The 72,089-nt window shown below is 33.3% G+C and overlaps 15 non-coding genes across 15 annotated transcripts; all 15 read right to left on the bottom strand.

The window, feature by feature from the left end:
- Positions 1-7,750: 7,750 nt before the first annotated feature.
- TRNAR-CCU (transfer RNA arginine (anticodon CCU)) lies at positions 7,751-7,823 on the bottom strand. Its single transcript has one exon. It is a non-coding gene; the product is annotated as a tRNA-Arg (tRNA).
- Positions 7,824-12,267: 4,444 nt separating this feature from the next.
- On the bottom strand, positions 12,268-12,340 carry TRNAR-CCU (transfer RNA arginine (anticodon CCU)). Its single transcript has one exon. It is a non-coding gene; the product is annotated as a tRNA-Arg (tRNA).
- Positions 12,341-15,337: 2,997 nt separating this feature from the next.
- On the bottom strand, positions 15,338-15,410 carry TRNAR-CCU (transfer RNA arginine (anticodon CCU)). Its single transcript has one exon. It is a non-coding gene; the product is annotated as a tRNA-Arg (tRNA).
- A 20,882-nt stretch (positions 15,411-36,292) lies between these two features.
- TRNAR-CCU (transfer RNA arginine (anticodon CCU)) lies at positions 36,293-36,365 on the bottom strand. Its single transcript has one exon. It is a non-coding gene; the product is annotated as a tRNA-Arg (tRNA).
- A 2,929-nt stretch (positions 36,366-39,294) lies between these two features.
- Positions 39,295-39,368, bottom strand: TRNAR-CCU (transfer RNA arginine (anticodon CCU)). Its single transcript has one exon. It is a non-coding gene; the product is annotated as a tRNA-Arg (tRNA).
- Positions 39,369-42,297: 2,929 nt separating this feature from the next.
- On the bottom strand, positions 42,298-42,371 carry TRNAR-CCU (transfer RNA arginine (anticodon CCU)). Its single transcript has one exon. It is a non-coding gene; the product is annotated as a tRNA-Arg (tRNA).
- A 1,428-nt stretch (positions 42,372-43,799) lies between these two features.
- Positions 43,800-43,872, bottom strand: TRNAR-CCU (transfer RNA arginine (anticodon CCU)). The gene has a single exon. It is a non-coding gene; the product is annotated as a tRNA-Arg (tRNA).
- A 4,431-nt stretch (positions 43,873-48,303) lies between these two features.
- On the bottom strand, positions 48,304-48,377 carry TRNAR-CCU (transfer RNA arginine (anticodon CCU)). Its single transcript has one exon. It is a non-coding gene; the product is annotated as a tRNA-Arg (tRNA).
- Positions 48,378-49,805: 1,428 nt separating this feature from the next.
- On the bottom strand, positions 49,806-49,878 carry TRNAR-CCU (transfer RNA arginine (anticodon CCU)). The gene has a single exon. It is a non-coding gene; the product is annotated as a tRNA-Arg (tRNA).
- A 2,903-nt stretch (positions 49,879-52,781) lies between these two features.
- On the bottom strand, positions 52,782-52,854 carry TRNAR-CCU (transfer RNA arginine (anticodon CCU)). Its single transcript has one exon. It is a non-coding gene; the product is annotated as a tRNA-Arg (tRNA).
- A 5,907-nt stretch (positions 52,855-58,761) lies between these two features.
- Positions 58,762-58,834, bottom strand: TRNAR-CCU (transfer RNA arginine (anticodon CCU)). Its single transcript has one exon. It is a non-coding gene; the product is annotated as a tRNA-Arg (tRNA).
- A 4,431-nt stretch (positions 58,835-63,265) lies between these two features.
- Positions 63,266-63,339, bottom strand: TRNAR-CCU (transfer RNA arginine (anticodon CCU)). Its single transcript has one exon. It is a non-coding gene; the product is annotated as a tRNA-Arg (tRNA).
- A 1,428-nt stretch (positions 63,340-64,767) lies between these two features.
- On the bottom strand, positions 64,768-64,840 carry TRNAR-CCU (transfer RNA arginine (anticodon CCU)). The gene has a single exon. It is a non-coding gene; the product is annotated as a tRNA-Arg (tRNA).
- Positions 64,841-67,743: 2,903 nt separating this feature from the next.
- On the bottom strand, positions 67,744-67,816 carry TRNAR-CCU (transfer RNA arginine (anticodon CCU)). Its single transcript has one exon. It is a non-coding gene; the product is annotated as a tRNA-Arg (tRNA).
- Positions 67,817-70,719: 2,903 nt separating this feature from the next.
- Positions 70,720-70,792, bottom strand: TRNAR-CCU (transfer RNA arginine (anticodon CCU)). Its single transcript has one exon. It is a non-coding gene; the product is annotated as a tRNA-Arg (tRNA).
- Between the last annotated feature and the right edge of the window lie 1,297 nt (positions 70,793-72,089).

Below are 72,089 nucleotides of genomic sequence, written 5' to 3'. Positions count from 1 at the left end.
TTTTAAATTAGTTTCTTTTTAAATCCTCTAAACTACTGCACCCAATACTAAAGTACCTAATAAAAGTAATATTCTAATCATAAGGTAATCAATTATATTGTGCATTTGTGTTATTGCCCAGTTTTATGTATCCATAGGTGTATATTGCAATGAATTCATGCCATTGTTGTACAGTTCAATATTATCAAAATTGTAAAATAATTCCTGTTTATTTATCTTAAATAATATTTGGTATAGAAATATGTAACTTTAATGTTGCATAGGGAAAATATACACTATATTACCAAAAATGCAGTATCTTTAAATAAAAATAAGTTAAATCTCACTTGTGCTCTATATTTTCATTAGTATAATCATTAATTGTTGCGATATAGGAAAGCCGTTTATTTGTGTTCTTTGCTTTACAAATCCCAGCATGAAATGTGATTGTCCTAACCAGACCTAATAGTGTGGACCCTCATGCTACATTGCAGCAAAACAGATTGATGCAACCCTTTTACCAATAAAGAGGTAGTCTTTTGCATTCCATTTTGTTGACTAACTAAAGTAATGTTTACAGTGCATATGAACCAAAGCAGCTGTGTGTACTGGTACTTAAAAACAGTCATGTTTGTGTTTTTTTTCTGCCTTCATATCAGGATGATCAGGAAGCAGATGATAATCATTAACTGATGACATTAGAAAAAAAATTACATTTGCTCCAGGTGAGGCTTGAACTCACAACCTCAGCATTGCTCAACAGATACTGTCTTATAAGTCCTGCGCACAGACCGATTGCGCCACAGGAGCATATGGTCAAAGCGCATTATTTTTAGTTGAGTGATCTTAGCATCGAGTTGACTAAGTAAATTAGCTTGGTTTATTAATTTTAAATTAGTTACTTTTTAAATCCACTAAACTACTGCACCCAATACTAAAGTACCTAATAAAAGTAATATTATAATCATAAGGTAATCAATTATATTGTGCATTTGTGTTATTGCCCAGTTTTATGTATCCATAGGTGTATATTGCAATGAATTCATGCCATTGTTGTACAGTACAATATTATCAAAATTGTAAAATAATTCCTGTTTATTTATCTTAAATAATATTTGGTATAGATATATGTAACTTTAATGTTACATACGGAAAATATACACTATAATACCAAAAAATGCAGTATCTTTAAATAAAAATAAGTTAAATCTCACTTGTGCTCTATATTTAAAGGTAAACATTGTTTTTTTGGTCTGAAGCACCTAAATTGTCAGTAAAGTCAGTGTCTAAAGAAATATAAAAGGCAGAAAATTACCCTTTTGATGACATGGATGAAAGGACTTCAAGAAAACCATCAGCAATTGCAATAGAAATTGTTATTTTGTAGCCACTCTGATATTAAATTGCAATTAAAACTTAATAGGTATGTTTTGGTACATATGGATTTTCTGCAATACCATTAAGACAGTCACCTGAATTGAAAAAAAGCATAACTTCTAGAATGAGAATGAGCAACAAAGGAACATGCATCCTAGATGGGACTTGAAGCCACTGTCCCAGGTGATAGTAAACTTTTCAGAAAACTAATCCACAATGTCATTAGGATAAATGTCTGCTTTTAGATACTGGGCCATAATTTTGCAAGCTGAACAGTTCCGGATTGATAAGCAGATAAAAGTTTCTGGTGGAGCCATTTGTGCAGTATGAAGCAAGAATAAAAGGAACATCTCCAAAATTATTTTAATGAAATAAAGCCTATCTCCCCAGATGGGACTTGAACCCACAATCCCTGGCTTAGGAAGCCTGTGCCTTATCCATTAGGCCACTGGGGTTTAGTAACAGCCTTGAGTGAAACTGATTTTTTCATTAGTATAATCATTAATTGTTGCGATATAGGAAAGTCGTTTATTTGTGTTCTTTGCTTTACAAATCCCAGCATGAAATGTGATTGTACTATCCAGACCTAATAGTGTGGACCCTCATGTTACATTGCAGCCAAACAGATTGATGCAACTCTTTTACCAATAAAGAGGTAGTCTTTTGCATTCCATTTTGTTGACTAACTAAAGTAATTTTTACAGTGCATATGAACCAAAGCAGCTGTGTGTACTGGTACTTAAAAACAGTCATGTTTGTGTTTTTTTTCTGCCTTCATATCAGGATGTTCAGGAAGCAGATGATAATCATTAACTGATGACATTAGAAAAAAAATTACATTTGCTCCAGGTGAGGCTTGAATTCACAACCTCAGGATTGCTCAACAGATACTGTCTTATAAGTACCGCGCACAGACTGTTTGCGCCACAGGAGCACATGGTCAAAGCGCATTATTTTTAGTTGAGTGATCTTAGCATCGAGTTGACTAAGTAAATTAGCTTGGTTTATTAATTTTAAATTAGTTACTTTTTAAATCCACTAAACTACTGCACCCAATACTAAAGTACCTAATAAAAGTAATATTCTAATCATAAGGTAATCAATTATATTGTGCATTTGTGTTATTGCCCAGTTTTATGTATCCATAGGTGTATATTGCAATGAATTCATGCCATTGTTGTACAGTACAATATTATCAAAATTGTAAAATAATTCCTGTTTATTTATCTTAAATAATATTTGGTATAGATATATGTAACTTTAATGTTGCATAGGGAAAATATACACTATAATACCAAAAAATGCAGTATCTTTAAATAAAAATAAGTTAAATCTCACTTGTGCTCTATATTTAAAGGTAAACATTGTTTTTTTGGTCTGAAGCACCTAAATTGTCAGTAAAGTCAGTGTCCAAAGAAATATAAAAGGCAGAAAATTACCCTTTTGATGACATGGATGAAAGGACTTCAAGAAACCCATCAGCAATTGCAATAGAAATTGTTATTTTGTAGCCACTCTGATATTAAATTGCAATTAAAACTTAATAGGTATGTTTTGGTATATATGGATTTTCTGCAATACCATTAAGACAGTCACCTGAATTGAAAAAAAGCATAACTTCTAGAATGAGAATGAGCAACAAAGGAACATGCATCCTAGATGGGACTTGAAGCCACTGTCCCAGGTGATAGAAAACTTTTCAGAAAACTAATCCACAATGTCATTAGGATAAATGTCAGCTTTTAGATACTGGGCCATAATTTTGCAAGCTGAACAGTTCCGGATTGATAAGCAGATAAAAGTTTCTGGTGGAGCCATTTGTGCAGTATGAAGCAAGAATGAAAGGAACATCTCCAAAATTATTTTAATGAAATAAAGCCTATCTCCCCAGATGGGACTTGAACCCACAATCCCTGGCTTAGGAGGTCAGTGCCTTATCCATTAGGCCACTGGGGCTTAGTAACATCTTTGAGTGAAACTGATTTTTTCATTAGTATAATCATTAATTGTTGCGATATAGGAAAGCCGTTTATTTGTGTTCTTTGCTTTACAAATCCCAGCATGAAATGTGATTGTCCTAACCAGACCTAATAGTGTGGACCCTCATGTTACATTGCAGCAAAACAGATTGATGCAACCCTTTTACCAATAAAGAGGTAGTCTTTTGCATTCAATTTTGTTGACTAACTAAAGTAATGTTTACAGTGCATATGAACCAAAGCAGCTGTGTGTACTGGTACTTAAAAACAGTCATGTTTGTGTTTTTTTTCTGCCTTCATATCAGGATGTTCAGGAAGCAGATGATAATCATTAACTGATGACATTAGAAAAAAAATTACATTTGCTCCAGGTGAGGCTTGAACTCACAACCTCAGCATTGCTCAACAGATACTGTCTTATAAGTCCTGCGCACAGACCGTTTGCGCCACAGGAGCACATGGTCAAAGCGCATTATTTTTAGTTGAGTGATCTTAGCATCGAGTTGACTAAGTAAATTAGCTTGGTTTATTAATTTTTAATTAGTTACTTTTTAAATCCACTAAACTACTGCACCCAATACTAAAGTACCTAATAAAAGTAATATTCTAATCATAAGGTAATCAATTATATTGTGCATTTGTGTTATTGCCCAGTTTTATGTATCCATAGGTGTATATTGCAATGAATTCATGCCATTGTTGTACAGTACAATATTATCAAAATTGTAAAATAATTCCTGTTTATTTATCTTAAATAATATTTGGTATAGATATATGTAACTTTAATGTTGCATAGGGAAAATATACACTATAATACCAAAAAATGCAGTATCTTTAAATAAAAATAAGTTAAATCTCACTTGTGCTCTATATTTAAAGGTAAACATTGTTTTTCTGGTCTGAAGCACCTAAATTGTCAGTAAAGTCAGTGTCCAAAGAAATATAAAAGGCAGAAAATTACCCTTTTGATGACATGGATGAAAGGACTTCAAGAAACCCATCAGCAATTGCAATAGAAATTGTTATTTTGTAGCCACTCTGATATTAAATTGCAATTAAAACTTAATAGGTATGTTTTGGTATATATGGATTTTCTGCAATACCATTAAGACAGTCACCTGAATTGAAAAAAAGCATAACTTATAGAATGAGAATGAGCAACAAAGGAACATGCATCCTAGATGGGACTTGAAGCCACTGTCCCAGGTGATAGAAAACTTTTCAGAAAACTATTCCACAATGTCATTAGGATAAATGTCTGCTTTTAGATACTGGGCCATAATTTTGCAAGCTGAACAGTTCCGGATTGATAAGCAGATAAAAGTTTCTGGTGGAGCCATTTGTGCAGTATGAAGCAAGAATGAAAGGAACATCTCCAAAATTATTTTAATGAAATAAAGCCTATCTCCCCAGATGGGACTTGAACACACAATCCCTTAGGAGGCCAGTGCCTTATCCATTAGGCCACTGGGGTTTAGTAACATCTTTGAGTGAAACTGATTTTTTCATTAGTATAATCATTAATTGTTGCGATATAGGAAAGCCGTTTATTTGTGTTCTTTGCTTTACAAATCCCAGCATGAAATGTGATTGTACTATCCAGACCTAATAGTGTGGACCCTCATGTTACATTGCAGCAAAACAGATTGATGCAACTCTTTTACCAATAAAGAGGTAGTCTTTTGCATTCCATTTTGTTGACTAACTTAAGTAATTTTTACAGTGAATATGAACCAAAGCAGCTGTGTGTACTGGTACTTAAAAACAGTCATGTTTGTGTTTTTTTTCTGCCTTCATATCAGGATGTTCAGGAAGCAGATGATAATCATTAACTGATGACATTAGAAAAAAAATTACATTTGCTCCAGGTGAGGCTTGAATTCACAACCTCAGGATTGCTCAACAGATACTGTCTTATAAGTACCGCGCACAGACCGATTGCGCCACAGGAGCACATGGACAAAGTGATTTATTTTTAGTTGAGTGATTTTAGCATTGAGTTGACTAAGTAAATTAACTTGGTTTATTAATTTTAAATTAGTTACTTTTTAAATCCACTAAACTACTGCACCCAATACTAAAGTACCTAATAAAAGTAATATTCTAATCATAAGGTAATCAATTATATTGTGCATTTGTGTTATTGCCCAGTTTTATGTATCCATAGGTGTATATTGCAATGAATTCATGCCATTGTTGTACAGTACAATATTATCAAAATTGTAAAATAATTCCTGTTTATTTATCTTAAATAATATTTGGTATAGATATATGTAACTTTAATGTTGCATAGGGGAAATATACACTCTAATACCAAAAAATGCAGTATCTTTAAATAAAAATAAGTTAAATCTCACTTGTGCTCTATATTTAAAGGTAAACATTGTTTTTTTGGTCTGAAGCACCTAAATTGTCAGTAAAGTCAGTGTCCAAAGAAATATAAAAGGCAGAAAATTACTCTTTTGATGACATGGATGAAAGGACTTCAAGAAACCCATCAGCAATTGCAATAGAAATTGTTATTTTGTAGCCACTCTGATATTAAATTGCAATTAAAACTTAATAGGTATGTTTTGGTATATATGGATTTTCTGCAATACCATTAAGACAGTCACCTGAATTGAAAAAAAGCATAACTTCTAGAATGAAAATGAGCAACAAAGGAACATGCATCCTAGATGGGACTTGAAGCCGCTGTCCCAGGTGATAGAAAACTTTTCAGAAAACTAATCCACAATGTCATTAGGATAAATGTCTACTTTTAGATACTGGGCCATAATTTTGCAAGCTGAACAGTTCCGGATTGATAAGCAGATAAAAGTTTCTGGTGGAGCCATTTGTGCAGTATGAAGCAAGAATAAAAGGAACATCTCCAAAACTATTTTAATGAAATACAGCCTATCTCCCCAGATGGGACTTGAACCCACTATCCCTGGCTTAGGATGCCTGTGCCTTATCCATTAGGCCACTGGGGTTTAGTAACATCGTTGAGTGAAACTGATTTTTTCATTAGTATAATCATTAATTGTTGCGATATAGAAAAGCCGTTTATTTGTGTTCTTTGCTTTACAAATCCCAGCATGAAATGTGATTGTACTATCCAGACCTAATAGTGTGGATCCTCATGTTACATTGCAGCAAAACAGATTGATGCAACTCTTTTACCAATAAAGAGGTAGTCTTTTGCATTCCATTTTGTTGACTAACTAAAGTAATGTTTACAGTGCATATGAACCAAAGCAGCTGTGTGTACTGGTACTTAAAAACAGTCATGTTTGTGTTTTTTTTCTGCCTTCATATCAGGATGTTCAGGAAGCAGATGATAATCATTAACTGATGACATTAGAAAAAAAATTACATTTGCTCCAGGTGAGGCTTGAATTCACAACCTCAGGATTGCTCAACAGATACTGTCTTATAAGTACCGCGCACAGACCGATTGCGCCACAGGAGCACATGGACAAAGCGATTTATTTTTAGTTGAGTGATTTTAGCATCGAGTTGACTAAGTAAATTAACTTGGTTTATTAATTTTAAATTAGTTACTTTTTAAATCCACTAAACTACTGCACCCAATACTAAAGTACCTAATAAAAGTAATATTCTAATCATAAGGTAATCAATTATATTGTGCATTTGTGTTATTGCCCAGTTTTATGTATCCATAGGTGTATATTGCAATGAATTCATGCCATTGTTGTACAGTACAATATTATCAAAATTGTAAAATAATTCCTGTTTATTTATCTTAAATAATATTTGGTATAGATATATGTAACTTTAATGTTGCATAGGGAAAATATACACTATAATACCAAAAAATGCAGTATCTTTAAATAAAAATAAGTTAAATCTCACTTGTGCTCTATATTTAAAGGTAAACATTGTTTTTTTGGTCTGAAGCACCTAAATTGTCAGTAAAGTCAGTGTCCAAAGAAATATAAAAGGCAGAAAATTACTCTTTTGATGACATGGATGAAAGGACTTCAAGAAACCCATCAGCAATTGCAATAGAAATTGTTATTTTGTAGCCACTCTGATATTAAATTGCAATTAAAACTTAATAGGTATGTTTTGGTATATATGGATTTTCTGCAATACCATTAAGACAGTCACCTGAATTGAAAAAAAGCATAACTTCTAGAATGAAAATGAGCAACAAAGGAACATGCATCCTAGATGGGACTTGAAGCCGCTGTCCCAGGTGATAGAAAACTTTTCAGAAAACTTTTCAGAAAACTAATCCACAATGTCATTAGGATAAATGTCTGCTTTTAGATACTGGGCCATAATTTTGCAAGCTGAACAGTTCCGGATTGATAAGCAGATAAAAGTTTCTGGTGGAGCCATTTGTGCAGTATGAAGCAAGAATGAAAGGAACATCTCCAAAATTATTTTAATGAGATAAAGCCTATCACCCCAGATGGGACTTGAACCCACAATCCCTGGCTTAGGAGGCCAGTGCCTTATCCATTAGGCCACTGGGTCTTAGTAACATCTTTGAGTGAAACTGATTTTTTCATTAGTATAATCATTAATTGTTGCGATATAGGAAAGCCGTTTATTTGTGTTCTTTGCTTTACAAATCCCAGCATGAAATGTGATTGTACTATCCAGACCTAATAGTGTGAACCCTCATGTTACATTGCAGCAAAACAGATTGATGCAACTCTTTTACCAATAAAGAGGTAGTCTTTTGCATTCCATTTTGTTGACTAACTAAAGTAATGTTTACAGTGCATATGAACCAAAGCAGCTGTGTGTACTGGTACCTTAAAAACAGTCATGTTTGAGTTTTTTTTTCTGCCTTCATATCAGGATGTTCAGGTAGCAGATGATAATCATTAACTGATGACATTAGAAAAAAAATTACATTTGCTCCAGGTGAGGCTTGAATTCACAACCTCAGGATTGCTCAACAGATACTGTCTTATAAGTACCGCGCACAGACCGATTGCGCCACAGGAGCACATGGACAAAGCGCTTTATTTTTAGTTGAGTGATTTTAGCATCGAGTTGACTAAGTAAATTAACTTGGTTTATTAATTTTAAATTAGTTACTTTTTAAATCCACTAAACTACTGCACCCAATTCTAAAGTACCTAATAAAAGTAATATTCTAATCATAAGGTAATCAATTATATTGTGCATTTGTGTTATTGCCCAGTTTTATGTATCCATAGGTGTATATTGCAATGAATTCATGCCATTGTTGTACAGTACAATATTATCAAAATTGTAAGATAATTCCTGTTTATTTATCTTAAATAATATTTGGTATAGATATATGTAACTTTAATGTTGCATAGGGAAAATGTACACTATAATACCAAAAAATGCAGTATCTTTAAATAAAAATAAGTTAAATCTCACTTGTGCTCTATATTTAAAGGTAAACATTGTTTTTTTGGTCTGAAGCACCTAAATTGTCAGTAAAGTCAGTGTCCAAAGAAATATAAAAGGCAGAAAATTACCCTTTTGATGACATGGATGAAAGGACTTCAAGAAACCCATCAGCAATTGCAATAGAAATTGTTATTTTGTAGCCACTCTGATATTAAATTGCAATTAAAACTTAATAGGTATGTTTTGGTACATATGGATTTTCTGCAATACCATTAAGACAGTCACCTGAATTGAAAAAAAGCATAACTTCTAGAATGAGAATGAGCAACAAAGGAACATGCATCCTAGATGGGACTTGAAGCCACTGTCCCAGGTGATAGTAAACTTTTCAGAAAACTAATCCACAATGTCATTAGGATAAATGTCTGCTTTTAGATACTGGGCCATAATTTTGCAAGCTGAACAGTTCCGGATTGATAAGCAGATAAAAGTTTCTGGTGGAGCCATTTGTGCAGTATGAAGCAAGAATAAAAGGAACATCTCCAAAATTATTTTAATGAAATAAAGCCTATCTCCCCAGATGGGACTTGAACCCACAATCCCTGGCTTAGGAAGCCAGTACCTTATCCATTAGGCCAGTGGGGCTTAGTAACATCTTTGTGTGAAACTGATTTTTTCATTAGTATAATCATTAATTGTTGCGATATAGGAAAGCCGTTTATTTGTGTTCTTTGCTTTACAAATCCCAGCATGAAATGTGATTGTACTATCCAGACCTAATAGTGTGGACCCTCATGTTACATTGCAGCAAAACAGATTGATGCAACTCTTTTACCAATAAAGAGGTAGTCTTTTGCATTCCATTTTGTTGACTAACTTAAGTAATTTTTACAGTGAATATGAACCAAAGCAGCTGTGTGTACTGGTACTTAAAAACAGTCATGTTTGTGTTTTTTTTCTGCCTTCATATCAGGATGTTCAGGAAGCAGATGATAATCATTAACTGATGACATTAGAAAAAAAATTACATTTGCTCCAGGTGAGGCTTGAATTCACAACCTCAGGATTGCTCAACAGATACTGTCTTATAAGTACCGCGCACAGACCGATTGCGCCACAGGAGCACATGGACAAAGTGATTTATTTTTAGTTGAGTGATTTTAGCATTGAGTTGACTAAGTAAATTAACTTGGTTTATTAATTTTAAATTAGTTACTTTTTAAATCCACTAAACTACTGCACCCAATACTAAAGTACCTAATAAAAGTAATATTCTAATCATAAGGTAATCAATTATATTGTGCATTTGTGTTATTGCCCAGTTTTATGTATCCATAGGTGTATATTGCAATGAATTCATGCCATTGTTGTACAGTACAATATTATCAAAATTGTAAAATAATTCCTGTTTATTTATCTTAAATAATATTTGGTATAGATATATGTAACTTTAATGTTGCATAGGGGAAATATACACTCTAATACCAAAAAATGCAGTATCTTTAAATAAAAATAAGTTAAATCTCACTTGTGCTCTATATTTAAAGGTAAACATTGTTTTTTTGGTCTGAAGCACCTAAATTGTCAGTAAAGTCAGTGTCCAAAGAAATATAAAAGGCAGAAAATTACTCTTTTGATGACATGGATGAAAGGACTTCAAGAAACCCATCAGCAATTGCAATAGAAATTGTTATTTTGTAGCCACTCTGATATTAAATTGCAATTAAAACTTAATAGGTATGTTTTGGTATATATGGATTTTCTGCAATACCATTAAGACAGTCACCTGAATTGAAAAAAAGCATAACTTCTAGAATGAAAATGAGCAACAAAGGAACATGCATCCTAGATGGGACTTGAAGCCGCTGTCCCAGGTGATAGAAAACTTTTCAGAAAACTAATCCACAATGTCATTAGGATAAATGTCTACTTTTAGATACTGGGCCATAATTTTGCAAGCTGAACAGTTCCGGATTGATAAGCAGATAAAAGTTTCTGGTGGAGCCATTTGTGCAGTATGAAGCAAGAATAAAAGGAACATCTCCAAAACTATTTTAATGAAATACAGCCTATCTCCCCAGATGGGACTTGAACCCACAATCCCTGGCTTAGGATGCCTGTGCCTTATCCATTAGGCCACTGGGGTTTAGTAACATCGTTGAGTGAAACTGATTTTTTCATTAGTATAATCATTAATTGTTGCGATATAGAAAAGCCGTTTATTTGTGTTCTTTGCTTTACAAATCCCAGCATGAAATGTGATTGTACTATCCAGACCTAATAGTGTGGATCCTCATGTTACATTGCAGCAAAACAGATTGATGCAACTCTTTTACCAATAAAGAGGTAGTCTTTTGCATTCCATTTTGTTGACTAACTAAAGTAATGTTTACAGTGCATATGAACCAAAGCAGCTGTGTGTACTGGTACTTAAAAACAGTCATGTTTGTGTTTTTTTTCTGCCTTCATATCAGGATGTTCAGGAAGCAGATGATAATCATTAACTGATGACATTAGAAAAAAAATTACATTTGCTCCAGGTGAGGCTTGAATTCACAACCTCAGGATTGCTCAACAGATACTGTCTTATAAGTACCGCGCACAGACCGATTGCGCCACAGGAGCACATGGACAAAGCGATTTATTTTTAGTTGAGTGATTTTAGCATCGAGTTGACTAAGTAAATTAACTTGGTTTATTAATTTTAAATTAGTTACTTTTTAAATCCACTAAACTACTGCACCCAATACTAAAGTACCTAATAAAAGTAATATTCTAATCATAAGGTAATCAATTATATTGTGCATTTGTGTTATTGCCCAGTTTTATGTATCCATAGGTGTATATTGCAATGAATTCATGCCATTGTTGTACAGTACAATATTATCAAAATTGTAAAATAATTCCTGTTTATTTATCTTAAATAATATTTGGTATAGATATATGTAACTTTAATGTTGCATAGGGAAAATATACACTATAATACCAAAAAATGCAGTATCTTTAAATAAAAATAAGTTAAATCTCACTTGTGCTCTATATTTAAAGGTAAACATTGTTTTTTTGGTCTGAAGCACCTAAATTGTCAGTAAAGTCAGTGTCCAAAGAAATATAAAAGGCAGAAAATTACTCTTTTGATGACATGGATGAAAGGACTTCAAGAAACCCATCAGCAATTGCAATAGAAATTGTTATTTTGTAGCCACTCTGATATTAAATTGCAATTAAAACTTAATAGGTATGTTTTGGTATATATGGATTTTCTGCAATACCATTAAGACAGTCACCTGAATTGAAAAAAAGCATAACTTCTAGAATGAAAATGAGCAACAAAGGAACATGCATCCTAGATGGGACTTGAAGCCGCTGTCCCAGGTGATAGAAAACTTTTCAGAAAACTTTTCAGAAAACTAATCCACAATGTCATTAGGATAAATGTCTGCTTTTAGATACTGGGCCATAATTTTGCAAGCTGAACAGTTCCGGATTGATAAGCAGATAAAAGTTTCTGGTGGAGCCATTTGTGCAGTATGAAGCAAGAATGAAAGGAACATCTCCAAAATTATTTTAATGAAATAAAGCCTATCACCCCAGATGGGACTTGAACCCACAATCCCTGGCTTAGGAGGCCAGTGCCTTATCCATTAGGCCACTGGGTCTTAGTAACATCTTTGAGTGAAACTGATTTTTTCATTAGTATAATCATTAATTGTTGCGATATAGGAAAGCCGTTTATTTGTGTTCTTTGCTTTACAAATCCCAGCATGAAATGTGATTGTACTATCCAGACCTAATAGTGTGAACCCTCATGTTACATTGCAGCAAAACAGATTGATGCAACTCTTTTACCAATAAAGAGGTAGTCTTTTGCATTCCATTTTGTTGACTAACTAAAGTAATGTTTACAGTGCATATGAACCAAAGCAGCTGTGTGTACTGGTACCTTAAAAACAGTCATGTTTGAGTTTTTTTTTCTGCCTTCATATCAGGATGTTCAGGTAGCAGATGATAATCATTAACTGATGACATTAGAAAAAAAATTACATTTGCTCCAGGTGAGGCTTGAATTCACAACCTCAGGATTGCTCAACAGATACTGTCTTATAAGTACCGCGCACAGACCGATTGCGCCACAGGAGCACATGGACAAAGCGCTTTATTTTTAGTTGAGTGATTTTAGCATCGAGTTGACTAAGTAAATTAACTTGGTTTATTAATTTTAAATTAGTTACTTTTTAAATCCACTAAACTACTGCACCCAATTCTAAAGTACCTAATAAAAGTAATATTCTAATCATAAGGTAATCAATTATATTGTGCATTTGTGTTATTGCCCAGTTTTATGTATCCATAGGTGTATATTGCAATGAATTCATGCCATTGTTGTACAGTACAATATTATCAAAATTGTAAGATAATTCCTGTTTATTTATCTTAAATAATATTTGGTATAGATATATGTAACTTTAATGTTGCATAGGGAAAATGTACACTATAATACCAAAAAATGCAGTATCTTTAAATAAAAATAAGTTAAATCTCACTTGTGCTCTATATTTAAAGGTAAACATTGTTTTTTTGGTCTGAAGCACCTAAATTGTCAGTAAAGTCAGTGTCCAAAGAAATATAAAAGGCAGAAAATTACCCTTTTGATGACATGGATGAAAGGACTTCAAGAAACCCATCAGCAATTGCAATAGAAATTGTTATTTTGTAGCCACTCTGATATTAAATTGCAATTAAAACTTAATAGGTATGTTTTGGTACATATGGATTTTCTGCAATACCATTAAGACAGTCACCTGAATTGAAAAAAAGCATAACTTCTAGAATGAGAATGAGCAACAAAGGAACATGCATCCTAGATGGGACTTGAAGCCACTGTCCCAGGTGATAGTAAACTTTTCAGAAAACTAATCCACAATGTCATTAGGATAAATGTCTGCTTTTAGATACTGGGCCATAATTTTGCAAGCTGAACAGTTCCGGATTGATAAGCAGATAAAAGTTTCTGGTGGAGCCATTTGTGCAGTATGAAGCAAGAATAAAAGGAACATCTCCAAAATTATTTTAATGAAATAAAGCCTATCTCCCCAGATGGGACTTGAACCCACAATCCCTGGCTTAGGAAGCCAGTACCTTATCCATTAGGCCAGTGGGGCTTAGTAACATCTTTGTGTGAAACTGATTTTTTCATTAGTATAATCATTAATTGTTGCGATATAGGAAAGCCGTTTATTTGTGTTCTTTGCTTTACAAATCCCAGCATGAAATGTGATTGTACTATCCAGACCTAATAGTGTGGACCCTCATGTTACATTGCAGCAAAACAGATTGATGCAACTCTTTTACCAATAAAGAGGTAGTCTTTTGCATTCCATTTTGTTGACTAACTAAAGTAATGCAACTCTTTTACCAATAAAGAGGTAGTCTTTTGCATTCCATTTTGTTGACTAACTAAAGTAATGTTTACAGTGCATATGAACCAAAGCAGCTGTGTGTACTGGTACCTTAAAAACAGTCATGTTTGAGTTTTTTTTTCTGCCTTCATATCAGGATGTTAAGGTAGCAGATGATAATCATTAACTGATGACATTAGAAAAAAAATTACATTTGCTCCATGTGAGGCTTGAATTCACAACCTCAGGATTGCTCAACAGATACTGTCTTATAAGTACCGCGCACAGACCGATTGCGCCACAGGAGCACATGGACAAAGCGCTTTATTTTTAGTTGAGTGATTTTAGCATCGAGTTGACTAAGTAAATTAACTTGGTTTATTAATTTTAAATTAGTTACTTTTTAAATCCACTAAACTACTGCACCCAATACTAAAGTACCTAATAAAAGTAATATTCTAATCATAAGGTAATCAATTATATTGTGCATTTGTGTTATTGCCCAGTTTTATGTATCCATAGGTGTATATTGCAATGAATTCATGCCATTGTTGTACAGTACAATATTATCAAAATTGTAAAATAATTCCTGTTTATTTATCTTAAATAATATTTGGTATAGATATATGTAACTTTAATGTTGCATAGGGAAAATATACACTATAATACCAAAAAATGCAGTATCTTTAAATAAAAATAAGTTAAATCTCACTTGTGCTCTATATTTAAAGGTAAACATTGTTTTTTTGGTCTGAAGCACCTAAATTGTCAGTAAAGTCAGTGTCCAAAGAAATATAAAAGGCAGAAAATTACCCTTTTGATGACATGGATGAAAGGACTTCAAGAAACCCATCAGCAATTGCAATAGAAATTGTTATTTTGTAGCCACTCTGATATTAAATTGCAATTAAAACTTAATAGGTATGTTTTGGTATATATGGATTTTCTGCAATACCATTAAGACAGTCACCTGAATTGAAAAAAAGCATAACTTCTAGAATGAGAATGAGCAACAAAGGAACATGCATCCTAGATGGGACTTGAAGCCACTGTCCCAGGTGATAGAAAACTTTTCAGAAAACTAATCCACAATGTCATTAGGATAAATGTCTGCTTTTAGATACTGGGCCATAATTTTGCAAGCTGAACAGTTCCGGATTGATAAGCAGATAAAAGTTTCTGGTGGAGCCATTTGTGCAGTATGAAGCAAGAATGAAAGGAACATCTCCAAAATTATTTTAATGAAATAAAGCCTATCACCCCAGATGGGACTTGAACCCACAATCCCTGGCTTAGGAGGCCAGTGCCTTATCCATTAGGCCACTGGGTCTTAGTAACATCTTTGAGTGAAACTGATTTTTTCATTAGTATAATCATTAATTGTTGCGATATAGGAAAGCCGTTTATTTGTGTTCTTTGCTTTACAAATCCCAGCATGAAATGTGATTGTACTATCCAGACCTAATAGTGTGGACCCTCATGTTACATTGCAGCAAAACAGATTGATGCAACTCTTTTACCAATAAAGAGGTAGTCTTTTGCATTCCATTTTGTTGACTAACTAAAGTAATGTTTACAGTGCATATGAACCAAAGCAGCTGTGTGTACTGGTACCTTAAAAACAGTCATGTTTGAGTTTTTTTTTCTGCCTTCATATCAGGATGTTAAGGTAGCAGATGATAATCATTAACTGATGACATTAGAAAAAAAATTACATTTGCTCCATGTGAGGCTTGAATTCACAACCTCAGGATTGCTCAACAGATACTGTCTTATAAGTACAGCGCACAGACCGATTGCGCCACAGGAGCACATGGACAAAGCGCTTTATTTTTAGTTGAGTGATTTTAGCATCGAGTTGACTAAGTAAATTAACTTGGTTTATTAATTTTAAATTAGTTACTTTTTAAATCCACTAAACTACTGCACCCAATACTAAAGTACCTAATAAAAGTAATATTCTAATCATAAGGTAATCAATTATATTGTGCATTTGTGTTATTGCCCAGTTTTATGTATCCATAGGTGTATATTGCAATGAATTCATGCCATTGTTGTACAGTACAATATTATCAAAATTGTAAAATAATTCCTGTTTATTTATCTTAAATAATATTTGGTATAGATATATGTAACTTTAATGTTGCATAGGGAAAATATACACTATAATACCAAAAAATGCAGTATCTTTAAATAAAAATAAGTTAAATCTCACTTGTGCTCTATATTTAAAGGTAAACATTGTTTTTTTGGTCTGAAGCACCTAAATTGTCAGTAAAGTCAGTGTCCAAAGAAATATAAAAGGCAGAAAATTACCCTTTTGATGACATGGATGAAAGGACTTCAAGAAACCCATCAGCAATTGCAATAGAAATTGTTATTTTGTAGCCACTCTGATATTAAATTGCAATTAAAACTTAATAGGTATGTTTTGGTATATATGGATTTTCTGAAATACCATTAAGACAGTCACCTGAATTGAAAAAAAGCATAACTTCTAGAATGAGAATGAGCAACAAAGGAACATGCATCCTAGATGGGACTTGAAGCCACTGTCCCAGGTGATAGAAAACTTTTCAGAAAACTAATCCACAATGTCATTAGGATAAATGTCTGCTTTTAGATACTGGGCCATAACTTTGCAAGCTGAACAGTTCCGGATTGATAAGCAGATAAAAGTTTCTGGTGGAGCCATTTGTGCAGTATCTTCATACTGAATGAAAGGAACATCTCCAAAATTATTTTAATGAAATAAAGCCTATCACCCCAGATGGGACTTGAACCCACAATCCCTGGCTTAGGAGGCCAGTGCCTTATCCATTATGCCACTGGGTCTTAGTAACATCTTTGAGTGAAACTGATTTTTTCATTAGTATAATCATTAATTGTTGCGATATAGGAAAGCCGTTTAATTGTGTTCTTTGCTTTACAAATCCCAGCATGAAATGTGATTGTACTATCCAGACCTAATAGTGTGGACCCTCATGTTACATTGCAGCAAAACAGATTGATGCAACTCTTTTACCAATAAAGAGGTAGTCTTTTGCATTCCATTTTGTTGACTAACTAAAGTAATGTTTACAGTGCATATGAACCAAAGCAGCTGTGTGTACTGGTACCTTAAAAACAGTCATGTTTGAGTTTTTTTTTCTGCCTTCATATCAGGATGTTCAGGTAGCAGATGATAATCATTAACTGATGACATTAGAAAAAAAATTACATTTGCTCCATGTGAGGCTTGAATTCACAACCTCAGGATTGCTCAACAGATACTGTCTTATAAGTACAGCGCACAGACCGATTGCGCCACAGGAGCACATGGACAAAGCGCTTTATTTTTAGTTGAGTGATTTTAGCATCGAGTTGACTAAGTAAATTAACTTGGTTTATTAATTTTAAATTAGTTACTTTTTAAATCCACTAAACTACTGCACCCAATACTAAAGTACCTAATAAAAGTAATATTCTAATCATAAGGTAATCAATTATATTGTGCATTTGTGTTATTGCCCAGTTTTATGTATCCATAGGTGTATATTGCAATGAATTCATGCCATTGTTGTACAGTACAATATTATCAAAATTGTAAAATAATTCCTGTTTATTTATCTTAAATAATATTTGGTATAGATATATGTAACTTTAATGTTGCATAGGGAAAATATACACTATAATACCAAAAAATGCAGTATCTTTAAATAAAAATAAGTTAAATCTCACTTGTGCTCTATATTTAAAGGTAAACATTGTTTTTTTGGTCTGAAGCACCTAAATTGTCAGTAAAGTCAGTGTCCAAAGAAATATAAAAGGCAGAAAATTACCCTTTTGATGACATGGATGAAAGGACTTCAAGAAACCCATCAGCAATTGCAATAGAAATTGTTATTTTGTAGCCACTCTGATATTAAATTGCAATTAAAACTTAATAGGTATGTTTTGGTATATATGGATTTTCTGAAATACCATTAAGACAGTCACCTGAATTGAAAAAAAGCATAACTTCTAGAATGAGAATGAGCAACAAAGGAACATGCATCCTAGATGGGACTTGAAGCCACTGTCCCAGGTGATAGAAAACTTTTCAGAAAACTAATCCACAATGTCATTAGGATAAATGTCTGCTTTTAGATACTGGGCCATAACTTTGCAAGCTGAACAGTTCCGGATTGATAAGCAGATAAAAGTTTCTGGTGGAGCCATTTGTGCAGTATCTTCATACTGAATGAAAGGAACATCTCCAAAATTATTTTAATGAAATAAAGCCTATCACCCCAGATGGGACTTGAACCCACAATCCCTGGCTTAGGAGGCCAGTGCCTTATCCATTATGCCACTGGGTCTTAGTAACATCTTTGAGTGAAACTGATTTTTTCATTAGTATAATCATTAATTGTTGCGATATAGGAAAGCCGTTTAATTGTGTTCTTTGCTTTACAAATCCCAGCATGAAATGTGATTGTACTATCCAGACCTAATAGTGTGGACCCTCATGTTACATTGCAGCAAAACAGATTGATGCAACTCTTTTACCAATAAAGAGGTAGTCTTTTGCATTCCATTTTGTTGACTAACTAAAGTAATGTTTACAGTGCATATGAACCAAAGCAGCTGTGTGTACTGGTACCTTAAAAACAGTCATGTTTGAGTTTTTTTTTCTGCCTTCATATCAGGATGTTCAGGTAGCAGATGATAATCATTAACTGATGACATTAGAAAAAAAATTACATTTGCTCCAGGTGAGGCTTGAATTCACAACCTCAGGATTGCTCAACAGATACTGTCTTATAAGTACCGCGCACAGACCGATTGTGCCACAGGAGCACATGGACAAAGCGCTTTATTTTTAGTTGAGTGATTTTAGCATCGAGTTGACTAAGTAAATTAACTTGGTTTATTAATTTTAAATTAGTTACTTTTTAAATCCACTAAACTACTGCACCCAATTCTAAAGTACCTAATAAAAGTAATATTCTAATCATAAGGTAATCAATTATATTGTGCATTTGTGTTATTGCCCAGTTTTATGTATCCATAGGTGTATATTGCAATGAATTCATGCCATTGTTGTACAGTACAATATTATCAAAATTGTAAGATAATTCCTGTTTATTTATCTTAAATAATATTTGGTATAGATATATGTAACTTTAATGTTGCATAGGGAAAATGTACACTATAATACCAAAAAATGCAGTATCTTTAAATAAAAATAAGTTAAATCTCACTTGTGCTCTATATTTAAAGGTAAACATTGTTTTTTTGGTCTGAAGCACCTAAATTGTCAGTAAAGTCAGTGTCCAAAGAAATATAAAAGGCAGAAAATTACCCTTTTGATGACATGGATGAAAGGACTTCAAGAAACCCATCAGCAATTGCAATAGAAATTGTTATTTTGTAGCCACTCTGATATTAAATTGCAATTAAAACTTAATAGGTATGTTTTGGTACATATGGATTTTCTGCAATACCATTAAGACAGTCACCTGAATTGAAAAAAAGCATAACTTCTAGAATGAGAATGAGCAACAAAGGAACATGCATCCTAGATGGGACTTGAAGCCACTGTCCCAGGTGATAGTAAACTTTTCAGAAAACTAATCCACAATGTCATTAGGATAAATGTCTGCTTTTAGATACTGGGCCATAATTTTGCAAGCTGAACAGTTCCGGATTGATAAGCAGATAAAAGTTTCTGGTGGAGCCATTTGTGCAGTATGAAGCAAGAATAAAAGGAACATCTCCAAAATTATTTGAATGAAATAAAGCCTATCTCCCCAGATGGGACTTGAACCCACAATCCCTGGCTTAGGATGCCTGTGCCTTATCCATTAGGCCACTGGGGTTTAGTAACATCTTTGAGTGAAACTGATTTTTTCATTAGTATAATCATTAATTGTTGCGATATAGGAAAGCCGTTTATTTGTGTTCTTTGCTTTACAAATCCCAGCATGAAATGTGATTGTACTATCCAGACCTAATAGTGTGGACCCTCATGTTACATTGCAGCAAAACAGATTGATGCAACTCTTTTACCAATAAAGAGGTAGTCTTTTGCATTCCATTTTGTTGACTAACTAAAGTAATTTTTACAGTGAATATGAACCAAAGCAGCTGTGTGTACTGGTACTTAAAAACAGTCATGTTTGTGTTTTTTTTCTGCCTTCATATCAGGATGTTCAGGAAGCAGATGATAATCATTAACTGATGACATTAGAAAAAAAATTACATTTGCTCCAGGTGAGGCTTGAATTCACAACCTCAGGATTGCTCAACAGATACTGTCTTATAAGTACCGCGCACAGACCGATTGCGCCACAGGAGCACATGGACAAAGCGATTTATTTTTAGTTGAGTGATTTTAGCTTTGAGTTGACTAAGTAAATTAACTTGGTTTATTAATTTTAAATTAGTTACTTTTTAAATCCACTAAACTACTGCACCCAATACTAAAGTACCTAATAAAAGTAATATTCTAATCATAAGGTAATCAATTATATTGTGCATTTGTGTTATTGCCCAGTTTTATGTATCCATAGGTGTATATTGCAATGAATTCATGCCATTGTTGTACAGTACAATATTATCAAAATTGTAAAATAATTCCTGTTTATTTATCTTAAATAATATTTGGTATAGATATATGTAACTTTAATGTTGCATAGGGGAAATATACACTATAATACCAAAAAATGCAGTACCTTTAAATAAAAATAAGTTAAATCTCACTTGTGCTCTATATTTAAAGGTAAACATTGTTTTTTTGGTCTGAAGCACCTAAATTGTCAGTAAAGTCAGTGTCCAAAGAAATATAAAAGGCAGAAAATTACTCTTTTGATGACATGGATGAAAGGACTTCAAGAAACCCATCAGCAATTGCAATAGAAATTGTTATTTTGTAGCCACTCTGATATTAAATTGCAATTAAAACTTAATAGGTATGTTTTGGTATATATGGATTTTCTGCAATACCATTAAGACAGTCACCTGAATTGAAAAAAAGCATAACTTCTAGAATGAAAATGAGCAACAAAGGAACATGCATCCTAGATGGGACTTGAAGCCGCTGTCCCAGGTGATAGAAAACTTTTCAGAAAACTTTTCAGAAAACTAATCCACAATGTCATTAGGATAAATGTCTGCTTTTAGATACTGGGCCATAATTTTGCAAGCTGAACAGTTCCGGATTGATAAGCAGATAAAAGTTTCTGGTGGAGCCATTTGTGCAGTATGAAGCAAGAATGAAAGGAACATCTCCAAAATTATTTTAATGAAATAAAGCCTATCTCCCCAGATGGGACTTGAACCCACAATCCCAGGCTTAGGAGACCAGTAAATTATCCATTTGGCCACTGGGGCTTAGTAACATCTTTGCGTGAAACTGATTTTTTCATTAGTATAATCATTAATTGTTGCGATATAGGAAAGCAGTTTATTTGTGTTCTTTGCTTTACAAATCCCAGCATGAAATGTGATTGTACTATCCAGACCTAATAGTGTGGACCCTCATGTTACATTGCAGCAAAACAGATTGATGCAACTCTTTTACCAATAAAGAGGTAGTCTTTTGCATTCCATTTTGTTGACTAACTAAAGTAATGTTTACAGTGCATATGAACCAAAGCAGCTGTGTGTACTGGTACTTAAAAACAGTCATGTTTGTGTTTTTTTTCTGCCTTCATATCAGGATGTTCAGGAAGCAGATGATGATCATTAACTGATGACATTAGAAAAAAAATTACATTTGCTCCAGGTGAGGCTTGAAATCACAACCTCAGGATTGCTCAACAGATACTGTCTTATAAGTACCGCGCACAGACCGATTGCGCCACAGGAGCATGTGGACAAAGCAATTTATTTTTAGTTGAGTGATTTTAGCATCGAGTTGACTAAGTAAATTAACTTGGTTTATTAATTTTAAATTAGTTACTTTTTAAATCCACTAAACTACTGCACCCAATACTAAAGTACCTAATAAAAGTAATATTCTAATCATAAGGTAATCAATTATATAGTGCATTTGTGTTATTACCCAGTTTTATGTATCCATAGGTGTATATTGCAATGAATTCATGCCACTGTTGTACAGTACAATATTATCAAAATTGTAAAATAATTCCTGTTTATTTATCTTAAATATTATTTGCTATAGATATATGTAACTTTAATGTTGCATAGGGAAAATATACACTCTAATACCAAAAAATGCAGTATCTTTAAATAAAAATAAGTTAAATCTCACTTGTGCTCTATATTTAAAGGTAAACATTGTTTTTGTGGTCTGAAGCACCTAAATTGTCAGTAAAGTCAGTGTCCAAAGAAATATAAAAGGCAGAAAATTACCCTTTTGATGACATGGATGAAAGGACTTCAAGAAACCCATCAGCAATTGCAATAGAAATTGTTATTTTGTAGCCACTCTGATATTAAATTGCAATTAAAACTTAATAGGTATGTTTTGGTATATATGGATTTTCTGCAATACCATTAAGACAGTCACCTGAATTGAAAAAAATCATAACTTCTAGAATGAGAATGAGCAACAAAGGAACATGCATCCTAGATGGGACTTGAAGCCACTGTCCCAGGTGATAGTAAACTTTTCAGAAAACTAATCCACAATGTCATTAGGATAAATGTCTGCTTTTAGATACTGGGCCATAATTTTGCAAGCTGAACACTTCCGGATTGATAAGCAGATAAAAGTTTCTGGTGGAGCCATTTGTGCAGTATGAAGCAAGAATGAAAGTAACATCTCCAAAATTATTTTAATGAAATAAAGCCTATCTCCCCAGATGGGACTTGAACCCACAATCCCAGGCTTAGGAGACCAGTAAATTATCCATTTGGCCACTGGGGCTTAGTAACATCTTTGCGTGAAACTGATTTTTTCATTAGTATAATCATTAATTGTTGCGATATAGGAAAGCAGTTTATTTGTGTTCTTTGCTTTACAAATCCCAGCATGAAATGTGATTGTACTATCCAGACCTAATAGTGTGGACCCTCATGTTACATTGCAGCAAAACAGATTGATGCAACTCTTTTACCAATAAAGAGGTAGTCTTTTGCATTCCATTTTGTTGGCTAACTAAAGTAATTTTTACAGTGCATATGAACCAAAGCAGCTGTGTGTACTGGTACTTAAAAACAGTCATGTTTGTGTTTTTTTTCTGCCTTTATATCAGGATGTTCAGGAAGCAGATGATAATCATTAACTGATGACATTAGAAAAAAAATTACATTTGCTCCAGGTGAGGCTTGAATTCACAACCTCAGGATTGTTCAACAGATACTGGCTTATAAGTACCGCGCACAGACTGATTGCGCCACAGGAGCACATGGACAAGGTGCTTTATTTTTAGTTGAGTGATTTTAGCATCGAGTTGACTAAGTAAATTAACTTGGTTTATTAATTTTAAATTAGTTACTTTTTAAATCCACTAAACTACTGCACCCAATACTAAAGTACCTAATAAAAGTAATATTCTAATTATAAGGTAATCAATTATACTGTGCATTTGTGTTATTGCCCTGTTTTATGTATCCATAGGTGTATATTGCAATGAATTCATGCCATTGTTGTACAGTACAATATTATCAAAATTGTAAAATAATTCCTGTTTATTTATCTTAAATAATATTTGGTATAGATATATGTAACTTTAATGTTGCATAGGGAAAATATACACTATAATACCAAAAAATGCAGTATCTTTAAATAAAAATAAGTTAAATCTCACTTGTGCTCTATATTTAAAGGTAATCATTGTTTTTTTGGTCTGAAGCACCTAAATTGTCAGTAAAGTCAGTGTCCAAAGAAATATAAAAGGCAGAAAATTACTCTTTTGATGACATGGATGAAAGGACTTCAAGAAACCCATCAGCAATTGCAATAGAAATTGTTATTTTGTAGCCACTCTGATATTAAATTGCAATTAAAACTTAATAGGTATGTTTTGGTATATATGGATTTTCTGCAATACCATTAAGACAGTCACCTGCATTGAAAAAAAGCATAACTTCTAGAATGAGTATGAGCAACAAAGGAACATGCATCCTAGATGGGACTTGAAGCCACTGTCCCAGGTGATAGTAAACTTTTCAGGAAACTAATCCACAATGTCATTAGGATAAATGTCTGCTTTTAGATACTGGGCAATAATTTTGCAAGCTGAACAGTTCCAGATTGTTAAGCAGATTAAAGTTTCTGGTGGAGCCATTTGTGCAGTATGAAGCAAGAATGAAAGGAACATCTCCAATATTGTTTTAATGAAATAAATCCTATCACCCCAGATGGGACTTGAACCCACAATCCATTAGGCCACTGGGGCTTAGTAACATCTTTGAGTGAAACTGATTTTTTCATTAGTATAATCATTAATTGTTGCGATATAGGAAAGCCGTTTATTTGTGTTCTTTGCTTTACAAATCCCAGCATGAAATGTGATTGTACTATCCAGACCTAATAGTGTGGACCTTCATGTTACATTGCAGCAAAACAGATTGATGCAACTCTTTTACCAATAAAGAGGTAGTCTTTTGCATTCCATTTTGTTGACTAACTAAAGTAATTTTTACAGTGCATATGAACCAAAGCAGCTGTGGGTACTGGTACTTAAAAACAGTCATGTTTGTGTTTTTTTTCTGCCTTCATATCAGGATGTTCAGGAAGCAGATGATGATTATTAACTGATGACATTAGAAAAAAAATTACATTTGCTCCAGGTGAGGCTTGAATTCACAACCTCAGGATTGTTCAACAGATACTGTCTTATAAGTACCGCGCACAGACCGATTGCGCCACAGGACCACATGGACAAAGTGCTTTATTTTTAGTTGAGTGATTTTAGCATCGAGTTGACTAAGTAAATTAACTTGGTTTATTAATTTTAAATTAGTTACTTTTTAAATCCACTAAACTACTGCACCCAATACTAAAGTACCTAATAAAAGTAATATTATAATCATAAGGTAATCAATTATATTGTGCATTTGTGTTATTGCCCAGTTTTATGTATCCATAGGTGTATATTGCAATGAATTCATGCCACTGTTGTACAGTACAATATTATCAAAATTGTAAAATAATTCCTGTTTATTTATCTTAAATATTATTTGCTATAGATATATGTAACTTTAATGTTGCATATGGAAAATATACACTCTAATACCAAAAAATGCAGTATCTTTAAATAAAAATAAGTTAAATCTCACTTGTGCTCTATATTTAAAGGTAAACATTGTTTTTTTGGTCTGAAGCACCTAAATTGTCAGTAAAGTCAGTGTCCAAAGAAATATAAAAGGCAGAAAATTACCCTTTTGATGACATGGATGAAAGGACTTCAAGAAACCCATCAGCAATTGCAATAGAAATTGTTATTTTGTAGCCACTCTGATATTAAATTGCAATTAAAACTTAATAGGTATGTTTTGGTACATATGGATTTTCTGCAATACCATTAAGACAGTCACCTGAATTGAAAAAAAGCATAACTTCTAGAATGAGAATGAGCAACAAAGGAACATGCATCCTAGATGGGACTTGAAGCCACTGTCCCAGGTGATAGTAAACTTTTCAGAAAACTAATCCACAATGTCATTAGGATAAATGTCTGCTTTTAGATACTGGGCCATAATTTTGCAAGCTGAACAGTTCCGGATTGATAAGCAGATAAAAGTTTCTGGTGGAGCCATTTGTGCAGTATGAAGCAAGAATAAAAGGAACATCTCCAAAATTATTTGAATGAAATAAAGCCTATCTCCCCAGATGGGACTTGAACCCACAATCCCTGGCTTAGGATGCCTGTGCCTTATCCATTAGGCCACTGGGGTTTAGTAACATCTTTGAGTGAAACTGATTTTTTCATTAGTATAATCATTAATTGTTGCGATATAGGAAAGCCGTTTATTTGTGTTCTTTGCTTTACAAATCCCAGCATGAAATGTGATTGTACTATCCAGACCTAATAGTGTGGACCCTCATGTTACATTGCAGCAAAACAGATTGATGCAACTCTTTTACCAATAAAGAGGTAGTCTTTTGCATTCCATTTTGTTGACTAACTAAAGTAATTTTTACAGTGAATATGAACCAAAGCAGCTGTGTGTACTGGTACTTAAAAACAGTCATGTTTGTGTTTTTTTTCTGCCTTCATATCAGGATGTTCAGGAAGCAGATGATAATCATTAACTGATGACATTAGAAAAAAAATTACATTTGCTCCAGGTGAGGCTTGAATTCACAACCTCAGGATTGCTCAACAGATACTGTCTTATAAGTACCGCGCACAGACCGATTGCGCCACAGGAGCACATGGACAAGGCGATTTATTTTTAGTTGAGTGATTTTAGCATTGAGTTGACTAAGTAAATTAACTTGGTTTATTAATTTTAAATTAGTTACTTTTTAAATCCACTAAACTACTGCACCCAATACTAAAGTACCTAATAAAAGTAATATTCTAATCATAAGGTAATCAATTATATTGTGCATTTGTGTTATTGCCCAGTTTTATGTATCCATAGGTGTATATTGCAATGAATTCATGCCATTGTTGTACAGTACAATATTATCAAAATTGTAAAATAATTCCTGTTTATTTATCTTAAATAATATTTGGTATAGATATATGTAACTTTAATGTTGCATAGGGGAAATATACACTATAATACCAAAAAATGCAGTACCTTTAAATAAAAATAAGTTAAATCTCACTTGTGCTCTATATTTAAAGGTAAACATTGTTTTTTTGGTCTGAAGCACCTAAATTGTCAGTAAAGTCAGTGTCCAAAGAAATATAAAAGGCAGAAAATTACTCTTTTGATGACATGGATGAAAGGACTTCAAGAAACCCATCAGCAATTGCAATAGAAATTGTTATTTTGTAGCCACTCTGATATTAAATTGCAATTAAAACTTAATAGGTATGTTTTGGTATATATGGATTTTCTGCAATACCATTAAGACAGTCACCTGAATTGAAAAAAAGCATAACTTCTAGAATGAAAATGAGCAACAAAGGAACATGCATCCTAGATGGGACTTGAAGCCGCTGTCCCAGGTGATAGAAAACTTTTCAGAAAACTTTTCAGAAAACTAATCCACAATGTCATTAGGATAAATGTCTGCTTTTAGATACTGGGCCATAATTTTGCAAGCTGAACAGTTCCGGATTGATAAGCAGATAAAAGTTTCTGGTGGAGCCATTTGTGCAGTATGAAGCAAGAATGAAAGGAACATCTCCAAAATTATTTTAATGAAATAAAGCCTATCTCCCCAGATGGGACTTGAACCCACAATCCCAGGCTTAGGAAACCAGTAAATTATCCATTTGGCCACTGGGGCTTAGTAACATCTTTGCATGAAACTGATTTTTTCATTAGTATAATCATTAATTGTTGCGCTATAGGAAAGCAGTTTATTTGTGTTCTTTGCTTTACAAATCCCAGCATGAAATGTGATTGTACTATCCAGACCTAATAGTGTGGACCCTCATGTTACATTGCAGCAAAACAGATTGATGCAACTCTTTTACCAATAAAGAGGTAGTCTTTTGCATTCCATTTTGTTGACTAACTAAAGTAATGTTTACAGTGCATATGAACCAAAGCAGCTGTGTGTACTGGTACTTAAAAACAGTCATGTTTGTGTTTTTTTTCTGCCTTCATATCAGGATGTTCAGGAAGCAGATGATGATCATTAACTGATGACATTAGAAAAAAAATTACATTTGCTCCAGGTGAGGCTTGAAATCACAACCTCAGGATTGCTCAACAGATACTGTCTTATAAGTACCGCGCACAGACCGATTGCGCCACAGGAGCATGTGGACAAAGCAATTTATTTTTAGTTGAGTGATTTTAGCATCGAGTTGACTAAGTAAATTAACTTGGTTTATTAATTTTAAATTAGTTACTTTTTAAATCCACTAAACTACTGCACCCAATACTAAAGTACCTAATAAAAGTAATATTCTAATCATAAGGTAATCAATTATATTGTGCATTTGTGTTATTACCCAGTTTTATGTATCCATAGGTGTATATTGCAATGAATTCATGCCACTGTTGTACAGTACAATATTATCAAAATTGTAAAATAATTCCTGTTTATTTATCTTAAATATTATTTGCTATAGATATATGTAACTTTAATGTTGCATAGGGAAAATATACACTCTAATACCAAAAAATGCAGTATCTTTAAATAAAAATAAGTTAAATCTCACTTGTGCTCTATATTTAAAGGTAAACATTGTTTTTGTGGTCTGAAGCACCTAAATTGTCAGTAAAGTCAGTGTCCAAAGAAATATAAAAGGCAGAAAATTACCCTTTTGATGACATGGATGAAAGGACTTCAAGAAACCCATCAGCAATTGCAATAGAAATTGTTATTTTGTAGCCACTCTGATATTAAATTGCAATTAAAACTTAATAGGTATGTTTTGGTATATATGGATTTTCTGCAATACCATTAAGACAGTCACCTGAATTGAAAAAAATCATAACTTCTAGAATGAGAATGAGCAACAAAGGAACATGCATCCTAGATGGGACTTGAAGCCACTGTCCCAGGTGATAGTAAACTTTTCAGAAAACTAATCCACAATGTCATTAGGATAAATGTCTGCTTTTAGATACTGGGCCATAATTTTGCAAGCTGAACACTTCCGGATTGATAAGCAGATAAAAGTTTCTGGTGGAGCCATTTGTGCAGTATGAAGCAAGAATGAAAGTAACATCTCCAAAATTATTTTAATGAAATAAAGCCTATCTCCCCAGATGGGACTTGAACCCACAATCCCAGGCTTAGGAGACCAGTAAATTATCCATTTGGCCACTGGGGCTTAGTAACATCTTTGCGTGAAACTGATTTTTTCATTAGTATAATCATTAATTGTTGCGATATAGGAAAGCAGTTTATTTGTGTTCTTTGCTTTACAAATCCCAGCATGAAATGTGATTGTACTATCCAGACCTAATAGTGTGGACCCTCATGTTACATTGCAGCAAAACAGATTGATGCAACTCTTTTACCAATAAAGAGGTAGTCTTTTGCATTCCATTTTGTTGGCTAACTAAAGTAATTTTTACAGTGCATATGAACCAAAGCAGCTGTGTGTACTGGTACTTAAAAACAGTCATGTTTGTGTTTTTTTTCTGCCTTTATATCAGGATGTTCAGGAAGCAGATGATAATCATTAACTGATGACATTAGAAAAAAAATTACATTTGCTCCAGGTGAGGCTTGAATTCACAACCTCAGGATTGTTCAACAGATACTGGCTTATAAGTACCGCGCACAGACCGATTGCGCCACAGGAGCACATGGACAAGGCGCTTTATTTTTAGTTGAGTGATTTTAGCATCGAGTTGACTAAGTAAATTAACTTGGTTTATTAATTTTAAATTAGTTACTTTTTAAATCCACTAAACTACTGCACCCAATACTAAAGTACCTAATAAAAGTAATATTCTAATTATAAGGTAATCAATTATACTGTGCATTTGTGTTATTGCCCTGTTTTATGTATCCATAGGTGTATATTGCAATGAATTCATGCCATTGTTGTACAGTACAATATTATCAAAATTGTAAAATAATTCCTGTTTATTTATCTTAAATAATATTTGGTATAGATATATGTAACTTTAATGTTGCATAGGGAAAATATACACTATAATACCAAAAAATGCAGTATCTTTAAATAAAAATAAGTTAAATCTCACTTGTGCTCTATATTTAAAGGTAATCATTGTTTTTTTGGTCTGAAGCACCTAAATTGTCAGTAAAGTCAGTGTCCAAAGAAATATAAAAGGCAGAAAATTACTCTTTTGATGACATGGATGAAAGGACTTCAAGAAACCCATCAGCAATTGCAATAGAAATTGTTATTTTGTAGCCACTCTGATATTAAATTGCAATTAAAACTTAATAGGTATGTTTTGGTATATATGGATTTTCTGCAATACCATTAAGACAGTCACCTGCATTGAAAAAAAGCATAACTTCTAGAATGAGTATGAGCAACAAAGGAACATGCATCCTAGATGGGACTTGAAGCCACTGTCCCAGGTGATAGTAAACTTTTCAGGAAACTAATCCACAATGTCATTAGGATAAATGTCTGCTTTTAGATACTGGGCAATAATTTTGCAAGCTGAACAGGTCCAGATTGTTAAGCAGATTAAAGTTTCTGGTGGAGCCATTTGTGCAGTATGAAGCAAGAATGAAAGGAACATCTCCAATATTGTTTTAATGAAATAAATCCTATCACCCCAGATGGGACTTGAACCCACAATCCATTAGGCCACTGGGGCTTAGTAACATCTTTGAGTGAAACTGATTTTTTCATTAGTATAATCATTAATTGTTGCGATATAGGAAAGCCGTTTATTTGTGTTCTTTGCTTTACAAATCCCAGCATGAAATGTGATTGTACTATCCAGACCTAATAGTGTGGACCTTCATGTTACATTGCAGCAAAACAGATTGATGCAACTCTTTTACCAATAAAGAGGTAGTCTTTTGCATTCCATTTTGTTGACTAACTAAAGTAATTTTTACAGTGCATATGAACCAAAGCAGCTGTGGGTACTGGTACTTAAAAACAGTCATGTTTGTGTTTTTTTTCTGCCTTCATATCAGGATGTTCAGGAAGCAGATGATGATTATTAACTGATGACATTAGAAAAAAAATTACATTTGCTCCAGGTGAGGCTTGAATTCACAACCTCAGGATTGTTCAACAGATACTGTCTTATAAGTACCGCGCACAGACCGATTGCGCCACAGGACCACATGGACAAAGTGCTTTATTTTTAGTTGAGTGATTTTAGCATCGAGTTGACTAAGTAAATTAACTTGGTTTATTAATTTTAAATTAGTTACTTTTTAAATCCACTAAACTACTGCACCCAATACTAAAGTACGTAATAAAAGTAATATTATAATCATAAGGTAATCAATTATATTGTGCATTTGTGTTATTGCCCAGTTTTATGTATCCATAGGTGTATATTGCAATGAATTCATGCCACTGTTGTACAGTACAATATTATCAAAATTGTAAAATAATTCCTGTTTATTTATCTTAAATATTATTTGCTATAGATATATGTAACTTTAATGTTGCATATGGAAAATATACACTCTAATACCAAAAAATGCAGTATCTTTAAATAAAAATAAGTTAAATCTCACTTGTGCTCTATATTTAAAGGTAAACATTGTTTTTTTGGTCTGACGCACCTAAATTGTCAGTAAAGTCAGTGTCCAAAGAAATATAAAAGGCAGAAAATTACTCTTTTGATGACATGGATGAAAGGACTTCAAGAAACCCATCAGCAATTGCAATAGAAATTGTTATTTTGTAGCCACTCTGATATTAAATTGCAATTAAAACTTAATAGGTATGTTTTGGTATATATGGATTTTCTGCAATACCATTAAGACAGTCACCTGAATTGAAAAAAAGCATAACTTCTAGAATGAGAATGAGCAACAAAGGAACATGCATCCTAGAAGGGACTTGAAGACACTGTCCCAGGTGATAGTAAACTTTTCAGAAAACTAATCCACAATGTCATTAGGATAAATGTCTGCTTTTAGATACTGGGCCATAATTTTGCAAGCTGAACACTTCCGGATTGATAAGCAGATAAAAGTTTCTGGTGGAGCCATTTGTGCAGTATGAAGCAAGAATGAAAGTAACATCTCCAAAATTATTTTAATGAAATAAAGCCTATCTCCCCAGATGGGACTTGAACCCACAATCCCAGGCTTAGGAGACCAGTAAATTATCCATTTGGCCACTGGGGCTTAGTAACATCTTTGCGTGAAACTGATTTTTTCATTAGTATAATCATTAATTGTTGCGATATAGGAAAGCAGTTTATTTGTGTTCTTTGCTTTACAAATCCCAGCATGAAATGTGATTGTACTATCCAGACCTAATAGTGTGGACCCTCATGTTACATTGCAGCAAAACAGATTGATGCAACTCTTTTACCAATAAAGAGGTAGTCTTTTGCATTCCATTTTGTTGGCTAACTAAAGTAATTTTTACAGTGCATATGAACCAAAGCAGCTGTGTGTACTGGTACTTAAAAACAGTCATGTTTGTGTTTTTTTTCTGCCTTTATATCAGGATGTTCAGGAAGCAGATGATAATCATTAACTGATGACATTAGAAAAAAAATTACATTTGTTCCAGGTGAGGCTTGAATTCACAACCTCAGGATTGTTCAACAGATACTGGCTTATAAGTACCGCGCACAGACCGATTGCGCCACAGGAGCACATGGACAAGGCGCTTTATTTTTAGTTGAGTGATTTTAGCATCGAGTTGACTAAGTAAATTAACTTGGTTTATTAATTTTAAATTAGTTACTTTTTAAATCCACTAAACTACTGCACCCAATACTAAAGTACCTAATAAAAGTAATATTCTAATTATAAGGTAATCAATTATACTGTGCATTTGTGTTATTGCCCTGTTTTATGTATCCATAGGTGTATATTGCAATGAATTCATGCCATTGTTGTACAGTACAATATTATCAAAATTGTAAAATAATTCCTGTTTATTTATCTTAAATAATATTTGGTATAGATATATGTAACTTTAATGTTGCATAGGGAAAATATACACTATAATACCTAAAAATTCAGTATCTTTAAATAAAAATAAGTTAAATCTCACTTGTGCTCTATATTTAAAGGTAATCATTGTTTTTTTGGTCTGAAGCACCTAAATTGTCAGTAAAGTCAGTGTCCAAAGAAATATAAAAGGCAGAAAATTACTCTTTTGATGACATGGATGAAAGGACTTCAAGAAACCCATCAGCAATTGCAATAGAAATTGTTATTTTGTAGCCACTCTGATATTAAATTGCAATTAAAACTTAATAGGTATGTTTTGGTATATATGGATTTTCTGCAATACCATTAAGACAGTCACCTGCATTGAAAAAAAGCATAACTTCTAGAATGAGTATGAGCAACAAAGGAACATGCATCCTAGATGGGACTTGAAGCCACTGTCCCAGGTGATAGTAAACTTTTCAGGAAACTAATCCACAATGTCATTAGGATAAATGTCTGCTTTTAGATACTGGGCAATAATTTTGCAAGCTGAACAGTTCCAGATTGTTAAGCAGATTAAAGTTTCTGGTGGAGCCATTTGTGCAGTATGAAGCAAGAATGAAAGGAACATCTCCAATATTGTTTTAATGAAATAAATCCTATCACCCCAGATGGGACTTGAACCCACAATCCATTAGGCCACTGGGGCTTAGTAACATCTTTGAGTGAAACTGATTTTTTCATTAGTATAATCATTAATTGTTGCGATATAGGAAAGCCGTTTATTTGTGTTCTTTGCTTTACAAATCCCAGCATGAAATGTGATTGTACTATCCAGACCTAATAGTGTGGACCTTCATGTTACATTGCAGCAAAACAGATTGATGCAACTCTTTTACCAATAAAGAGGTAGTCTTTTGCATTCCATTTTGTTGACTAACTAAAGTAATTTTTACAGTGCATATGAACCAAAGCAGCTGTGGGTACTGGTACTTAAAAACAGTCATGTTTGTGTTTTTTTTCTGCCTTCATATCAGGATGTTCAGGAAGCAGATGATGATTATTAACTGATGACATTAGAAAAAAAATTACATTTGCTCCAGGTGAGGCTTGAATTCACAACCTCAGGATTGTTCAACAGATACTGTCTTATAAGTACCGCGCACAGACCGATTGCGCCACAGGACCACATGGACAAAGAGCTTTATTTTCAGTTGAGTGATTTTAGCATCGAGTTGACTAAGTAAATTAACTTGGTTTATTAATTTTAAATTAGTTACTTTTTAAATCCACTAAACTACTGCACCCAATACTAAAGTACCTAATAAAAGTAATATTATAATCATAAGGTAATCAATTATATTGTGCATTTGTGTTATTGCCCAGTTTTATGTATCCATAGGTGTATATTGCAATGAATTCATGCCACTGTTGTACAGTACAATATTATCAAAATTGTAAAATAATTCCTGTTTATTTATCTTAAATATTATTTGCTATAGATATATGTAACTTTAATGTTGCATATGGAAAATATACACTCTAATACCAAAAAATGCAGTATCTTTAAATAAAAATAAGTTAAATCTCACTTGTGCTCTATATTTAAAGGTAAACATTGTTTTTTTGGTCTGACGCACCTAAATTGTCAGTAAAGTCAGTGTCCAAAGAAATATAAAAGGCAGAAAATTACTCTTTTGATGACATGGATGAAAGGACTTCAAGAAACCCATCAGCAATTGCAATAGAAATTGTTATTTTGTAGCCACTCTGATATTAAATTGCAATTAAAACTTAATAGGTATGTTTTGGTATATATGGATTTTCTGCAATACCATTAAGACAGTCACCTGAATTGAAAAAAAGCATAACTTCTAGAATGAGAATGAGCAACAAAGGAACATGCATCCTAGAAGGGACTTGAAGACACTGTCCCAGGTGATAGTAAACTTTTCAGAAAACTAATCCACAATGTCATTAGGATAAATGTCTGCTTTTAGATACTGGGCCATAATTTTGCAAGCTGAACAGTTCCGGATTGATAAGCAGATAAAAGTTTCTGGTGGAGCCATTTGTGCAGTATGAAAGGAACATCTCCAAAACTATTTTAATGAAATAAAGCCTATCACCCCAGATGGGACATGAACACACAATCCCTGGTTAGGAGGCCAGTGCCTTATCCATTAGGCCACTGGGGCTTAGTAACATCTTTGAGTGAAACTGATTTTTTCATTAGTATAATCATTAATTGTTGCGATATAGGAAAGCCATTTATTTGTGTTCTTTGCTTTACAAATCCCAGCATGAAATGTGATTGTACTATCCAGACCTAATAGTGTGGACCCTCATGTTACATTGCAGCAAAACAGATTGATGCAACTCTTTTACCAATAAAGAGGTAGTCTTTTGCATTCCATTTTGTTGACTAACTAAAGTAATTTTTACAGTGCATATGAACCAAAGCAGCTGTGTGTACTGGTACTTAAAAACAGTCATGTTTGTGTTTTTTTTCTGCCTTCATATCAGGATGTTCAGGAAGCAGATGATAATCATTAACTGATGACATTAGAAAAAAAATTACATTTGCTCCAGGTGAGGCTTGAATTCACAACCTCAGGATTGTTCAACAGATACTGTCTTATAAGTACCGCGCACAGACCGATTGCGCCACAGGAGCACATGGACAAAGCGCTTTATTTTTAGTTGAGTGATTTTAGCATTGAGTTGACTAAGTAAATTAACTTGGTTCATTAATTTTAAATTAGTTACTTTTTAAATCCACTAAACTACAGCACCCAATACTAAAGTTCCTAATAAAAGTAATATTCTAATCATAAGGTAATCAATTATATTGTGCATTTGTGTTATTGCCCAGTTTTATGTATCCATAGGTGTATATTGCAATGAATTCATGCCATTGTTGAACAGTACAATATTATCAAAATTGTAAAATAATTCCTGTTTATTTATCTTAAACAATATTTGGTATAGATATATGTAACTTTAATGTTGCATAGGGAAAATATACACTATAATACCAAAAAATGCAGTATCTTTAAATAAAAATAAGTTAAATCTCACTTGTGCTCTATATTTAAAGGTAAACATTGTTTTTTTGGTCTGAAGCACCTAAATTGTCAGTAAAGTCAGTGTCCAAAGAAATATAAAAGGCAGAAAATTACTCTTTTGATGACATGGATGAAAGGACTTCAAGAAACCCATCAGCAATTGCAATAGAAATTGTTATTTTGTAGCCACTCTGATATTAAATTGCAATTAAAACTTAATAGGTATGTTTTGGTATATATGGATTTTCTGCAATACCATTAAGACAGTCACCTGAATTGAAAAAAAGCATAACTTCTAGAATGAGAATGAGCAACAAAGGAACATGCATCCTAGATGGGACTTGAAGCCACTGTCCCAGGTGATAGAACACTTTTCAGAAAACTAATCCACAATGTCATTAGGATAAATGTCTGCTTTTAGATACTGGGCCATAATTTTGCAAGCTGAACAGTTCCGGATTGATAAGCAGATAAAAGTTTCTTGTGGAGCCATTTGTGCAGTATGAAGCAAGAATGAAAGGAACATCTCCAAAATTATTTTAATGAAATAAAGCCTATCACCCCAGATGGGACTTGAACCCACAATCCCTGGCTTAGGAGGCCAGTGCCTTATCCATTAGGCCACTGGGGCTTAGTAACATCTTTGAGTGAAACTGATTTTTTCATTAGTATAATCATTAATTGTTGCGATATAGGAAAGCCGTTTTTTTGTGTTCTATGCTTTACAAATCCCAGCATGAAATGTGATTGTACTATCCAGACCTAATAGTGTGGACCCTCATGTTACATTGCAGCAAAACAGATTGATGCAACTCTTTTACCAATAAAGAGGTAGTCTTTTGCATTCCATTTTGTTGACTAACTAAAGTAATGTTTACAGTGCATATGAACCAAAGCAGCTGTGTGTACTGGTACCTTAAAAACAGTCATGTTTGAGTTTTATTTTCTGCCTTCATATCAGGATGTTCAGGTAGCAGATGATAATCATTAACTGATGACATTAGAAAAAAAATTACATTTGCTCCAGGTGAGGCTTGAATTCACAACCTCAGGATTGCTCAACAGATACTGTCTTATAAGTACCGCGCACAGACCGATTGCGCCACAGGAGCACATGGACAAAGCGCTTTATTTTTAGTTGAGTGATTTTAGCATCGAGTTGACTAAGTAAATTAACTTGGTTTATTAATTTTAAATTAGTTACTTTTTAAATCCACTAAACTACTGCACCCAATACTAAAGTACCTAATAAAAGTAATATTCTAATCATAAGGTAATCAATTATATTGTGCATTTGTGTTATTGCCCAGTTTTATGTATCCATAGGTGTATATTGCAATGAATTCATGCCACTGTTGTACAGTACAATATTATCAAAATTGTAAAATAATTCCTGTTTATTTATCTTAAATATTATTTGCTATAGATATATGTAACTTTAATGTTGCATATGGAAAATATACACTCTAATACCAAAAAATGCAGTATCTTTAAATAAAAATAAGTTAAATCTCACTTGTGCTCTATATTTAAAGGTAAACATTGTTTTTTTGGTCTGAAGCACCTAAATTGTCAGTAAAGTCAGTGTCCAAAGAAATATAAAAGACAGAAAATTACACTTTTGATGACATGGATGAAAGTACTTCAAGAAACCCATCAGCAATTGCAATAGAAATTGTTATTTTGTAGCCACTCTGATATTAAATTGCAATTAAAACTTAATAGGTATGTTTTGGTATAAATGGATTTTCTGCAATACCATTAAGACAGTCACCTGAATTGAAAAAAATCATAACTTCTAGAATGAGAATGAGCAACAAAGGAACATGCATCCTAGATGGGACTTGAAGCCACTGTCCCAGGTGATAGTAAACTTTTCAGAAAACTAATCCACAATGTCATTAGGATAAATGTCTGCTTTTAGATACTGGGCCATAATTTTGCAAGCTGAACAGTTCCGGATTGATAAGCAGATAAAAGTTTCTGGTGGAGCCATTTGTGCAGTATGAAGCAAGAATGAAAGGAACATCTCCAAAATTATTTTAATGAAATAAAGCCTATCACCCCAGATGGGACTTGAACCCACAATCCCTGGTTAGGAGGCCAGTGCCTTATCCATTAGGCCACTGGGGCTTAGTAACATCTTTGAGTGAAACTGAGTTTTTCATTAGTATAATCATTAATTGTTGCGATATAGGAAAGCCGTTTATTTGTGTTCTTTGCTTTACAAATCCCAGCATGATATGTGATTGTACTATCCAGACCTAATAGTGTGGACCCTCATGTTACAGTGCAGCAAAACAGATTGATGCAACTCTTTTACCAATAAAGAGGTAGTCTTTTGCATTCCATTTTGTTGACTAACTAAAGTAATGTTTACAGTGCATATGAACCAAAGCAGCTGTGTGTACTGGTACTTAAAAACAGTCATGTTTGTGTTTTTTTTCTGCCTTCATATCAGGATGTTCAGGAAGCAGATGATAATCATTAACTGATGACATTAGAAAAAAAAATACATTTGTTCCAGGTGAGGCTTGAATTCACAACCTCAGCATTGCTCAACAGATACTGTCTTATAAGTCCTGCGCACAGACCGATTGCGCCACAGGAGCACATGGTCAAAGCGCATTATTTTTAGTTGAGTGATTTTAGCATCGGGTTGACTAAGTAAATTAACTTGGTTTATTAATTTTAAATTAGTTACTTTTTAAATCCACTAAACTACTGCACCCAATACTAAAGTACCTAATAAAAGTAATATTGTAATCATAAGGTAATCAATTATATTGTGCATTTGTGTTATTGCCCAGTTTTATGTATCCATAGGTGTATATTGCAATGAATTCATGCCATTGTTGAACAGTACAATATTATCAAAATTGTAAAATAATTCCTGTTTATTTATCTTAAATAATATTTGGTATAGATATATGTAACTTTAATGTTGCATAGGGAAAATATACACTATAATACCAAAAAATGCAGTATCTTTAAATAAAAATAAGTTAAATCTCACTTGTGCTCTATATTTAAAGGTAAACATTGTTTTTTTGGTCTGAAGCACCTAAATTGTCAGTAAAGTCAGTGACCAAAGAAATATAAAAGGCAGAAAATTACTCTTTTGATGACATGGATGAAAGGACTTCAAGAAACCCATCAGCAATTGCAATAGAAATTGTTATTTTGTAGCCACTCTGATATTAAATTGCAATTAAAACTTAATAGGTATGTTTTGGTATATATGGATTTTCTGCAATACCATTAAGACAGTCACCTGAATTGAAAAAAAGCATAACTTCTAGAATGAGAATGAGCAACAAAGGAACATGCATCCTAGATGGGACTTGAAGCCACTGTCCCAGGTGATAGAACACTTTTCAGAAAACTAATCCACAATGTCATTAGGATAAATGTCTGCTTTTAGATACTGGGCCATAATTTTGCAAGCTGAACAGTTCCGGATTGATAAGCAGATAAAAGTTTCTTGTGGAGCCATTTGTGCAGTATGAAGCAAGAATGAAAGGAACATCTCCAAAATTATTTTAATGAAATAAAGCCTATGACCCCAGATGGGACTTGAACCCACAATCCCTGGCTTAGGAGGCCAGTGCCTTATCCATTAGGCCACTGGGGCTTAGTAACATCTTTGAGTGAAACTGATTTTTTCATTAGTATAATCATTAATTGCTGCGATATAGGAAAGCCGTTTTTTTGTGTTCTATGCTTTACAAATCCCAGCATGAAATGTGATTGTACTATCCAGACCTAATAGTGTGGACCCTCATGTTACATTGCAGCAAAACAGATTGATGCAACTCTTTTACCAATAAAGAGGTAGTCTTTTGCATTCCATTTTGTTGACTAACTAAAGTAATGTTTACAGTGCATATGAACCAAAGCAGCTGTGTGTACTGGTACCTTAAAAACAGTCATGTTTGAGTTTTTTTTTCTGCCTTCATATCAGGATGTTCAGGTAGCAGATGATAATCATTAACTGATGACATTAGAAAAAAAATTACATTTGCTCCAGGTGAGGCTTGAATTCACAACCTCAGGATTGCTCAACAGATACTGTCTTATAAGTACCACGCACAGACCGATTGCACCACAGGAGCACATGGACAAAGCACTTTATTTTTAGTTGAGTGATTTTAGCATCGAGTTGACTAAGTAAATTAACTTGGTTTATTAATTTTAAATTAGTTACTTTTTAAATCCTCTAAACTACTGCACCCAATACTAAAGTACCTAATAAAAGTAATATTCTAATCATAAGGTAATCAATTATATTGTGCATTTGTGTTATTGCCCAGTTTTATGTATCCATAGGTGTATATTGCAATGAATTCATGCCATTGTTGAACAGTACAATATTATCAAAATTGTAAAATAATTCCTGTTTATTTATCTTAAATAATATTTGGTATAGATATATGTAACTTTAATGTTGCATAGGGAAAATATACACTATAATACCAAAAAATGCAGTATCTTTAAATAAAAATAAGTTAAATCTCACTTGTGCTCTATATTTAAAGGTAAACATTGTTTTTTTGGTCTGAAGCACCTAAATTGTCAGTAAAGTCAGTGACCAAAGAAATATAAAAGGCAGAAAATTACTCTTTTGATGACATGGATGAAAGGACTTCAAGAAACCCATCAGCAATTGCAAAAGAAATTGTTATTTTGTAGCCACTCTGATATTAAATTGCAATTAAAACTTAATAGGTATGTTTTGGTATATATGGATTTTCTGCAATACCATTAAGACAGTCACCTGAATTGAAAAAAGCATAACTTCTAGAATGAGAATGAGCAACAAAGGAACATGCATCCTAGATGGGACTTGAAGACACTGTCCCAGGTGATAGTAAACTTTTCAGAAAACTAATCCACAATGTCATTAGGATAAATGTCTGCTTTTAGATACTGGGCCATAATTTTGCAAGCTGAACAGTTCCGGATTGATAAGCAGATAAAAGTTTCTGGTGGAGCCATTTGTGCAGTATGAAGCAAGAATGAAAGGAACATCTCCAAAATTATTTTAATGAAATAAAGCCTATCACCCCAGATGGGACTTGAACAAACAATCCCTGGCTTAGGAGGCCAGTGCCTTATCCATTAGGCCACTGGGGCTTAGTAACATCTTTGAGTGAAACTGATTTTTTCATTAGTATAATCATTAATTGTTGCGATATAGGAAAGCCGTTTATTTGTGTTCTTTGCTTTACAAATCCCAGCATGAAATGTGATTGTACTATCCAGACCTAATAGTGTGGACCCTCATGTTACAGTGCAGCAAAACAGATTGATGCAACTCTTTTACCAATAAAGAGGTAGTCTTTTGCATTCCATTTTGTTGACTAACTAAAGTAATGTTTACAGTGCATATGAACCAAAGCAGCTGTGTGTACTGGTACTTAAAAACAGTCATGTTTGTGTTTTTTTTCTGCCTTCATATCAGGATGTTCAGGAAGCAGATGATAATCATTAACTGATGACATTAGAAAAAAAAATACATTTGTTCCAGGTGAGGCTTGAATTCACAACCTCAGCATTGCTCAACAGATACTGTCTTATAAGTCCTGCGCACAGACCGATTGCGCCACAGGAGCACATGGTCAAAGCGCATTATTTTTAGTTGAGTGATTTTAGCATCGGGTTGACTAAGTAAATTAACTTGGTTTATTAATTTTAAATTAGTTACTTTTTAAATCCACTAAACTACTGCACCCAATACTAAAGTACCTAATAAAAGTAATATTCTAATCATAAGGTAATCAATTATATTGTGCATTTGTGTTATTGCCCAGTTTTATGTATCCATAGGTGTATATTGCAATGAATTCATGCCATTGTTGAACAGTACAATATTATCAAAATTGTAAAATAATTCCTGTTTATTTATCTTAAATAATATTTGGTATAGATATATGTAACTTTAATGTTGCATAGGGAAAATATACACTATAATACCAAAAAATGCAGTATCTTTAAATAAAAATAAGTTAAATCTCACTTGTGCTCTATATTTAAAGGTAAACATTGTTTTTTTGGTCTGAAGCACCTAAATTGTCAGTAAAGTCAGTGACCAAAGAAATATAAAAGGCAGAAAATTACTCTTTTGATGACATGGATGAAAGGACTTCAAGAAACCCATCAGCAATTGCAATAGAAATTGTTATTTTGTAGCCACTCTGATATTAAATTGCAATTAAAACTTAATAGGTATGTTTTGGTATATATGGATTTTCTGCAATACCATTAAGACAGTCACCTGAATTGAAAAAAAGCATAACTTCTAGAATGAGAATGAGCAACAAAGGAACATGCATCCTAGATGGGACTTGAAGCCACTGTCCCAGGTGATAGAACACTTTTCAGAAAACTAATCCACAATGTCATTAGGATAAATGTCTGCTTTTAGATACTGGGCCATAATTTTGCAAGCTGAACAGTTCCGGATTGATAAGCAGATAAAAGTTTCTTGTGGAGCCATTTGTGCAGTATGAAGCAAGAATGAAAGGAACATCTCCAAAATTATTTTAATGAAATAAAGCCTATGACCCCAGATGGGACTTGAACCCACAATCCCTGGCTTAGGAGGCCAGTGCCTTATCTATTAGGCCACTGGGGCTTAGTAACATCTTTGAGTGAAACTGATTTTTTCATTAGTATAATCATTAATTGTTGCGATATAGGAAAGCCATTTATTTGTGTTCTTTGCTTTACAAATCCCAGCATGAAATGTGATTGTACTATCCAGACCTAATAGTGTGGACCCTCATGTTACATTGCAGCAAAACAGATTGATGCAACTCTTTTACCAATAAAGAGGTAGTCTTTTGCATTCCATTTTGTTGACTAACTAAAGTAATTTTTACAGTGCATATGAACCAAAGCAGCTGTGTGTACTGGTACTTAAAAACAGTCATGTTTGTGTTTTTTTTCTGCCTTCATATCAGGATGTTCAGGAAGCAGATGATAATCATTAACTGATGACATTAGAAAAAAAATTACATTTGCTCCAGGTGAGGCTTGAATTCACAACCTCAGGATTGTTCAACAGATACTGTCTTATAAGTACCGCGCACAGACCGATTGCGCCACAGGAGCACATGGACAAAGCGCTTTATTTTTAGTTGAGTGATTTTAGCATCGAGTTGACTAAGTAAATTAACTAGGTTCATTAATTTTAAATTAGTTACTTTTTAAATCCACTAAACTACTGCACCCAATACTAAAGTACCTAATAAAAGTAATATTCTAATCATAAGGTAATCAATTATATTGTGCATTTGTGTTATTGACCAGTTTTATGTATCCATAGGTGTATATTGCAATGAATTCATGCCATTGTTGAACAGTACAATATTATCAAAATTGTAAAATAATTCCTGTTTATTTATCTTAAATAATATTTGGTATAGATATATGTAACTTTAATGTTGCATAGGGAAAATATACACTATAATACCAAAAAATGCAGTATCTTTAAATAAAAATAAGTTAAATCTCACTTGTGCTCTATATTTAAAGGTAAACATTGTTTTTTTGGTCTGAAGCACCTAAATTGTCAGTAAAGTCAGTGACCAAAGAAATATAAAAGGCAGAAAATTACTCTTTTGATGACATGGATGAAAGGACTTCAAGAAACCCATCAGCAATTGCAAAAGAAATTGTTATTTTGTAGCCACTCTGATATTAAATTGCAATTAAAACTTAATAGGTATGTTTTGGTATATATGGATTTTCTGCAATACCATTAAGACAGTCACCTGAATTGAAAAAAAGCATAACTTCTAGAATGAGAATGAGCAACAAAGGAACATGCATCCTAGATGGGACTTGAAGCCACTGTCCCAGGTGATAGAACACTTTTCAGAAAACTAATCCACAATGTCATTAGGATAAATGTCTGCTTTTAGATACTGGGCCATAATTTTGCAAGCTGATCAGTTCAGGATTGATAAGCAGATAAAAGTTTCTTGTGGAGCCATTTGTGCAGTATGAAGCAAGAATGAAAGGAACATCTCCAAAAATATTTTAATGAAATAAAGCCTATCACCCCAGATGGGACTTGAACCCACAATCCCTGGCTTAGGAGGCCAGTGCCATATCCATTAGGCCACTGGGGCTTAGTAACATCTTTGAGTGAAACTGATTTTTTCATTAGTATAATCATTAATTGTTGCGATATAGGAAAGCCGTTTTTTTGTGTTCTTTGCTTTACAAATCCCAGCATGAAATGTGATTGTACTATCCAGACCTAATAGTGTGGACCCTCATGTTACATTGCAGCAAAACAGATTGATGCAACTCTTTTACCAATAAAGAGGTAGTCTTTTGCATTCCATTTTGTTGACTAACTAAAGTAATGTTTACAGTGCATATGAACCAAAGCAGCTGTGTGTACTGGTACCTTAAAAACAGTCATGTTTGAGTTTTTTTTTCTGCCTTCATATCAGGATGTTCAGGTAGCAGATGATAATCATTAACTGATGACATTAGAAAAAAAATTACATTTGCTCCAGGTGAGGCTTGAATTCACAACCTCAGGATTGCTCAACAGATACTGTCTTATAAGTACCGCGCACAGACCGATTGCGCCACAGGAGCACATGGACAAAGCGCTTTATTTTTAGTTGAGTGATTTTAGCATCGAGTTGACTAAGTAAATTAACTTGGTTTATTAATTTTAAATTAGTTACTTTTTAAATCCACTAAACTACTGCACCCAATACTAAAGTACCTAATAAAAGTAATATTCTAATCATAAGGTAATCAATTATATTGTGCATTTGTGTTATTGCCCAGTTTTATGTATCCATAGGTGTATATTGCAATGAATTCATGCCATTGTTGAACAGTACAATATTATCAAAATTGTAAAATAATTCCTGTTTATTTATCTTAAATAATATTTGGTATAGATATATGTAACTTTAATGTTGCATAGGGAAAATATACACTATAATACCAAAAAATGCAGTATCTTTAAATAAAAATAAGTTAAATCTCACTTGTGCTCTATATTTAAAGGTAAACATTGTTTTTTTGGTCTGAAGCACCTAAATTGTCAGTAAAGTCAGTGACCAAAGAAATATAAAAGGCAGAAAATTACTCTTTTGATGACATGGATGAAAGGACTTCAAGAAACCCATCAGCAATTGCAAAAGAAATTGTTATTTTGTAGCCACTCTGATATTAAATTGCAATTAAAACTTAATAGGTATGTTTTGGTATATATGGATTTTCTGCAATACCATTAAGACAGTCACCTGAATTGAAAAAAGCATAACTTCTAGAATGAGAATGAGCAACAAAGGAACATGCATCCTAGATGGGACTTGAAGACACTGTCCCAGGTGATAGTAAACTTTTCAGAAAACTAATCCACAATGTCATTAGGATAAATGTCTGCTTTTAGATACTGGGCCATAATTTTGCAAGCTGAACAGTTCCGGATTGATAAGCAGATAAAAGTTTCTGGTGGAGCCATTTGTGCAGTATGAAGCAAGAATGAAAGGAACATCTCCAAAATTATTTTAATGAAATAAAGCCTATCACCCCAGATGGGACTTGAACAAACAATCCCTGGCTTAGGAGGCCAGTGCCTTATCCATTAGGCCACTGGGGCTTAGTAACATCTTTGAGTGAAACTGATTTTTTCATTAGTATAATCATTAATTGTTGCGATATAGGAAAGCCGTTTTTTTGTGTTCTTTGCTTTACAAATCCCAGCATGAAATGTGATTGTACTATCCAGACCTAATAGTGTGGACCCTCATGTTACATTGCAGCAAAACAGATTGATGCAACTCTTTTACCAATAAAGAGGTAGTCTTTTGCATTCCATTTTGTTGACTAACTAAAGTAATGTTTACAGTGCATATGAACCAAAGCAGCTGTGTGTACTGGTACCTTAAAAACAGTCATGTTTGAGTTTTTTTTTCTGCCTTCATATCAGGATGTTCAGGTAGCAGATGATAATCATTAACTGATGACATTAGAAAAAAAATTACATTTGCTCCAGGTGAGGCTTGAATTCACAACCTCAGGATTGCTCAACAGATACTGTCTTATAAGTACCGCGCACAGACCGATTGCGCCACAGGAGCACATGGACAAAGCGCTTTATTTTTAGTTGAGTGATTTTAGCATCGAGTTGACTAAGTAAATTAACTTGGTTTATTAATTTTAAATTAGTTACTTTTTAAATCCACTAAACTACTGCACCCAATACTAAAGTACCTAATAAAAGTAATATTCTAATCATAAGGTAATCAATTATATTGTGCATTTGTGTTATTGCCCAGTTTTATGTATCCATAGGTGTATATTGCAATGAATTCATGCCATTGTTGAACAGTACAATATTATCAAAATTGTAAAATAATTCCTGTTTATTTATCTTAAATAATATTTGGTATAGATATATGTAACTTTAATGTTGCATAGGGAAAATATACACTATAATACCAAAAAATGCAGTATCTTTAAATAAAAATAAGTTAAATCTCACTTGTGCTCTATATTTAAAGGTAAACATTGTTTTTTTGGTCTGAAGCACCTAAATTGTCAGTAAAGTCAGTGACCAAAGAAATATAAAAGGCAGAAAATTACTCTTTTGATGACATGGATGAAAGGACTTCAAGAAACCCATCAGCAATTGCAAAAGAAATTGTTATTTTGTAGCCACTCTGATATTAAATTGCAATTAAAACTTAATAGGTATGTTTTGGTATATATGGATTTTCTGCAATACCATTAAGACAGTCACCTGAATTGAAAAAAGCATAACTTCTAGAATGAGAATGAGCAACAAAGGAACATGCATCCTAGATGGGACTTGAAGACACTGTCCCAGGTGATAGTAAACTTTTCAGAAAACTAATCCACAATGTCATTAGGATAAATGTCTGCTTTTAGATACTGGGCCATAATTTTGCAAGCTGAACAGTTCCGGATTGATAAGCAGATAAAAGTTTCTGGTGGAGCCATTTGTGCAGTATGAAGCAAGAATGAAAGGAACATCTCCAAAATTATTTTAATGAAATAAAGCCTATCACCCCAGATGGGACTTGAACAAACAATCCCTGGCTTAGGAGGCCAGTGCCTTATCCATTAGGCCACTGGGGTTTAGTAACATCTTTGAGTGAAACTGATTTTTTCATTAGTATAATCATTAATTGTTGCGATATAGGAAAGCCGTTTATTTGTGTTCTTTGCTTTACAAATCCCAGCATGAAATGTGATTGTACTATCCAGACCTAATAGTGTGGACCCTCATGTTACAGTGCAGCAAAACAGATTGATGCAACTCTTTTACCAATAAAGAGGTAGTCTTTTGCATTCCATTTTGTTGACTAACTAAAGTAATGTTTACAGTGCATATGAACCAAAGCAGCTGTGTGTACTGGTACTTAAAAACAGTCATGTTTGTGTTTTTTTTCTGCCTTCATATCAGGATGTTCAGGAAGCAGATGATAATCATTAACTGATGACATTAGAAAAAAAAATACATTTGTTCCAGGTGAGGCTTGAATTCACAACCTCAGCATTGCTCAACAGATACTGTCTTATAAGTCCTGCGCACAGACCGATTGCGCCACAGGAGCACATGGTCAAAGCGCATTATTTTTAGTTGAGTGATTTTAGCATCGGGTTGACTAAGTAAATTAACTTGGTTTATTAATTTTAAATTAGTTACTTTTTAAATCCACTAAACTACTGCACCCAATACTAAAGTACCTAATAAAAGTAATATTCTAATCATAAGGTAATCAATTATATTGTGCATTTGTGTTATTGCCCAGTTTTATGTATCCATAGGTGTATATTGCAATGAATTCATGCCATTGTTGAACAGTACAATATTATCAAAATTGTAAAATAATTCCTGTTTATTTATCTTAAATAATATTTGGTATAGATATATGTAACTTTAATGTTGCATAGGGAAAATATACACTATAATACCAAAAAATGCAGTATCTTTAAATAAAAATAAGTTAAATCTCACTTGTGCTCTATATTTAAAGGTAAACATTGTTTTTTTGGTCTGAAGCACCTAAATTGTCAGTAAAGTCAGTGACCAAAGAAATATAAAAGGCAGAAAATTACTCTTTTGATGACATGGATGAAAGGACTTCAAGAAACCCATCAGCAATTGCAATAGAAATTGTTATTTTGTAGCCACTCTGATATTAAATTGCAATTAAAACTTAATAGGTATGTTTTGGTATATATGGATTTTCTGCAATACCATTAAGACAGTCACCTGAATTGAAAAAAAGCATAACTTCTAGAATGAGAATGAGCAACAAAGGAACATGCATCCTAGATGGGACTTGAAGCCACTGTCCCAGGTGATAGAACACTTTTCAGAAAACTAATCCACAATGTCATTAGGATAAATGTCTGCTTTTAGATACTGAGCCATAATTTTGCAAGCTGAACAGTTCCGGATTGATAAGCAGATAAAAGTTTCTTGTGGAGCCATTTGTGCAGTATGAAGCAAGAATGAAAGGAACATCTCCAAAATTATTTTAATGAAATAAAGCCTATGACCCCAGATGGGACTTGAACCCACAATCCCTGGCTTAGGAGGCCAGTGCCTTATCTATTAGGCCACTGGGGCTTAGTAACATCTTTGAGTGAAACTGATTTTTTCATTAGTATAATCATTAATTGTTGCGATATAGGAAAGCCATTTATTTGTGTTCTTTGCTTTACAAATCCCAGCATGAAATGTGATTGTACTATCCAGACCTAATAGTGTGGACCCTCATGTTACATTGCAGCAAAACAGATTGATGCAACTCTTTTACCAATAAAGAGGTAGTCTTTTGCATTCCATTTTGTTGACTAACTAAAGTAATTTTTACAGTGCATATGAACCAAAGCAGCTGTGTGTACTGGTACTTAAAAACAGTCATGTTTGTGTTTTTTTTCTGCCTTCATATCAGGATGTTCAGGAAGCAGATGATAATCATTAACTGATGACATTAGAAAAAAAATTACATTTGCTCCAGGTGAGGCTTGAATTCACAACCTCAGGATTGTTCAACAGATACTGTCTTATAAGTACCGCGCACAGACCGATTGCGCCACAGGAGCACATGGACAAAGCGCTTTATTTTTAGTTGAGTGATTTTAGCATCGAGTTGACTAAGTAAATTAACTTGGTTCATTAATTTTAAATTAGTTACTTTTTAAATCCACTAAACTACTGCACCCAATACTAAAGTACCTAATAAAAGTAATATTCTAATCATAAGGTAATCAATTATATTGTGCATTTGTGTTATTGCCCAGTTTTATGTATCCATAGGTGTATATTGCAATGAATTCATGCCATTGTTGAACAGTACAATATTATCAAAATTGTAAAATAATTCCTGTTTATTTATCTTAAATAATATTTGGTATAGATATATGTAACTTTAATGTTGCATAGGGAAAATATACACTATAATACCAAAAAATGCAGTATCTTTAAATAAAAATAAGTTAAATCTCACTTGTGCTCTATATTTAAAGGTAAACATTGTTTTTTTGGTCTGAAGCACCTAAATTGTCAGTAAAGTCAGTGACCAAAGAAATATAAAAGGCAGAAAATTACTCTTTTGATGACATGGATGAAAGGACTTCAAGAAACCCATCAGCAATTGCAAAAGAAATTGTTATTTTGTAGCCACTCTGATATTAAATTGCAATTAAAACTTAATAGGTATGTTTTGGTATATATGGATTTTCTGCAATACCATTAAGACAGTCACCTGAATTGAAAAAAAGCATAACTTCTAGAATGAGAATGAGCAACAAAGGAACATGCATCCTAGATGGGACTTGAAGCCACTGTCCCAGGTGATAGAACACTTTTCAGAAAACTAATCCACAATGTCATTAGGATAAATGTCTGCTTTTAGATACTGGGCCATAATTTTGCAAGCTGATCAGTTCAGGATTGCTAAGCAGATAAAAGTTTCTTGTGGAGCCATTTGTGCAGTATGAAGCAAGAATGAAAGGAACATCTCCAAAAATATTTTAATGAAATAAAGCCTATCACCCCAGATGGGACTTGAACCCACAATCCCTGGCTTAGGAGGCCAGTGCCATATCCATTAGGCCACTGGGGCTTAGTAACATCTTTGAGTGAAACTGATTTTTTCATTAGTATAATCATTAATTGTTGCGATATAGGAAAGCCGTTTTTTTGTGTTCTTTGCTTTACAAATCCCAGCATGAAATGTGATTGTACTATCCAGACCTAATAGTGTGGACCCTCATGTTACATTGCAGCAAAACAGATTGATGCAACTCTTTTACCAATAAAGAGGTAGTCTTTTGCATTCCATTTTGTTGACTAACTAAAGTAATGTTTACAGTGCATATGAACCAAAGCAGCTGTGTGTACTGGTACCTTAAAAACAGTCATGTTTGAGTTTTTTTTTCTGCCTTCATATCAGGATGTTCAGGTAGCAGATGATAATCATTAACTGATGACATTAGAAAAAAAATTACATTTGCTCCAGGTGAGGCTTGAATTCACAACCTCAGGATTGCTCAACAGATACTGTCTTATAAGTACCGCGCACAGACCGATTGCGCCACAGGAGCACATGGACAAAGCGCTTTATTTTTAGTTGAGTGATTTTAGCATCGAGTTGACTAAGTAAATTAACTTGGTTTATTAATTTTAAATTAGTTACTTTTTAAATCCACTAAACTACTGCACCCAATACTAAAGTACCTAATAAAAGTAATATTCTAATCATAAGGTAATCAATTATATTGTGCATTTGTGTTATTGCCCAGTTTTATGTATCCATAGGTGTATATTGCAATGAATTCATGCCACTGTTGTACAGTACAATATTATCAAAATTGTAAAATAATTCCTGTTTATTTATCTTAAATATTATTTGCTATAGATATATGTAACTTTAATGTTGCATATGGAAAATATACACTCTAATACCAAAAATGCAGTATCTTTAAATAAAAATAAGTTAAATCTCACTTGTGCTCTATATTTAAAGGTAAACATTGTTTTTTTGGTCTGAAGCACCTAAATTGTCAGTAAAGTCAGTGTCCAAAGAAATATAAAAGGCAGAAAATTACACTTTTGATGACATGGATGAAAGTACTTCAAGAAACCCATCAGCAATTGCAATAGAAATTGTTATTTTGTAGCCACTCTGATATTAAATTGCAATTAAAACTTAATAGGTATGTTTTGGTATATATGGATTTTCTGCAATACCATTAAGACAGTCACCTGAATTGAATAAAAGCATAACTTCTAGAATGAGAATGAGCAACAAAGGAACATGCATCCTAGATGGGACTTGAAGACACTGTCCCAGGTGATAGTAAACTTTTCAGAAAACTAATCCACAATGTCATTAGGATAAATGTCTGCTTTTAGATACTGGGCCATAATTTTGCAAGCTGAACAGTTCCGGATTGATAAGCAGATAAAAGTTTCTGGTGGAGCCATTTGTGCAGTATGAAGCAAGAATGAAAGGAACATCTCCAAAATTATTTTAATGAAATAAAGCCTATCACCCCAGATGGGACTTGAACCCACAATCCATTAGGCCACTGGGGTTTAGTAACATCTTTGAGTGAAACTGATTTTTTCATTAGTATATTCATTAATTGTTGCGATATAGGAAAGCCGTTTATTTGTGTTCTTTGCTTTACAAATCCCAGCATGAAATGTGATTGTACTATCCAGACCTAATAGTGTGGACCCTCATGTTACATTGCAGCAAAACAGATTGATGCAACTCTTTTACCAATAAAGAGGTAGTCTTTTGCATTCCATTTTGTTGACTAACTAAAGTAATTTTTACAGTGCATATGAACCAAAGCAGCTGTGTGTACTGGTACTTAAAAACAGTCATGTTTGTGTTTTTTTTCTGCCTTCATATCAGGATGTTCAGGAAGCAGATGATAATCATTAACTGATGACATTAGAAAAAAAATTAAATTTGCTCCAGGTGAGGCTTGAATTCACAACCTCAGGATTGTTCAACAGATACTGTCTTATAAGTACCGCGCACAGACGGATTGCGCCACAGGAGCACATGGACAAAGCGCTTTCTTTTTAGTTGAGTGATTTTAGCATTGAGTTGACTAAGTAAATTAACTTGGTTCATTAATTTTAAATTAGTTACTTTTTAAATCCACTAAACTACTGCACCCAATACTAAAGTACCTAATAAAAGTAATATTCTAATCATAAGGTAATCAATTATATTGTGCATTTGTGTTATTGCCCAGTTTTATGTATCCATAGGTGTATATTGCAATGAATTCATGCCATTGTTGTACAGTACAATATTATCAAAATTGTAAAATAATTCCTGTTTATTTATCTTAAATAATATTTGGTATAGATATATGTAACTTTAATGTTGCATAGGGAAAATATACACTATAATACCAAAAAATGCAGTATCTTTAAATAAAAATAAGTTAAATCTCACTTGTGCTCTATATTTAAAGGTAAACATTGTTTTTTTGGTCTGAAGCACCTAAATTGTCAGTAAAGTCAGTGTCCAAAGAAATATAAAAGGCAGAAAATTACTCTTTTGATGACATGGATGAAAGGACTTCAAGAAACCCATCAGCAATTGCAATAGAAATTGTTATTTTGTAGCCACTCTGATATTAAATTGCAATTAAAACTTAATAGGTATGTTTTGGTATATATGGATTTTCTGCAATACCATTAAGACAGTCACCTGAATTGAAAAAAAGCATAACTTCTAGAATGAGAATGAGCAACAAAGGAACATGCATCCTAGATGGGACTTGAAGCCACTGTCCCAGGTGATAGAACACTTTTCAGAAAACTAATCCACAATGTCATTAGGATAAATGTCTGCTTTTAGATACTGGGCCATAATTTTGCAAGCTGAACAGTTCCGGATTGATAAGCAGATAAAAGTTTCTTGTGGAGCCATTTGTGCAGTATGAAGCAAGAATGAAAGGAACATCTCCAAAATTATTTTAATGAAATAAAGCCTATCACCCCAGATGGGACTTGAACCCACAATCCCTGGCTTAGGAGGCCAGTGCCTTATCCATTAGGCCACTGGGGCTTAGTAACATCTTTGAGTGAAACTGATTTTTTCATTAGTATAATCATTAATTGTTGCGATATAGGAAAGCCGTTTTTTTGTGTTCTATGCTTTACAAATCCCAGCATGAAATGTGATTGTACTATCCAGACCTAATAGTGTGGACCCTCATGTTACATTGCAGCAAAACAGATTGATGCAACTCTTTTACCAATAAAGAGGTAGTCTTTTGCATTCCATTTTGTTGACTAACTAAAGTAATGTTTACAGTGCATATGAACCAAAGCAGCTGTGTGTACTGGTACCTTAAAAACAGTCATGTTTGAGTTTTTTTTTCTGCCTTCATATCAGGATGTTCAGGTAGCAGATGATAATCATTAACTGATGACATTAGAAAAAAAATTACATTTGCTCCAGGTGAGGCTTGAATTCACAACCTCAGGATTGCTCAACAGATACTGTCTTATAAGTACCGCGCACAGACCGATTGCGCCACAGGAGCACATGGACAAAGCGCTTTATTTTTAGTTGAGTGATTTTAGCATCGAGTTGACTAAGTAAATTAACTTGGTTTATTAATTTTAAATTAGTTACTTTTTAAATCCACTAAACTACTGCACCCAATACTAAAGTACCTAATAAAAGTAATATTCTAATCATAAGGTAATCAATTATATTGTGCATTTGTGTTATTGCCCAGTTTTATGTATCCATAGGTGTATATTGCAATGAATTCATGCCATTGTTGAACAGTACAATATTATCAAAATTGTAAAATAATTCCTGTTTATTTATCTTAAATAATATTTGGTATAGATATATGTAACTTTAATGTTGCATAGGGAAAATATACACTATAATACCAAAAAATGCAGTATCTTTAAATAAAAATAAGTTAAATCTCACTTGTGCTCTATATTTAAAGGTAAACATTGTTTTTTTGGTCTGAAGCACCTAAATTGTCAGTAAAGTCAGTGACCAAAGAAATATAAAAGGCAGAAAATTACTCTTTTGATGACATGGATGAAAGGACTTCAAGAAACCCATCAGCAATTGCAAAAGAAATTGTTATTTTGTAGCCACTCTGATATTAAATTGCAATTAAAACTTAATAGGTATGTTTTGGTATATATGGATTTTCTGCAATACCATTAAGACAGTCACCTGAATTGAAAAAAGCATAACTTCTAGAATGAGAATGAGCAACAAAGGAACATGCATCCTAGATGGGACTTGAAGACACTGTCCCAGGTGATAGTAAACTTTTCAGAAAACTAATCCACAATGTCATTAGGATAAATGTCTGCTTTTAGATACTGGGCCATAATTTTGCAAGCTGAACAGTTCCGGATTGATAAGCAGATAAAAGTTTCTGGTGGAGCCATTTGTGCAGTATGAAGCAAGAATGAAAGGAACATCTCCAAAATTATTTTAATGAAATAAAGCCTATCACCCCAGATGGGACTTGAACAAACAATCCCTGGCTTAGGAGGCCAGTGCCTTATCCATTAGGCCACTGGGGCTTAGTAACATCTTTGAGTGAAACTGATTTTTTCATTAGTATAATCATTAATTGTTGCGATATAGGAAAGCCGTTTTTTTGTGTTCTTTGCTTTACAAATCCCAGCATGAAATGTGATTGTACTATCCAGACCTAATAGTGTGGACCCTCATGTTACATTGCAGCAAAACAGATTGATGCAACTCTTTTACCAATAAAGAGGTAGTCTTTTGCATTCCATTTTGTTGACTAACTAAAGTAATGTTTACAGTGCATATGAACCAAAGCAGCTGTGTGTACTGGTACCTTAAAAACAGTCATGTTTGAGTTTTTTTTTCTGCCTTCATATCAGGATGTTCAGGTAGCAGATGATAATCATTAACTGATGACATTAGAAAAAAAATTACATTTGCTCCAGGTGAGGCTTGAATTCACAACCTCAGGATTGCTCAACAGATACTGTCTTATAAGTACCGCGCACAGACCGATTGCGCCACAGGAGCACATGGACAAAGCGCTTTATTTTTAGTTGAGTGATTTTAGCATCGAGTTGACTAAGTAAATTAACTTGGTTTATTAATTTTAAATTAGTTACTTTTTAAATCCACTAAACTACTGCACCCAATACTAAAGTACCTAATAAAAGTAATATTCTAATCATAAGGTAATCAATTATATTGTGCATTTGTGTTATTGCCCAGTTTTATGTATCCATAGGTGTATATTGCAATGAATTCATGCCATTGTTGAACAGTACAATATTATCAAAATTGTAAAATAATTCCTGTTTATTTATCTTAAATAATATTTGGTATAGATATATGTAACTTTAATGTTGCATAGGGAAAATATACACTATAATACCAAAAAATGCAGTATCTTTAAATAAAAATAAGTTAAATCTCACTTGTGCTCTATATTTAAAGGTAAACATTGTTTTTTTGGTCTGAAGCACCTAAATTGTCAGTAAAGTCAGTGACCAAAGAAATATAAAAGGCAGAAAATTACTCTTTTGATGACATGGATGAAAGGACTTCAAGAAACCCATCAGCAATTGCAAAAGAAATTGTTATTTTGTAGCCACTCTGATATTAAATTGCAATTAAAACTTAATAGGTATGTTTTGGTATATATGGATTTTCTGCAATACCATTAAGACAGTCACCTGAATTGAAAAAAGCATAACTTCTAGAATGAGAATGAGCAACAAAGGAACATGCATCCTAGATGGGACTTGAAGACACTGTCCCAGGTGATAGTAAACTTTTCAGAAAACTAATCCACAATGTCATTAGGATAAATGTCTGCTTTTAGATACTGGGCCATAATTTTGCAAGCTGAACAGTTCCGGATTGATAAGCAGATAAAAGTTTCTGGTGGAGCCATTTGTGCAGTATGAAGCAAGAATGAAAGGAACATCTCCAAAATTATTTTAATGAAATAAAGCCTATCACCCCAGATGGGACTTGAACAAACAATCCCTGGCTTAGGAGGCCAGTGCCTTATCCATTAGGCCACTGGGGCTTAGTAACATCTTTGAGTGAAACTGATTTTTTCATTAGTATAATCATTAATTGTTGCGATATAGGAAAGCCGTTTATTTGTGTTCTTTGCTTTACAAATCCCAGCATGAAATGTGATTGTACTATCCAGACCTAATAGTGTGGACCCTCATGTTACATTGCAGCAAAACAGATTGATGCAACTCTTTTACCAATAAAGAGGTAGTCTTTTGCATTCCATTTTGTTGACTAACTAAAGTAATGTTTACAGTGCATATGAACCAAAGCAGCTGTGTGTACTGGTACCTTAAAAACAGTCATGTTTGAGTTTTTTTTTCTGCCTTCATATCAGGATGTTCAGGTAGCAGATGATAATCATTAACTGATGACATTAGAAAAAAAATTACATTTGCTCCAGGTGAGGCTTGAATTCACAACCTCAGGATTGCTCAACAGATACTGTCTTATAAGTACCGCGCACAGACCGATTGCGCCACAGGAGCACATGGACAAAGCGCTTTATTTTTAGTTGAGTGATTTTAGCATCGAGTTGACTAAGTAAATTAACTTGGTTTATTAATTTTAAATTAGTTACTTTTTAAATCCACTAAACTACTGCACCCAATACTAAAGTACCTAATAAAAGTAATATTCTAATCATAAGGTAATCAATTATATTGTGCATTTGTGTTATTGCCCAGTTTTATGTATCCATAGGTGTATATTGCAATGAATTCATGCCACTGTTGTACAGTACAATATTATCAAAATTGTAAAATAATTCCTGTTTATTTATCTTAAATATTATTTGCTATAGATATATGTAACTTTAATGTTGCATATGGAAAATATACACTCTAATACCAAAAATGCAGTATCTTTAAATAAAAATAAGTTAAATCTCACTTGTGCTCTATATTTAAAGGTAAACATTGTTTTTTTGGTCTGAAGCACCTAAATTGTCAGTAAAGTCAGTGTCCAAAGAAATATAAAAGGCAGAAAATTACACTTTTGATGACATGGATGAAAGTACTTCAAGAAACCCATCAGCAATTGCAATAGAAATTGTTATTTTGTAGCCACTCTGATATTAAATTGCAATTAAAACTTAATAGGTATGTTTTGGTATATATGGATTTTCTGCAATACCATTAAGACAGTCACCTGAATTGAATAAAAGCATAACTTCTAGAATGAGAATGAGCAACAAAGGAACATGCATCCTAGATGGGACTTGAAGACACTGTCCCAGGTGATAGTAAACTTTTCAGAAAACTAATCCACAATGTCATTAGGATAAATGTCTGCTTTTAGATACTGGGCCATAATTTTGCAAGCTGAACAGTTCCGGATTGATAAGCAGATAAAAGTTTCTGGTGGAGCCATTTGTGCAGTATGAAGCAAGAATGAAAGGAACATCTCCAAAATTATTTTAATGAAATAAAGCCTATCACCCCAGATGGGACTTGAACCCACAATCCATTAGGCCACTGGGGTTTAGTAACATCTTTGAGTGAAACTGATTTTTTCATTAGTATATTCATTAATTGTTGCGATATAGGAAAGCCGTTTATTTGTGTTCTTTGCTTTACAAATCCCAGCATGAAATGTGATTGTACTATCCAGACCTAATAGTGTGGACCCTCATGTTACATTGCAGCAAAACAGATTGATGCAACTCTTTTACCAATAAAGAGGTAGTCTTTTGCATTCCATTTTGTTGACTAACTAAAGTAATTTTTACAGTGCATATGAACCAAAGCAGCTGTGTGTACTGGTACTTAAAAACAGTCATGTTTGTGTTTTTTTTCTGCCTTCATATCAGGATGTTCAGGAAGCAGATGATAATCATTAACTGATGACATTAGAAAAAAAATTAAATTTGCTCCAGGTGAGGCTTGAATTCACAACCTCAGGATTGTTCAACAGATACTGTCTTATAAGTACCGCGCACAGACGGATTGCGCCACAGGAGCACATGGACAAAGCGCTTTCTTTTTAGTTGAGTGATTTTAGCATTGAGTTGACTAAGTAAATTAACTTGGTTCATTAATTTTAAATTAGTTACTTTTTAAATCCACTAAACTACTGCACCCAATACTAAAGTACCTAATAAAAGTAATATTCTAATCATAAGGTAATCAATTATATTGTGCATTTGTGTTATTGCCCAGTTTTATGTATCCATAGGTGTATATTGCAATGAATTCATGCCATTGTTGTACAGTACAATATTATCAAAATTGTAAAATAATTCCTGTTTATTTATCTTAAATAATATTTGGTATAGATATATGTAACTTTAATGTTGCATAGGGAAAATATACACTATAATACCAAAAAATGCAGTATCTTTAAATAAAAATAAGTTAAATCTCACTTGTGCTCTATATTTAAAGGTAAACATTGTTTTTTTGGTCTGAAGCACCTAAATTGTCAGTAAAGTCAGTGTCCAAAGAAATATAAAAGGCAGAAAATTACTCTTTTGATGACATGGATGAAAGGACTTCAAGAAACCCATCAGCAATTGCAATAGAAATTGTTATTTTGTAGCCACTCTGATATTAAATTGCAATTAAAACTTAATAGGTATGTTTTGGTATATATGGATTTTCTGCAATACCATTAAGACAGTCACCTGAATTGAAAAAAAGCATAACTTCTAGAATGAGAATGAGCAACAAAGGAACATGCATCCTAGATGGGACTTGAAGCCACTGTCCCAGGTGATAGAACACTTTTCAGAAAACTAATCCACAATGTCATTAGGATAAATGTCTGCTTTTAGATACTGGGCCATAATTTTGCAAGCTGAACAGTTCCGGATTGATAAGCAGATAAAAGTTTCTTGTGGAGCCATTTGTGCAGTATGAAGCAAGAATGAAAGGAACATCTCCAAAATTATTTTAATGAAATAAAGCCTATCACCCCAGATGGGACTTGAACCCACAATCCCTGGCTTAGGAGGCCAGTGCCTTATCCATTAGGCCACTGGGGCTTAGTAACATCTTTGAGTGAAACTGATTTTTTCATTAGTATAATCATTAATTGTTGCGATATAGGAAAGCCGTTTTTTTGTGTTCTATGCTTTACAAATCCCAGCATGAAATGTGATTGTACTATCCAGACCTAATAGTGTGGACCCTCATGTTACATTGCAGCAAAACAGATTGATGCAACTCTTTTACCAATAAAGAGGTAGTCTTTTGCATTCCATTTTGTTGACTAACTAAAGTAATGTTTACAGTGCATATGAACCAAAGCAGCTGTGTGTACTGGTACCTTAAAAACAGTCATGTTTGAGTTTTTTTTTCTGCCTTCATATCAGGATGTTCAGGTAGCAGATGATAATCATTAACTGATGACATTAGAAAAAAAATTACATTTGCTCCAGGTGAGGCTTGAATTCACAACCTCAGGATTGCTCAACAGATACTGTCTTATAAGTACCGCGCACAGACCGATTGCGCCACAGGAGCACATGGACAAAGCGCTTTATTTTTAGTTGAGTGATTTTAGCATCGAGTTGACTAAGTAAATTAACTTGGTTTATTAATTTTAAATTAGTTACTTTTTAAATCCACTAAACTACTGCACCCAATACTAAAGTACCTAATAAAAGTAATATTCTAATCATAAGGTAATCAATTATATTGTGCATTTGTGTTATTGCCCAGTTTTATGTATCCATAGGTGTATATTGCAATGAATTCATGCCATTGTTGAACAGTACAATATTATCAAAATTGTAAAATAATTCCTGTTTATTTATCTTAAATAATATTTGGTATAGATATATGTAACTTTAATGTTGCATAGGGAAAATATACACTATAATACCAAAAAATGCAGTATCTTTAAATAAAAATAAGTTAAATCTCACTTGTGCTCTATATTTAAAGGTAAACATTGTTTTTTTGGTCTGAAGCACCTAAATTGTCAGTAAAGTCAGTGACCAAAGAAATATAAAAGGCAGAAAATTACTCTTTTGATGACATGGATGAAAGGACTTCAAGAAACCCATCAGCAATTGCAAAAGAAATTGTTATTTTGTAGCCACTCTGATATTAAATTGCAATTAAAACTTAATAGGTATGTTTTGGTATATATGGATTTTCTGCAATACCATTAAGACAGTCACCTGAATTGAAAAAAGCATAACTTCTAGAATGAGAATGAGCAACAAAGGAACATGCATCCTAGATGGGACTTGAAGACACTGTCCCAGGTGATAGTAAACTTTTCAGAAAACTAATCCACAATGTCATTAGGATAAATGTCTGCTTTTAGATACTGGGCCATAATTTTGCAAGCTGAACAGTTCCGGATTGATAAGCAGATAAAAGTTTCTGGTGGAGCCATTTGTGCAGTATGAAGCAAGAATGAAAGGAACATCTCCAAAATTATTTTAATGAAATAAAGCCTATCACCCCAGATGGGACTTGAACAAACAATCCCTGGCTTAGGAGGCCAGTGCCTTATCCATTAGGCCACTGGGGCTTAGTAACATCTTTGAGTGAAACTGATTTTTTCATTAGTATAATCATTAATTGTTGCGATATAGGAAAGCCGTTTTTTTGTGTTCTTTGCTTTACAAATCCCAGCATGAAATGTGATTGTACTATCCAGACCTAATAGTGTGGACCCTCATGTTACATTGCAGCAAAACAGATTGATGCAACTCTTTTACCAATAAAGAGGTAGTCTTTTGCATTCCATTTTGTTGACTAACTAAAGTAATGTTTACAGTGCATATGAACCAAAGCAGCTGTGTGTACTGGTACCTTAAAAACAGTCATGTTTGAGTTTTTTTTTCTGCCTTCATATCAGGATGTTCAGGTAGCAGATGATAATCATTAACTGATGACATTAGAAAAAAAATTACATTTGCTCCAGGTGAGGCTTGAATTCACAACCTCAGGATTGCTCAACAGATACTGTCTTATAAGTACCGCGCACAGACCGATTGCGCCACAGGAGCACATGGACAAAGCGCTTTATTTTTAGTTGAGTGATTTTAGCATCGAGTTGACTAAGTAAATTAACTTGGTTTATTAATTTTAAATTAGTTACTTTTTAAATCCACTAAACTACTGCACCCAATACTAAAGTACCTAATAAAAGTAATATTCTAATCATAAGGTAATCAATTATATTGTGCATTTGTGTTATTGCCCAGTTTTATGTATCCATAGGTGTATATTGCAATGAATTCATGCCATTGTTGAACAGTACAATATTATCAAAATTGTAAAATAATTCCTGTTTATTTATCTTAAATAATATTTGGTATAGATATATGTAACTTTAATGTTGCATAGGGAAAATATACACTATAATACCAAAAAATGCAGTATCTTTAAATAAAAATAAGTTAAATCTCACTTGTGCTCTATATTTAAAGGTAAACATTGTTTTTTTGGTCTGAAGCACCTAAATTGTCAGTAAAGTCAGTGACCAAAGAAATATAAAAGGCAGAAAATTACTCTTTTGATGACATGGATGAAAGGACTTCAAGAAACCCATCAGCAATTGCAAAAGAAATTGTTATTTTGTAGCCACTCTGATATTAAATTGCAATTAAAACTTAATAGGTATGTTTTGGTATATATGGATTTTCTGCAATACCATTAAGACAGTCACCTGAATTGAAAAAAGCATAACTTCTAGAATGAGAATGAGCAACAAAGGAACATGCATCCTAGATGGGACTTGAAGACACTGTCCCAGGTGATAGTAAACTTTTCAGAAAACTAATCCACAATGTCATTAGGATAAATGTCTGCTTTTAGATACTGGGCCATAATTTTGCAAGCTGAACAGTTCCGGATTGATAAGCAGATAAAAGTTTCTGGTGGAGCCATTTGTGCAGTATGAAGCAAGAATGAAAGGAACATCTCCAAAATTATTTTAATGAAATAAAGCCTATCACCCCAGATGGGACTTGAACAAACAATCCCTGGCTTAGGAGGCCAGTGCCTTATCCATTAGGCCACTGGGGCTTAGTAACATCTTTGAGTGAAACTGATTTTTTCATTAGTATAATCATTAATTGTTGCGATATAGGAAAGCCGTTTATTTGTGTTCTTTGCTTTACAAATCCCAGCATGAAATGTGATTGTACTATCCAGACCTAATAGTGTGGACCCTCATGTTACAGTGCAGCAAAACAGATTGATGCAACTCTTTTACCAATAAAGAGGTAGTCTTTTGCATTCCATTTTGTTGACTAACTAAAGTAATGTTTACAGTGCATATGAACCAAAGCAGCTGTGTGTACTGGTACTTAAAAACAGTCATGTTTGTGTTTTTTTTCTGCCTTCATATCAGGATGTTCAGGAAGCAGATGATAATCATTAACTGATGACATTAGAAAAAAAAATACATTTGTTCCAGGTGAGGCTTGAATTCACAACCTCAGCATTGCTCAACAGATACTGTCTTATAAGTCCTGCGCACAGACCGATTGCGCCACAGGAGCACATGGTCAAAGCGCATTATTTTTAGTTGAGTGATTTTAGCATCGGGTTGACTAAGTAAATTAACTTGGTTTATTAATTTTAAATTAGTTACTTTTTAAATCCACTAAACTACTGCACCCAATACTAAAGTACCTAATAAAAGTAATATTCTAATCATAAGGTAATCAATTATATTGTGCATTTGTGTTATTGCCCAGTTTTATGTATCCATAGGTGTATATTGCAATGAATTCATGCCATTGTTGAACAGTACAATATTATCAAAATTGTAAAATAATTCCTGTTTATTTATCTTAAATAATATTTGGTATAGATATATGTAACTTTAATGTTGCATAGGGAAAATATACACTATAATACCAAAAAATGCAGTATCTTTAAATAAAAATAAGTTAAATCTCACTTGTGCTCTATATTTAAAGGTAAACATTGTTTTTTTGGTCTGAAGCACCTAAATTGTCAGTAAAGTCAGTGACCAAAGAAATATAAAAGGCAGAAAATTACTCTTTTGATGACATGGATGAAAGGACTTCAAGAAACCCATCAGCAATTGCAATAGAAATTGTTATTTTGTAGCCACTCTGATATTAAATTGCAATTAAAACTTAATAGGTATGTTTTGGTATATATGGATTTTCTGCAATACCATTAAGACAGTCACCTGAATTGAAAAAAAGCATAACTTCTAGAATGAGAATGAGCAACAAAGGAACATGCATCCTAGATGGGACTTGAAGCCACTGTCCCAGGTGATAGAACACTTTTCAGAAAACTAATCCACAATGTCATTAGGATAAATGTCTGCTTTTAGATACTGAGCCATAATTTTGCAAGCTGAACAGTTCCGGATTGATAAGCAGATAAAAGTTTCTTGTGGAGCCATTTGTGCAGTATGAAGCAAGAATGAAAGGAACATCTCCAAAATTATTTTAATGAAATAAAGCCTATGACCCCAGATGGGACTTGAACCCACAATCCCTGGCTTAGGAGGCCAGTGCCTTATCTATTAGGCCACTGGGGCTTAGTAACATCTTTGAGTGAAACTGATTTTTTCATTAGTATAATCATTAATTGTTGCGATATAGGAAAGCCATTTATTTGTGTTCTTTGCTTTACAAATCCCAGCATGAAATGTGATTGTACTATCCAGACCTAATAGTGTGGACCCTCATGTTACATTGCAGCAAAACAGATTGATGCAACTCTTTTACCAATAAAGAGGTAGTCTTTTGCATTCCATTTTGTTGACTAACTAAAGTAATTTTTACAGTGCATATGAACCAAAGCAGCTGTGTGTACTGGTACTTAAAAACAGTCATGTTTGTGTTTTTTTTCTGCCTTCATATCAGGATGTTCAGGAAGCAGATGATAATCATTAACTGATGACATTAGAAAAAAAATTACATTTGCTCCAGGTGAGGCTTGAATTCACAACCTCAGGATTGTTCAACAGATACTGTCTTATAAGTACCGCGCACAGACCGATTGCGCCACAGGAGCACATGGACAAAGCGCTTTATTTTTAGTTGAGTGATTTTAGCATCGAGTTGACTAAGTAAATTAACTTGGTTCATTAATTTTAAATTAGTTACTTTTTAAATCCACTAAACTACTGCACCCAATACTAAAGTACCTAATAAAAGTAATATTCTAATCATAAGGTAATCAATTATATTGTGCATTTGTGTTATTGCCCAGTTTTATGTATCCATAGGTGTATATTGCAATGAATTCATGCCATTGTTGAACAGTACAATATTATCAAAATTGTAAAATAATTCCTGTTTATTTATCTTAAATAATATTTGGTATAGATATATGTAACTTTAATGTTGCATAGGGAAAATATACACTATAATACCAAAAAATGCAGTATCTTTAAATAAAAATAAGTTAAATCTCACTTGTGCTCTATATTTAAAGGTAAACATTGTTTTTTTGGTCTGAAGCACCTAAATTGTCAGTAAAGTCAGTGACCAAAGAAATATAAAAGGCAGAAAATTACTCTTTTGATGACATGGATGAAAGGACTTCAAGAAACCCATCAGCAATTGCAAAAGAAATTGTTATTTTGTAGCCACTCTGATATTAAATTGCAATTAAAACTTAATAGGTATGTTTTGGTATATATGGATTTTCTGCAATACCATTAAGACAGTCACCTGAATTGAAAAAAAGCATAACTTCTAGAATGAGAATGAGCAACAAAGGAACATGCATCCTAGATGGGACTTGAAGCCACTGTCCCAGGTGATAGAACACTTTTCAGAAAACTAATCCACAATGTCATTAGGATAAATGTCTGCTTTTAGATACTGGGCCATAATTTTGCAAGCTGATCAGTTCAGGATTGCTAAGCAGATAAAAGTTTCTTGTGGAGCCATTTGTGCAGTATGAAGCAAGAATGAAAGGAACATCTCCAAAAATATTTTAATGAAATAAAGCCTATCACCCCAGATGGGACTTGAACCCACAATCCCTGGCTTAGGAGGCCAGTGCCATATCCATTAGGCCACTGGGGCTTAGTAACATCTTTGAGTGAAACTGATTTTTTCATTAGTATAATCATTAATTGTTGCGATATAGGAAAGCCGTTTTTTTGTGTTCTTTGCTTTACAAATCCCAGCATGAAATGTGATTGTACTATCCAGACCTAATAGTGTGGACCCTCATGTTACATTGCAGCAAAACAGATTGATGCAACTCTTTTACCAATAAAGAGGTAGTCTTTTGCATTCCATTTTGTTGACTAACTAAAGTAATGTTTACAGTGCATATGAACCAAAGCAGCTGTGTGTACTGGTACCTTAAAAACAGTCATGTTTGAGTTTTTTTTTCTGCCTTCATATCAGGATGTTCAGGTAGCAGATGATAATCATTAACTGATGACATTAGAAAAAAAATTACATTTGCTCCAGGTGAGGCTTGAATTCACAACCTCAGGATTGCTCAACAGATACTGTCTTATAAGTACCGCGCACAGACCGATTGCGCCACAGGAGCACATGGACAAAGCGCTTTATTTTTAGTTGAGTGATTTTAGCATCGAGTTGACTAAGTAAATTAACTTGGTTTATTAATTTTAAATTAGTTACTTTTTAAATCCACTAAACTACTGCACCCAATACTAAAGTACCTAATAAAAGTAATATTCTAATCATAAGGTAATCAATTATATTGTGCATTTGTGTTATTGCCCAGTTTTATGTATCCATAGGTGTATATTGCAATGAATTCATGCCACTGTTGTACAGTACAATATTATCAAAATTGTAAAATAATTCCTGTTTATTTATCTTAAATATTATTTGCTATAGATATATGTAACTTTAATGTTGCATATGGAAAATATACACTCTAATACCAAAAATGCAGTATCTTTAAATAAAAATAAGTTAAATCTCACTTGTGCTCTATATTTAAAGGTAAACATTGTTTTTTTGGTCTGAAGCACCTAAATTGTCAGTAAAGTCAGTGTCCAAAGAAATATAAAAGGCAGAAAATTACACTTTTGATGACATGGATGAAAGTACTTCAAGAAACCCATCAGCAATTGCAATAGAAATTGTTATTTTGTAGCCACTCTGATATTAAATTGCAATTAAAACTTAATAGGTATGTTTTGGTATATATGGATTTTCTGCAATACCATTAAGACAGTCACCTGAATTGAATAAAAGCATAACTTCTAGAATGAGAATGAGCAACAAAGGAACATGCATCCTAGATGGGACTTGAAGACACTGTCCCAGGTGATAGTAAACTTTTCAGAAAACTAATCCACAATGTCATTAGGATAAATGTCTGCTTTTAGATACTGGGCCATAATTTTGCAAGCTGAACAGTTCCGGATTGATAAGCAGATAAAAGTTTCTGGTGGAGCCATTTGTGCAGTATGAAGCAAGAATGAAAGGAACATCTCCAAAATTATTTTAATGAAATAAAGCCTATCACCCCAGATGGGACTTGAACCCACAATCCATTAGGCCACTGGGGTTTAGTAACATCTTTGAGTGAAACTGATTTTTTCATTAGTATATTCATTAATTGTTGCGATATAGGAAAGCCGTTTATTTGTGTTCTTTGCTTTACAAATCCCAGCATGAAATGTGATTGTACTATCCAGACCTAATAGTGTGGACCCTCATGTTACATTGCAGCAAAACAGATTGATGCAACTCTTTTACCAATAAAGAGGTAGTCTTTTGCATTCCATTTTGTTGACTAACTAAAGTAATTTTTACAGTGCATATGAACCAAAGCAGCTGTGTGTACTGGTACTTAAAAACAGTCATGTTTGTGTTTTTTTTCTGCCTTCATATCAGGATGTTCAGGAAGCAGATGATAATCATTAACTGATGACATTAGAAAAAAAATTAAATTTGCTCCAGGTGAGGCTTGAATTCACAACCTCAGGATTGTTCAACAGATACTGTCTTATAAGTACCGCGCACAGACGGATTGCGCCACAGGAGCACATGGACAAAGCGCTTTCTTTTTAGTTGAGTGATTTTAGCATTGAGTTGACTAAGTAAATTAACTTGGTTCATTAATTTTAAATTAGTTACTTTTTAAATCCACTAAACTACTGCACCCAATACTAAAGTACCTAATAAAAGTAATATTCTAATCATAAGGTAATCAATTATATTGTGCATTTGTGTTATTGCCCAGTTTTATGTATCCATAGGTGTATATTGCAATGAATTCATGCCATTGTTGTACAGTACAATATTATCAAAATTGTAAAATAATTCCTGTTTATTTATCTTAAATAATATTTGGTATAGATATATGTAACTTTAATGTTGCATAGGGAAAATATACACTATAATACCAAAAAATGCAGTATCTTTAAATAAAAATAAGTTAAATCTCACTTGTGCTCTATATTTAAAGGTAAACATTGTTTTTTTGGTCTGAAGCACCTAAATTGTCAGTAAAGTCAGTGTCCAAAGAAATATAAAAGGCAGAAAATTACTCTTTTGATGACATGGATGAAAGGACTTCAAGAAACCCATCAGCAATTGCAATAGAAATTGTTATTTTGTAGCCACTCTGATATTAAATTGCAATTAAAACTTAATAGGTATGTTTTGGTATATATGGATTTTCTGCAATACCATTAAGACAGTCACCTGAATTGAAAAAAAGCATAACTTCTAGAATGAGAATGAGCAACAAAGGAACATGCATCCTAGATGGGACTTGAAGCCACTGTCCCAGGTGATAGAACACTTTTCAGAAAACTAATCCACAATGTCATTAGGATAAATGTCTGCTTTTAGATACTGGGCCATAATTTTGCAAGCTGAACAGTTCCGGATTGATAAGCAGATAAAAGTTTCTTGTGGAGCCATTTGTGCAGTATGAAGCAAGAATGAAAGGAACATCTCCAAAATTATTTTAATGAAATAAAGCCTATCACCCCAGATGGGACTTGAACCCACAATCCCTGGCTTAGGAGGCCAGTGCCTTATCCATTAGGCCACTGGGGCTTAGTAACATCTTTGAGTGAAACTGATTTTTTCATTAGTATAATCATTAATTGTTGCGATATAGGAAAGCCGTTTTTTTGTGTTCTATGCTTTACAAATCCCAGCATGAAATGTGATTGTACTATCCAGACCTAATAGTGTGGACCCTCATGTTACATTGCAGCAAAACAGATTGATGCAACTCTTTTACCAATAAAGAGGTAGTCTTTTGCATTCCATTTTGTTGACTAACTAAAGTAATGTTTACAGTGCATATGAACCAAAGCAGCTGTGTGTACTGGTACCTTAAAAACAGTCATGTTTGAGTTTTATTTTCTGCCTTCATATCAGGATGTTCAGGTAGCAGATGATAATCATTAACTGATGACATTAGAAAAAAAATTACATTTGCTCCAGGTGAGGCTTGAATTCACAACCTCAGGATTGCTCAACAGATACTGTCTTATAAGTACCGCGCACAGACCGATTGCGCCACAGGAGCACATGGACAAAGCGCTTTATTTTTAGTTGAGTGATTTTAGCATCGAGTTGACTAAGTAAATTAACTTGGTTTATTAATTTTAAATTAGTTACTTTTTAAATCCACTAAACTACTGCACCCAATACTAAAGTACCTAATAAAAGTAATATTCTAATCATAAGGTAATCAATTATATTGTGCATTTGTGTTATAGCCCAGTTTTATGTATCCATAGGTGTATATTGCAATGAATTCATGCCACTGTTGTACAGTACAATATTATCAAAATTGTAAAATAATTCCTGTTTATTTATCTTAAATATTATTTGCTATAGATATATGTAACTTTAATGTTGCATATGGAAAATATACACTCTAATACCAAAAATGCAGTATCTTTAAATAAAAATAAGTTAAATCTCACTTGTGCTCTATATTTAAAGGTAAACATTGTTTTTTTGGTCTGAAGCACCTAAATTGTCAGTAAAGTCAGTGTCCAAAGAAATATAAAAGGCAGAAAATTACACTTTTGATGACATGGATGAAAGTACTTCAAGAAACCCATCAGCAATTGCAATAGAAATTGTTATTTTGTAGCCACTCTGATATTAAATTGCAATTAAAACTTAATAGGTATGTTTTGGTATATATGGATTTTCTGCAATACCATTAAGACAGTCACCTGAATTGAATAAAAGCATAACTTCTAGAATGAGAATGAGCAACAAAGGAACATGCATCCTAGATGGGACTTGAAGACACTGTCCCAGGTGATAGTAAACTTTTCAGAAAACTAATCCACAATGTCATTAGGATAAATGTCTGCTTTTAGATACTGGGCCATAATTTTGCAAGCTGAACAGTTCCGGATTGATAAGCAGATAAAAGTTTCTGGTGGAGCCATTTGTGCAGTATGAAGCAAGAATGAAAGGAACATCTCCAAAATTATTTTAATGAAATAAAGCCTATCACCCCAGATGGGACTTGAACCCACAATCCATTAGGCCACTGGGGTTTAGTAACATCTTTGAGTGAAACTGATTTTTTCATTAGTATATTCATTAATTGTTGCGATATAGGAAAGCCGTTTATTTGTGTTCTTTGCTTTACAAATCCCAGCATGAAATGTGATTGTACTATCCAGACCTAATAGTGTGGACCCTCATGTTACATTGCAGCAAAACAGATTGATGCAACTCTTTTACCAATAAAGAGGTAGTCTTTTGCATTCCATTTTGTTGACTAACTAAAGTAATTTTTACAGTGCATATGAACCAAAGCAGCTGTGTGTACTGGTACTTAAAAACAGTCATGTTTGTGTTTTTTTTCTGCCTTCATATCAGGATGTTCAGGAAGCAGATGATAATCATTAACTGATGACATTAGAAAAAAAATTACATTTGCTCCAGGTGAGGCTTGAATTCACAACCTCAGGATTGTTCAACAGATACTGTCTTATAAGTACCGCGCACAGACGGATTGCGCCACAGGAGCACATGGACAAAGCGCTTTATTTTTAGTTGAGTGATTTTAGCATTGAGTTGACTAAGTAAATTAACTTGGTTCATTAATTTTAAATTAGTTACTTTTTAAATCCACTAAACTACTGCACCCAATACTAAAGTACCTAATAAAAGTAATATTCTAATCATAAGGTAATCAATTATATTGTGCATTTGTGTTATTGCCCAGTTTTATGTATCCATAGGTGTATATTGCAATGAATTCATGCCATTGTTGTACAGTACAATATTATCAAAATTGTAAAATAATTCCTGTTTATTTATCTTAAATAATATTTGGTATAGATATATGTAACTTTAATGTTGCATAGGGAAAATATACACTATAATACCAAAAAATGCAGTATCTTTAAATAAAAATAAGTTAAATCTCACTTGTGCTCTATATTTAAAGGTAAACATTGTTTTTTTGGTCTGAAGCACCTAAATTGTCAGTAAAGTCAGTGTCCAAAGAAATATAAAAGGCAGAAAATTACTCTTTTGATGACATGGATGAAAGGACTTCAAGAAACCCATCAGCAATTGCAATAGAAATTGTTATTTTGTAGCCACTCTGATATTAAATTGCAATTAAAACTTAATAGGTATGTTTTGGTATATATGGATTTTCTGCAATACCATTAAGACAGTCACCTGAATTGAAAAAAATCATAACTTCTAGAATGAGAATGAGCAACAAAGGAACATGCATCCTAGATGGGACTTGAAGCCACTGTCCCAGGTGATAGAACACTTTTCAGAAAACTAATCCACAATGTCATTAGGATAAATGTCTGCTTTTAGATAGTGGGCCATAATTTTGCAAGCTGAACAGTTCCGGATTGATAAGCAGATAAAAGTTTCTTGTGGAGCCATTTGTGCAGTATGAAGCAAGAATGAAAGGAACATCTCCAAAATTATTTTAATGAAATAAAGCCTATCACCCCAGATGGGACTTGAACCCACAATCCCTGGCATAGGAGGCCAGTGCCTTATCCATTAGGCCACTGGGGCTTAGTAACATCTTTGAGTGAAACTGATTTATTCATTAGTATAATCATTAATTGTTGCGATATAGGAAAGCCGTTTTTTTGTGTTCTATGCTTTACAAATCCCAGCATGAAATGTGATTGTACTATCCAGACCTAATAGTGTGGACCCTCATGTTACATTGCAGCAAAACAGATTGATGCAACTCTTTTACCAATAAAGAGGTAGTCTTTTGCATTCCATTTTGTTGACTAACTAAAGTAATGTTTACAGTGCATATGAACCAAAGCAGCTGTGTGTACTGGTACCTTAAAAACAGTCATGTTTGAGTTTTATTTTCTGCCTTCATATCAGGATGTTCAGGTAGCAGATGATAATCATTAACTTATGACATTAGAAAAAAAATTACATTTGCTCCAGGTGAGGCTTGAATTCACAACCTCAGGATTGCTCAACAGATACTGTCTTATAAGTACCGCGCACAGACCGATTGCGCCACAGGAGCACATGGACAAAGCGCTTTATTTTTAGTTGAGTGATTTTAGCATCGAGTTGACTAAGTAAATTAACTTGGTTTATTAATTTTAAATTAGTTACTTTTTAAATCCACTAAACTACTGCACCCAATACTAAAGTACCTAATAAAAGTAATATTCTAATCATAAGGTAATCAATTATATTGTGCATTTGTGTTATTGCCCAGTTTTATGTATCCATAGGTGTATATTGCAATGAATTCATGCCATTGTTGTACAGTACAATATTATCAAAATTGTAAAATAATTCCTGTTTATTTATCTTAAATATTATTTGCTATAGATATATGTAACTTTAATGTTGCATATGGAAAATATACACTCTAATACCAAAAAATGCAGTATCTTTAAATAAAAATAAGTTAAATCTCACTTGTGCTCTATATTTAAAGGTAAACATTATTTTTTTGGTCTGAAGCACCTAAATTGTCAGTAAAGTCAGTGTCCAAAGAAATATAAAAGGCAGAAAATTACACTTTTGATGACATGGATGAAAGTACTTCAAGAAACCCATCAGCAATTGCAATAGAAATTGTTATTTTGTAGCCACTCTGATATTAAATTGCAATTAAAACTTAATAGGTATGTTTTGGTATATATGGATTTTCTGCAATACCATTAAGACAGTCACCTGAATTGAAAAAAATCATAACTTCTAGAATGAGAATGAGCAACAAAGGAACATGCATCCTAGATGGGACTTGAAGCCACTGTCCCAGGTGATAGTAAACTTTTCAGAAAACTAATCCACAATGTCATTAGGATAAATGTCTGCTTTTAGATAC

The sequence above is a fragment of the Taudactylus pleione genome, unplaced genomic scaffold (genome assembly GCF_031769625.1).
Source record: "Taudactylus pleione unplaced genomic scaffold, aTauple2 ptg000473l, whole genome shotgun sequence".
In the NCBI taxonomy this organism is placed as follows: Eukaryota; Metazoa; Chordata; class Amphibia; order Anura; family Myobatrachidae; genus Taudactylus; species Taudactylus pleione.
This window is presented reverse-complemented; position numbering and strand designations above follow the sequence as displayed.